The sequence below is a fragment of the Barbus barbus genome (assembly GCF_936440315.1).
Source record: "Barbus barbus genome assembly, chromosome: 7".
NCBI lineage: Eukaryota > Metazoa > Chordata > Actinopteri > Cypriniformes > Cyprinidae > Barbus > Barbus barbus.
The window spans coordinates 10,211,617-10,272,564 of record NC_136735.1 but is presented as its reverse complement, the minus strand read 5'-3'; the positions used below and the strand labels follow the sequence as shown (position 1 = coordinate 10,272,564).

General features: G+C 36.4%; 3 protein-coding genes across 7 annotated transcripts; 2 read left to right on the top strand and 1 right to left on the bottom strand.

The window, feature by feature from the left end:
• Window positions 1-220: 220 nt before the first annotated feature.
• Window positions 221-13,478, top strand: LOC306872803 (dual specificity mitogen-activated protein kinase kinase 7-like). Of its 2 annotated transcripts, XM_079421648.1 has the most exons (12): window positions 221-369; window positions 3,545-3,592; window positions 6,348-6,492; window positions 6,582-6,648; window positions 7,331-7,444; window positions 8,372-8,491; window positions 8,895-9,002; window positions 9,126-9,305; window positions 9,395-9,475; window positions 9,889-10,031; window positions 10,113-10,158; window positions 10,265-13,478. In XM_079421648.1, exons 1-12 carry the CDS (start codon window positions 246-248, stop codon window positions 10,403-10,405), a joined length of 1,317 nt encoding a protein of 438 aa, XP_079277774.1. In that variant the 5' UTR covers window positions 221-245; the 3' UTR covers window positions 10,406-13,478. The 2 variants fall into 2 exon arrangements, with proteins under 2 accessions (XP_079277774.1, XP_079277775.1); XM_079421649.1 differs by lacking the exon at window positions 3,545-3,592.
• A 3,946-nt stretch (window positions 13,479-17,424) lies between these two features.
• Window positions 17,425-57,175, bottom strand: LOC306873264 (patatin-like phospholipase domain-containing protein 6). 4 transcript variants are annotated; one of them, XM_079422417.1, is made up of 35 exons: window positions 57,093-57,175; window positions 51,953-52,035; window positions 49,595-49,651; window positions 47,028-47,115; window positions 46,314-46,488; window positions 46,094-46,234; window positions 45,803-45,962; window positions 44,697-44,777; window positions 44,301-44,429; window positions 44,124-44,204; window positions 43,885-44,014; window positions 43,704-43,778; window positions 41,206-41,324; window positions 40,836-41,003; window positions 40,585-40,662; window positions 40,265-40,470; window positions 39,968-40,099; window positions 37,035-37,158; window positions 36,756-36,945; window positions 36,453-36,602; window positions 36,312-36,375; window positions 36,052-36,220; window positions 35,067-35,249; window positions 34,861-34,979; window positions 34,188-34,344; window positions 33,958-34,074; window positions 33,685-33,754; window positions 29,317-29,433; window positions 23,121-23,237; window positions 21,007-21,155; window positions 20,687-20,839; window positions 20,395-20,511; window positions 19,972-20,056; window positions 19,645-19,790; window positions 17,425-19,556 (listed from the first exon to the last, which is right to left on the bottom strand). In XM_079422417.1, the coding sequence occupies exons 2-35, from the start codon at window positions 51,995-51,997 to the stop codon at window positions 19,476-19,478; spliced, it is 4,173 nt and encodes a 1,390-aa protein (XP_079278543.1). In that variant the 5' UTR covers window positions 51,998-52,035; window positions 57,093-57,175; the 3' UTR covers window positions 17,425-19,475. The 4 variants fall into 4 exon arrangements, with proteins under 4 accessions (XP_079278543.1, XP_079278546.1, XP_079278545.1 ...); XM_079422420.1 differs by lacking the exon at window positions 23,121-23,237; XM_079422419.1 differs by lacking the exon at window positions 29,317-29,433.
• A 490-nt stretch (window positions 57,176-57,665) lies between these two features.
• Window positions 57,666-59,319, top strand: LOC306872593 (lipoyl amidotransferase LIPT1, mitochondrial-like). The gene is made up of 3 exons (XM_079421209.1): window positions 57,666-57,705; window positions 57,947-58,008; window positions 58,083-59,319. The coding sequence occupies exon 3, from the start codon at window positions 58,177-58,179 to the stop codon at window positions 59,296-59,298; it is 1,122 nt and encodes a 373-aa protein (XP_079277335.1). The 5' UTR covers window positions 57,666-57,705; window positions 57,947-58,008; window positions 58,083-58,176; the 3' UTR covers window positions 59,299-59,319.
• The last annotated feature ends 1,629 nt before the right edge of the window (window positions 59,320-60,948 follow it).

Genomic DNA, 60,948 nt, shown 5'->3' with positions numbered 1-60,948 from the left:
GTGTTTCCCTCAGTCGCCGCTAGAGGGCAGTGAGCTGCGGCGCTGTGTTTCCCTCAGTCGCCGCTAGAGGGCAGTGAGCTGCGGCGTTGTGTTTCCCTCAGTCGCCGCTAGAGGACAGTGAGCTGCGGCGCTGTGTTTCCCTCAGTCGCCGCTAGAGGGCAGTGAGCTGCGGCGCTGTGTTTCCCTCAGTCGCCGCTAGAGGGCAGTGAGCTGCGGCGCTCGATGGTGCTGCTGAAGTTTTCAAGATGTCGTCGCTGGAGCAGAGACTCTCCCGAATCGAGGAGAAACTCAAGCAGGAAAATAAAGAAGCGCGCAAACGAATCGACCTGAACATCGACATGAGCCCGCAGCGGTCGCGTCCCAGGCCAAGTGAGTGTGTGAGAGAGTGAACGAGTGATTGAGCTCCGCGACGGAGCAATGAAACACATTCTACATGATATAAACAAACAAACCGATCAAATCCTGACACTTCACTCACACTGACTCTCGTGGTTCTTTGTTAAAGGTCTGCTTATCAGGGGTTGTACTCCTGATTGTTCACTACAGATTTGTTCTTTAAAGTAAGTAAATAAATAAATAATAAAAATGTCTGTCAGTCAGCTCACTAGCGTTAGCCTGGCGGCTAGTTAGCTGTGTTGAGCAGGCCCTGACTGTATGTGTCTGATTCTCACATATCTGTCTGTCCGTTTTTCCACGTCTGCTCTCACACAATGTCAGTGTGGAAATATTTTCATTTAGAAAGGTTGTTTAGTGTTGTAAAATCATCAGTCATGACATACTTGTATTGCTGTGAATTGCTGGTTTAGTTTTCTGTGAGACTGTCAGTAGTCTGTATTTAGAAAAAATTAATGATTTTTTTCCTTTCTCTTTTATAATTGAACCTCTTAAGCTTTTTGTCCCTAAAGAGGACTGTCTTGACATCATGGCCACATTGTAGTGACCATATGATAAAGGGATTATGTCAGGAGTGTTTTTGAACACTAAAGTTTAAGATCATTGAAAGTATTTTAACATTAATTTTCTGTACTAGATAGGGGTTGTTCCTGCATGAGTGAAGTGTAAGGTCTGTTCTCAAAGCTCCTCCACACACTGACAGTCTGTTTGAACTGATGTGCTGATGTCTCAGTGCATTATGTTCCTGGATGCTCAGTGTTCGTGTCACTTTCTGTCTTGTGGTGGCTTTTTTTTTTTTACCCTGATCAAAAACACGTCATGGTCAGATTTTTTGTGATTATATTATGCAGAAAGCATTTTGAGCATCTGGATTTTGTTACATGCTTGTGGACGGTGATAGAAGTCATGTGCAAACTGATTTCTTATCCATTATTCACATTGGACATGGTAAATGAGCAGGAATATATATAATAACATGAAACATCATTTTATTTATTTTTCATCAGTGAAAAGGGAAAGATCCGAGTGTTATTGCTGAATGTGTGAGATTGCCTTTGATTTCATTTTATTTGAGAATTAGTTTTTAAAACATTTTTCGACCCAGAATGAAAATTCTATCATAATTTTCTCGCCCTAATGTTGTTCCAAGAAAAAATGTGTTCATCTTCAGAACAAAAATTAAGATTTTTTTTAATGAAAATCTGAAAAATCTGTCACTCCATTGAAAGGCTTTTCACCCAAAACTCTGATGCTTCAAATTAGATTAGATTCAACTTTATTGTCACTGTGCAGAGTACAAGTACAGAGCCAATGAAATGCAGTTAGCATCTAACCAGAAGTGCAAATAACAAAGTATAAAAATAAATATAAAAAATGTGTATATACATTAAGTTTTATGACATATAATGCAAGTTATGAGGTGGAGGGGGAGAGACTAGCTCAGTGCAAATGACTGTACATACAACTTAGGTTGCAAGGAAGTATAAACAGAAGGTGCATTATAAGTGAGGTATGTAAGTAGCATATGCTTATATATGGCCAATGACCTTAACGGCATCCGTAGGTAGAAATGTGCAAGGGAATGTGCAAAATAAGGAAACAATAGGAACATTGTGAGTGAGGAGTGCAGACAGGTTATTGAACAGTGCAGTTTTTGTTTTTTTTCTCCATTAGGTGGTCCATCTTGGATGTAGTGTTCAGCGCCGTCAGTCAAATGTTCATAAAGGAATGAAAAAATAAATCTCAAATTGAGATTTCTCAATTGCACCGTTTAATCCAAACCTTCTGAAGAGACACAATTGTTTTATATGATAAACATATTTAATCTGTGCTTTTTTTTTCTTTAGGGTCAATGATGAATGTTTTAATTTTAGGGTGAACTAACCTCTTAAGCCTTTTTGTTGATTGTGTGAGATTGGCTTTTATTTTATTTTATCTGAGAATTTGTCTAAGCCTTATTGTTGTGTATGTGAGTTTGACACTTATTTTTTTATTATATAGTCATTTCTTTTACTAAATATTTATTTTATTTTAGTAATTTATTGTTTATTTATTTAGTTGTTTAATGATCGATTTAAAGTATAGTTCACCCAAAAATGAAAATTCTGGCATAGTTCACACACCCTCATGCCGTTCCAAAGCTATATATAGCTATAAGCTTTCTCCCGTGGAAGAAGCAAATGTCGTTATCATCAAATCCCAGAAAATACTGAGATTTTTCTCTTTTTTTTTTTTATTACAATTTTCGTTTTTGGGTGAGCTTTCCCTTTAATTAACATAGTTTCAGCTACTAAAAATTTAGTATTTTCTCATGTATAACAAATATTATTTAAATACATTAAGCTTAATTAACAGATTTTCCCCAGATTTTCCCTGTCGCGATAACCGCAATATGGCAATACTGCGCTATTGACCAGCATAACCGCAGAGGAATGCAACAACCGCGCTACTTCCGTGTTCTCTTTTGACCTAATAATAATAATCTTAAGGTTACGCCCTTCTCGTTTTACACTTCGTGCATGTGTACTGAATATTAGTAATGATAACAATGTGTACCATGCTGATTTGTACAGAGGCTCAGTAAATTTGCACTTAACAAGCCTAAACAGACAGCGAATAAGAGCGAGATCGACTGATCAGGGGGTAGAGATGGGTAGGTTTAGGGGTGGGTTTAGGGATCAGGGGGTAGGGATGGGTAGGTTTAGGCAGGTGGGAGGAGTTGGATCTGGATCCAACCACGCCCCCTGGATCTTGTAGACTGCAGCGAGATGCTTCTCCAAGTAGAACACACGTATTTTCAGTCAGATTCGAGGATCAGAACTAACTGTTATATAGGCTAACAATAGGTTTATGTTTTGTTATGTGGACCGTTATTTTGTCATTCTCTTGTTTACTTAACTTCCTGCTTCAACGCAATTTAGTTTCGGTTTCATTGGTTTCTGTATGACCTCTTTACATCATAACACATACATACAGATTATATATATATATATATAATGCGGTAATACCGCGCTATTGAGCCACTCAAAATTACCGCAAGGGAAATTCCTTCACCGCGACAGCCCTACTGAGAGTGAATCATAACGTTTGAAGAGAGGTGTGTGGGCTTTTAGTAATGAGAGTGTGTGTATTTTCTCTCCTCTGTATCTAGTCATCGTGATCCAGCTCAGTCCAGCTCCAGCCCCCTCCCAGCGCGCAGGTACCATCATCATCATCATCACTACATCAAGCTGCATCACCCTCTCTCTCTCTCTTTATCTTGCAGGTTACATGCACTACATCACCCTCTACATCTTCTCTATTTTTAAAATCCTACCACCTCATTCTTTTTCTCTCTTTTTCAAAAAGTCAACATGAAATGACATTTGTTTCCATTTTTACTTTCACAATATGGAATGAAATGGTGGTTTCAAGAGGGATTGTATCTATCAGTAATTGACTGGATGTGAAAAGCGGCCACTATATGAGGTGTTTGGATATGTCAGCTGAAAAGCAAAGTTGTTTCAGGAGCAGAGCCTAGTTGCGACACTTTGAAAAAATGACCATGATTGGTCTATAATATATTATATATATATATTAGTTAATAATAGGGTTGCAATGTGGTATTCTATCTTTTAACTGTGTTCGTAAAAAGTTTCTTATGCTCACAACAAGGCTGCATTTATTTGATCAAAAATACAGTAAAATATTTTATTACAATTTAAAAAAGGATTGTTTTCTGTAAAGGTCTGCTTTCTATTTTTACTGTATTTTAAAGTGTAATTTATTCCTGTGATTGCAAAGCTGATTTTTATTCAGTCATTACTCTGACTCTTCAGTGTCACATGGTCTTTAAGAAATTATTTTAATATGCTGATTTGCTCGAGACATTTATTATTATCAATGTTGCAAACTTGTGCTGCTTAATATTTTCATAGAAATAACATTAGAAAAATGATTTAAAAAATAACACCTTTTTATCATTACAAATGTATTTACCATCACTTTTAATCGATTGACTGCATCCGAGTATATGCATATATATGCGTGTAATGCAGTGAATAGTTAATTTCTTTCAGATAAATAGCCAAACATATGCATGTACACTCCAAAAAACTGATAAGAATTGAATGTGAAATAACTTTGAATTATTGAATCTGTTGACAGCCATATTAATCACTAAGGGCGTTATAAAGTATCAAGAAGAATGTTTGGTATTGATCTAACCTTAAATCCAAAATAAATCCCGAAAAGTGGATGAATACAGTAAATAGGGTCCATTTTTATTTCATGTTGGTTTAATTTCCTATAGCTTTCTGTCATCTCACTTACATTAACATTTTTCATAATTTCTACAAATGCATGATGTTTGTTTGGGAAACACAACCATTCTCCTACCTTCATCTTCCTTGCTCGTTCACTTTGCCTATTTTAAAATATTCCTCTTTTCATTCATTCTCTCATTCTCTTTTCCACCTCCACATGAAGAGGGAGCAGCAAGTGTGTGTGTGTGTGTGTGTGTGAGACCTGTGTGTAGGATGAAGTGTTTTGTTGGAAGATCAGACATTGTGCATGTTGTGGCTATAACTGCACGGCCCGACTGTGAGCGAACACATCCACTCAATCACAAAGCTATGGCGGCACTCAACAGGGTGTTCTGTGTTCAACTGTAACTTGGGTTTGAGCTTGTTTGGCCTCTCCTGTCTCTCAGCTCTCTGTCCGTTCTGTCCGGACGAGACTGCTTCGGCTCTGTTTTCTGCACATATGTGGATTACGGCCATGCAGGCTGTTTATGTGTTCAGCAGGTGTTTCTGCACCAAACTGCTTGACCTCACTGACTAACCCAAGCTAACCGATTCTCTCCCATGAACAGGTTTTCCTTCTGAGCAGGAGGAATAAGAAGTTCAACGGTTATCCATTTCTCCTGAAAAAGCAGTGTTGTTTCTATGCTCAAACAACATATAGAAAATCTGTAAAATGTTTAGTTTTGCACGGTTTGGTGAGGAAATGTCAAATGCCACCCTGTGGTGACTTCTGCTTGTCCCGGTGCATGCTGGGAATGCTAACACTAACTCCAATGGCTGGTTTTCACTGTTTGGCAGCCCTTGTCATTTATGTGTGTGTGTGTGTCTGATCTTGGCATGACTTTGACTTTTATTACTGTCTTTATTTGACTGATTTTCCTCAGGACTTGAAATAGTCACAAACGTCATCTAAGATGGTAAAATGGGCTCCTTTGAAACTTTGACTCAGAGTAATTAAACATTCACCGAAAATGTGCTCCACAATTCACCAATAGGATGTAGTGAATTTCACAAAAACTGTCAAGTAATGTCTAGGTTATATTTCAAAAGACTACTAGTAATAATAATAGTTATTATTATTGTAATGTAAATCTGTGTTATTATAGGAGATAATATAAATATATCACAACAACTAATAATAATAATTGTTTTCTTATTATCATAAATGATTTTATTTTTTTATAATAATGATTTTAGATAAATGTTTGATTTTGTTATTGTATGAAATAAAAGTAATAATAATTGTTTATAGAAAACAATTTTTTTATATTATTATTATTATAACAACATCAGCCATCATAATTGTTATTTTTCAATAAAGAAAACATTTATATATTAGTTTTGTATTTTTTTGTGTTTTGTATATTATCAGTAAATAAAATGAAGAAAGAGATTTAGGATAATGTTTCATTATGGCACTTTTTTTTTTAATTGCACGTTACCCACAATTCTAAGTAGTCTACTGTACTATGAGGGGAAAAATAGAGCTCATATTGAATCTGGATCAGCTGTCATGTTCTGGACCCTCACACTTGAGGATCTTAATTTAGGGTCCTTGAACATACATTAACATTTGTCCCAGTAATGAGTGTGTATTGACGGTCACTGGCTTCCTGTCTTCTATCCTTTCTCGGAGTTGACTTCTTCCAACCTTCTTGTCTTTCTCTACAGCTCTACAGTTACCATTAGCCAACGATGGAGGAAGTCGCTCGTCTTCCTCAGAAAGCTCTCCTCAACACCCCTCATACCCTAGCAGACCCCGACAAATGCTTACGCTTCCCACCCCACCCTACAACCTACAGAAGAGCCTGGAGAAGTATGTCATACTCACAGCAAAGTGTAGTTTACAGAGTTTTCATTATATAACACTCTTGGTGTGTTAATCTGTTTATTCTTTATCTTCAGTGCTGAAATTGATCAGAAGCTGCAGGAAATCATGAAACAAACAGGATATCTAAAGATTGACGGACAGGTGAGTCATCAGTCATAGGGCCAGTTTTACTAAACAGGGCAAATTAGCGTGAGAGCGCAATTCCAAAACAGTGTCGATGGGAAGGGAAATGTCTGTGGGTGATTTACTAACAATGCGCAAATTAAAGAACACAGATGCAACATCTTATTTACATAACGACCAATGCAATTTACCAAGCGCAGCGCAAATTAGCATAGTCGCAAATAAAGAAGCCATAGTACTTTAAAAAAAAAAAAAACGGAGGCCAAAAATGAAGGTTTGCTAGAAGTTTTGATAGAGCTGGTATTGTGTGACTCCTAGTTGAGGGTTCAAATTTGTCTTTTATATCCTGAAGCAAATTAAAAATAACATTGATTGGCAAAGGATATGTTCAGATAATGTGTTCTTCTGGTTTTAGTAAAACGCGTTGTGTGATCTTTTTTAATACTGTCCTCCCATAGCATTTGTGTCTGAAAGGGGAGCGCCTACAAATGCATATTCAATAAGGTCAGGCGCAAAAATAACAGTCCACACCTTTTCAGCGCTAATTCGTTACTGTGCGTCTTTAGTAAAACCTGACAGTACAAATGTAACGCCAAAAGACTGTTTGCGCTGGCACAAGCTGTTAGTAAAACTGGCCCATAGTCTTTAGGTATTGAATGTGGGAAAACAGTCTGACCTCTTGTGCGTGTATGTTCTTCAGCGTTACCCTGCAGAGGTGACGGATCTGATCAGTGAGGGGGAGATCGGCAGTGGAACCTGTGGACAGGTGTTTAAAGTTCGCTTTAAGAAGACTGGCCATGTCATCGCAGTCAAGGTCGGTTCAGCTCCTGGTTTCTCTGTTCAGTCTGTTGTCCCTGATAACAGTTCGTTTTTTTTGTTTGTTTTTTGTTTTTTGGATATTCATAAAATATTATATAATATATGGATATTAATCCATTCAGCCAATATCCGGGTCTGGCGGAAGCACTTTTAGCGTAGCTTAGCATAGATCATTGAGTCTGATTAGACCGTTAGCATCTCGCTCAAAAATGACCAAAGAGTATCGATATTTTTCCTATTTAAAACTTGACACTTCTGTAGTCACATCGTGTACTAAGACTGACTGGAAATGAAAAGTTGGAAGTTACCCCAGCTAGGTAACTTCCAACGTGAAAGGCACTAAGTTTGTGTAGCTGAATCGTCTCTCACAAATGTCTTCATGGTTGCAAGGCACACTCCCTGTGCAAGCAGGTGGTCACGTTGGTTATGTTGGCAGAAGTTGGCCTATTTTCAGGCGCTGCATAATATTGCGCCTGCTGCACCTATTTTCAAAAATAGCGGCATGTTCCTTTAAGGGTGTTGGTTACCAAACAGTTTTGTGTCCCATTTACTTTTTTGTCAATAATATACTGACATTCTTCAGATTATCTTGTTTTCTTCACAGAAGAAAGTAAGTTATAAATCCCTTCAAGATTTATACTGAGAAAAATAGTAGGTGTGATATCAAATGTTAAAATAAGTGGCATTTACATAGTCATTGTACTAAAGCCAAAAGAAATTCCAATCAATCAAATTTTTGGATGAAGGTGTTTGTGTATCCCATGTATTTGTCATCTTGAAATTACCTTGTAATTACGGAGTCATTAAAACAGTAGTTAAGGCAGCAGTAATTACTGTTTACTAATTACATCACTGCTCTTGGTTTGCGTTGTTCTAATAGTGTTTATGTGAGCGTGTTTCCTTTGTGTATTTTTCCCTGCAGCAAATGAGGAGGACGGGTAATAAAGATGAGAACAAGAGAATCCTCATGGATCTGGATGTTGTGTTGAAGAGTCACGACTGTCCGTACATCATTCAGTGCTATGGAGCAATAGTCACCAATGTGAGTAACACACATGATCTGTGCTCAGTTATTGCATACAGGGTCTGTGGCGTGTTGCTTTAATGATCGGATTTGTTTTATTTGGCATTTCAGTTTGATTTATTTGAAAAGGTTCCAAAAACTGCAAATCATCAATCCTTGACTACTTTCGATTAATTACTGTTTCAGCTACCAACCTGAAATTTTGTGGGTATTTCTGAAATCTGTATGATCTATTTCATTTTGTAGCCATATACCACATTAGTACTCCTAAAGTACTAAAATAAAAATGGACATTTTTAGGAGCTTTGCTTGCAAAGAAATGTACAGAGTGGACCACTTGAACTTGAATCGAATACCACTGCTTTATGCTGAATGTATTGAATTACCTGAATTATTCAATGGTGTCTCTCTTCTTCTGTAGACGGATGTGTTCATAGCCATGGAACTAATGGGGACGTGTGCAGAGAAGCTGAAGAAGCGGATCCAGGGGCCCATACCAGAGGCCATTCTAGGAAAGATGACCGTGGCCGTAAGACTTCCTTTAAATTCACCTGATTCAAAATAGCATCTATTATTGGTTAGATATTGGTCTGTTTCCAAATTGAACCTCTCAGATCTCTTTTCATGTTGCTCTTCTTCTTTTCGTATGTAGATTGTAAAGGCTCTGCTTTATCTAAAAGAGAAACATGGTGTCATTCACCGAGACGTAAAGCCATCTAATATCCTGTTGGATGCCAAAGGGCAGATCAAACTGTGTGATTTTGGCATTAGCGGCCGACTGGTAGATTCTAAGGCCAAGACTCGCAGCGCCGGCTGTGCTGCGTACATGGCGGTAAGCACATGTCCCAGAGTTTGAGTTTCAGAGTCATACAGTTTCAGGATTATAAATAAATCTTATGAAGTGAATTTTTTTTTTTCTAGCCTGAGAGAATAGACCCTCCAGACCCCAGTAAACCAGACTATGACATCAGAGCTGACGTCTGGAGTCTTGGCATTTCTCTGGTGAGTTCTTCCTACGTTTTGTTGTGCCAACACTTGTTTACTCGGATTACTTTGCTGACCAGCAGTTGGATTTGCGTAGGGGGTGTTATATAATTAATTATGATCACTCTTATTTAATTTTTATCAAAAGATTGGGATCACAAAAGAAATTAATACTTTTATTCAGCTAGGAATTAAAACATTCAGCTCTGTAATCAGTTATTTTAAATTGTAGAAAAATTTCACTATTTTAGTTTTTACTCTAATTTTGATTAAATAAAAGCAGCCTTGGTGAGCATATAGATTTAATTGAAAAACAAAAAAAAATCATACAGACTCCAAACTTTTGAACGGTAGTGTAAATGTAAGTAAAGAGCTGTATTTCAAAATACAATCTACATGTGCATCTGTAAGCAATTATTCCTCACCTGTAGGTGGAGCTAGCCACGGGACAGTTTCCTTACAAGAACTGCAAGACAGACTTTGAGGTCCTCACCAAAGTTCTGCAAGAGGACCCACCGGTCCTTCCTCTCAGCATGGGCTTTTCCCCTGACTTTCAGTCCTTCGTCAAAGACTGGTACACTCACATGAATTTACATAAACATGAAATTTTAGCACCAGTATCTATTGTTTACGTGTGAGTTTTCTGTTTCTACAGCCTCACAAAGGATCACAGAAAAAGGCCAAAATACCACAAGCTGCTTGTAAGTCTCAATCTCCCATGCAACTCAAGCATTTGTTGTTTAACATCAAACATCTTGTATAGCCTGTTATGATCATGTGTTCACACTAGTGCTCTTTTTCCTGTAGGAACACAGTTTTATCCGTCGTTACGAAGTGTCAGAAGTAGACGTGGCGGGCTGGTTCCAGACGGTGATGGAGCGCACAGAGTCTCCTCGCAGCAGCCAGTGTTTCAGCCATCACCAGCTCCACTCTCTCTTCAGCAGGTAGCCAGGCGGAGAACGAGAGAAACGGAGGGATGGCTGGAGAGAAAGAATGATGCGATTGTGAGAGGTTGATTTAGAGACACAGATGGACAGGCTCGAAATATAAATTATGTAGACGAGAAAGACAGATGGAGTGGAAATGGACCGTTTAAGCAATGGCTGAAACAAAAGAGAGAATGTTCATTTGGGAGTTTGACTGATCGACAGACAATCCTGGGCAGGTTTGATGTAAATCTGAAATATTTTCGTCCTTCTCATCCACCCATCGAACAGGATGGACCATTACAGGTTGCCGTCTAACACAGTCACTGTGACACACGCGCACACATGCACATTTACAGTAACGCACTGTTTCACCAAACCACGATCACTGACCGCCATATTAAGGTTAGCCACAAGAGTAAGCATACAGTCCGTTCACTTCAAAATCCAAATCCACATGTCATGAAGTCCTCCGTAGCCCCTTACTCAGGGACTGAACAGAGTAGTCGAACAACACTGTGCAATGGTGTATGTGTGTGTGTTATTCGTTTACTAGTCCTAGCTCTTCACTTTCTTGTACGGTTTAAGCCAATAGGCGAAGCTAAGCAAATAGAAATCAGCGAGATAATAGCTGTGTGTTATATCAAAAACTATGTTTTATAGAAGTGTTCTTTTGCTAGCAAGCATCAGCAGATATTTCAGTAATTGTAACGTGTACTTAAAGAGTTAGTGATTCTTAGTCGTAGAACTTCTAATCCTTGGTGTTTAGATTGTTATAACTAGTTTGGTCTGGAATTTCATGTATTGAAGTAGATATATTGGCTAAGAGAGAAGGTTGTATATTAAGATAAAACTAGTGGTTGACCGATAAGATGAAGTGTGTATTCCAATTTAATATGCAGAGACAACTACAAATGACCAGTTTTTCTTTTGAAGCCTGACTCGGCGATATTGGTTAAACCAATGGTGTCAGTTTGGGGTGGGACTGTCTACTTTGACCAATGGCAGATGGGGGAAATGTTCAGGAAAACCTGTGAAAATGTTATAATGTTTTAAATGTCATTGTTATTTGTGTAATTCCGTTACGCTAGTCATTCAGAAATTACACACTTCACTTTCGTTGACTGATGACGATATCTTGAAAGAATTCTGTTCATCGGCCAATAACGATAATCTCATGTATCGGTCTATCACTAGATAAAACACAAAAAAATTAGCCCAGAATGTGTAAAGTTGTACACAGTGCACACCTCAGGAAGACAAGTGTTAGAAATGGGTATTTTAACAAGATTTAGCTGTGCGTTTCAGTCTTAGAGTGCGAGGAAGAAACCGCAATCAAGTCACCAAAAGCATAGATGAGAGATGTTGTCATAGTCACTCAGAGTGGAGTTGAGAGACATGCGGGGGAGTTGGAGTTTGTGCAGTGAGAGCGGTTCGTTTCAAGCGGTTCCTCCACAAGAATAAAAAACGGCTCATTTTTGGAGTGGAACATTTCTGTTCTGATTCACCCGACTCATCTACCCAGACAACCGTTCATAATTTCATTCTCTTCACCGTTCTCGTTTTCCCATGAGCATTTGAGTTCTCACAAAACCAAAGCTTTAGTTTTTTTTGACACAGCACTGCTTTTTTTTTTTCTGCCAAGCTGTTGTTCTCAGAGGATTTCAGCACCTGTTCATGGGTCGTGCTGAAGATGTTCAGCGACTTTCACAACCAAAGCTGTAGAGTTTGAGATTCACAGCTTTAAAAAGCCAAATCACTGCTAGACTGAGTGAGAAAGCGTGCCAGAAGAAAGAAAATATGACTAAACGAATCAGCACAGAGAGATTTAGATGGTGATGGTACGTTGAGACAGGAAGTATGGTGTTATATAAGGGATTGAAGAAAGAGTACGTAGCAGAGGAAAATAGGAAGAAGGGATATAGAAAGTATTCAAGAAAGTCTCCAGTGAAGTCTTAGAGAAAGTATCGGCTGATTTTTAGAGGTTTGCTGAGAGATCAAGGCTGACAGGTGTTGGTTGTTTTCTAGATCGCTAGCTGGACGTTGCATAAAAGCTTTCGATCGTTTTGAACCAATGTATCAATTTTTTATTTTTAGGGGTTAATTAGTTTGTGTTGTTTTGCATCTTACTGTTTTTAATTATCCTTGAAACTTTGTTTGCTATTATTATTACTATTATTATATTTATTTATTATCTTACTTGCTGCTACTGTTTACTTTAGATGCTGCTGTCAACGATTATATTCCCCAAAGGAAAATCTTTTTCTTTTTTCTGAACCAAATGCATAAAACACTGCAATGTCTACACATTTACCAAATACGAAAATAATTACCTGTAAAATGCATGATGTGATCCTTTCAGAGGAAAAAAGAAAGTAAGGAAGTGAAGTAAATATATAGACCTATATCTATATTTATATCAAAATAGTTTTTGAAATTACGTCACTATGCCAACTCACACAAACATCGCGCTCGCTGTAGGCAACTAATAAGAATGATTTCCAGTTATTTGTACAAAATAACAGACACCAGCTGGTAATATCTATATATATTTGAGCTAGATTTCCTTCGTTGCACCATTAGCTGTGGGTCACGCGGGCAGAAATGTTTGTAATCGTCCTCCTGTGTCCGTCCTGCGGTGGATGAATTCATGAGTTTTGAATACATTCTCCTCTTTAAATATTTTACGCTAATGTGTTAAACACATTTTTAGTCGAAGAATTCTGTAGATTTTACCGCAAATTCAGCAGTTTCCAGATTTTTGAAGTCCATTAGTTTTCCATTGAATCAGATTGACAAATCAGTCAAAAGATCAAAGTGTCAAATGCTTTGTTTTTCCTAACACTATATACTATAGCAATGATCTGCAACTCTTTACCTCCCAATAGTTTCTTCACTCCTTTCAGATGCCAGATAGAATCTCTAACAGGACTCTCGCCGTCAGCTTAACACTGATTTTCCTGTTTGGCATTGATGTTCATCAGATACTGTGGTGCCTGCCTGTCTGTCTGTCCGTCATTCTCTCAGTAGACCTTATAGATACAACCACAGCATTACACACCAAAGGTGTCATCAATAAAACAAATTCAAACCAGTGGCGTTGTCGTCATTAGGATGATTATTGTTATACTAGATGATGCTGGATTGTTATTCTGAGGACCTCGGATGAGGGATATACAGCTTCATGGATGTAATTTCCTGTGAGACAGTGGCCGGTCACCCTTCACTGTTGGGGTTTTATTTTGGTGACACACACACACGTTTGTTTTTGTGAAAAGTGGGGACATCCCATAGGCGTAATGGTTTTTATACTGTACAAACTGTATGTGCTATTGCCCTACACCTAAACGTAGCCCTCACAGGAGACTGTGCATTTCAACTTGCCCCAAAAAACCTCACTCTGTATGATTTATAAGCGTTTTGAAAAGTGGGGACATGGGTCAATGTCCTGAAAAGTCACATTCACCTTGTAATACCTGTGTCATTATACAAATTTATGTCCTCATTTGTCACAAAAACGCGCACACGCCTCTATGGAAATATGATCTGAGATGCTAATCTATATGGTTTATGCTTGGTTTAAAGTGTACTTCCATTCACTGTTTTCTGGCACTATTTTCTTTTGTAATTATTATTTTTTTTATTTGCTTTCTGAAATCAAAGCATCAGTTCTTTATATGTGTGTTTTGATTATCTGAAATAATTTCTGTGAATAGGACAGAGATATTGAACCCATGTCTGCCGACGGTAATCGTACACGTCCCGAACACCAAATGTTGTTAACTAAACCAGCGCGTGCTGCTGTTTCATCAGTTATTGTTTCTCTGTGTATGACTGTGTGTGTGTGTGTGTGTGTGTGTGTGTGTGTTGCAGCATCGCTGTTATTTTTGGAGTGTGCTCAGGCGTGTACTTTGCCGTCATGATGTTTGAGTCTTTATTACTATTTAGAATTGTTGTTATTGTTATTATTTTGTTAAATTATCATGATGCCCCATCTGTAATTAAACCAAATACTCACTATGCAGTCACTCAAATCAAGTCCGTTTGCATTTTTCCCCGAAACTTCCTGTATGTGTGTGTGTGTGTGTATATATATATACATATATATACATACACACACACACACACACACACACACACACATAACTACTGGAGTCTCCATGACGAGTGAGTGAATATCACAACCTCAGCTAGAGCGGAGAGAGAATTTACGATCAATAGAGAGAGTGTTTTATTTTGTTTTTCTTCAATGAGCTGACATATTTAAGGATTGTACTGGGATGGGGTGGGCAGGATGTGTTTGGGGTCAGAATCGGGGGATGGTAGTTTGGAGAAATAGTTTGTTCAGTGCTGTTAGTATATCAATTGCATGTTATGATCTCTGAAATAACTGCCATTGATTTTACATTTTGTTTTTGGTTGGAAGGGGGAGGGGATACATAAATATTTTATCTTTATTTATGACATATATAACTGTACTTTTTTCCAAAACGTTGTGTTTTTAGAAAAAGAGACACTTTTGCCTTTTTATGTCTGACTTTCTGATCTTAATATGCATTATAGAATTTTTACTTTTCATTGTTGGCTGATTTCAAGCTGTTAATGACGTGTCGTTTGTATTGATTCTTGACCTTTTGTTTGTTTTTCTTCTATGTTGTAATTGTGTTCCATTGATCTATGAATGAGTGCTGAAAGAGGTTTTAGCAAGACATCGTGTCTTCAGCTGTTAGAAAACCAAAAGTCTGTTATTTTGTATGCATTTTGGTCCTTTGTAACCATTTATTTTCAACTTTGAATACAATTACCATTTAGTTTGCTCTATTATCTTCAGGGTTAAGATCACACCAAATTGAGAGAAAAGTGGGATTGCGAGTTGTTTCAAAATGTTTCTGGGGAATAGTGTGTCTTTTTCTGTTGAAGCTAAGCAATCATTTATTGTTCTTTTTATTTTTTTATTGTTGTTATTATTTTTATTTTTTTGGAGGCACATTATTTTTTCCCCGAGAGCTGTTATTAGAGCTCTGATTTGCTGGATGGTTACAATGGATTTTTAATGTGGAAATCTTACAAATTTTAGCTGCTGTTGCACTGGAGGTTTTTGTTTTAATTATTATTATTATTAATTGGCATGATGGAGTTTAGAACCATGTAGGTCACCAAATTCTATTTGACTGATAGATAGAGTTTAGAAATGTTTAAACCTGCTAATTCTGTTTGATGCGGCCATTGACATGCTGTTCAAGTCAAAAAGAACCATTTGTTGGCATATTTCAACAGCTTGAAAAATATATTGCAAAATTTAGACCTTATATGTTCTCTGGTATATGGATGTATGAAACTTATAGAATATAGATATGATGCAACATTTTTGCTAACGTTTTGGGATTAGTTTGATTTAATCTAAGATTTGATGTGGTATGTTAAAAACGAAACTCAACTACATCAGTCAAGCATGAATAATGTAGCTTGTCTTATGTGATTTTTTTTTACTTTTATTTATTTAGCTTTTTTTGGGGGGTACCATATTAATATTATATATGGAGGAGAAGTATCCCAACCTGTTGTATTGTATTGAGAGACAGCCATTACAGTTTTGTCATCGTTTTGATGCCCCCTTCCCCAATTTTTTGTTGTTTCCTCATTTCAAATGAAAGAAATGCCATTATATTGTGAATACCTCAGGATTTTTTTTTTCTTTTGGGAAAAATTTAAAACTTTCAAAAACCTAAAACAAATAAAATACAAAAAAAGTGTTTGTGTGGTTTATTTTTATGTACTAAAATCAGCACCTAGTGCGTTTTCTTGCAACTTGCAAGTGATTAAAATTTTTCCAAACATTTTGTTAAAATAGGCAAGTTTTCTTTTTGCTATACAGCATGAGAAATGCTTGCTGGTTTAGTACAGATGTAGGCCTATTTCAGTCAATGTTAATATATAAACATTGATATAAAACACTATGATATTCCTCTGAGGTCCCGGCAATGTCAGAATGGAATAATTAGGAAATTTAGTTTAGTATTAATATAACGACTATGTTAAACGTGCAACGAAATATTTCACAATTTCAATACAGGCCTACTTACTCATTGTTCGAGTTAACTTACCATGTCCTGATGTTCTCTGATGCTTCACTTAAAAACAACCCGTATTTCTGCACATCTATGATAAACCGGTCCTACTTTAGGACTTGTATCATTCCGCGTGAGCTCTTCATTCAAACACGTTCAAAAAAGGCAGTTGGCGCCAAAATTTCCAACGGTTACTGTCTGGGTTAAAACGGCCTCGAGGGACTTCTGTATTTTAATGGTGAACATTTGATGCGTAAATACATGCAATCTTCAGTTAAAAAGCAAGAAAGCAAAAGAACAAGGTAAGAGACAAAGAGACGGATGACCCAGATAACTAAGTTAAGGTGGGATGCAGACTAATAATAAAAATATATAAATGTAAACAAATTAAAATTGTTGTGGAGTTTGACTACATTGTTTACTATTTTTCTGAAGCTAAACGAATGAATATTTAATGTCCATTTTCAAAGTGTGACTGGCTCACTGTACATTATACCACAAATACTATTTTAATTTATTAAACATGACGGTCGTACATAATACTTTTAAAAGAAAAATTTAAGTTTTTAAAAGATCATCAACATAGATACAAAAAGTAGATTTATAAAATACTTTTAACTAGCGACTACTAAGCTAACTAGGTTCAACAGGTTAGCGAGGATTATTTTATTACTATATTAGTGAGGACATTTAGCGCTCACAAGTATATTTAAACTTGCACAAACACACAAACCTTTAATATCAATGTGTGATGGAAGCAGAAAAGATGGCGACAAAGGTGCATCCAAATGATGACCCGGAGAGTTTTCATTCCCTCATTTCAGTTTTAAATCTGCAATTTTCTGTATATTGACAAAGAATGTAGTAGAATAGGATTTATTTAGATCTTTCCCATGGATAAAGTTGCTTTACGTTTCATAAAGTCATAAATAATCACTTGGGAACATATTTCAAAAAGCGGTTTAGTCAGCATGGCATTAAATAGGTTTTTATTATTCAGCATTTATTTCTGAGGCTTCAAATGGTGACCCGTCTGTACCTCAGCCACCTTTTATATTAGACAGTAAAGACAACATCAACATTATTTTATCTTCATTATCATCAGTGCAAAAATGCTAATCAAGCAAATAAAGAAAACGCTTACTGTTATTCTCTATAATCTCTAAAGTGTTTTAAAAAGCTATTAAAAAAGCCAGTGGTAAAACAAATAAATTAAATAGTAGTTGGCAATCCTTTCAGTTCTCATAAACGTATAAAACAAACCGTCTCAGCATAAAAGACTGAAACAAAGCAAAAGCATCAATGGTTGAGGAATTTGTACATCTCAGTGAGGTTTCAGAGATAATATACATTGATTATGGATAGGTTTTAGGATGGTGAATATGGGAAGGATGACATTTGGCTTTGGAGTGCAAGGAAGATCTGCTCCAGTACTGGACATTTCATACCTGGCACTCGTTCAGCAATATAACCATTTAAACTCCCACATCTACATGGGATTATATTACAGGTGTTTTTGTTCATCTCTGTTTTTTTTTTTTTTTTTTTTTGCTTTTGAATGTGCAATAACAAAATAAGGCATCCACCTCGTCTACCTGAAACAAGTAGTTCTGCATTTCTAAAAGGCTGAAAACACAAACACACACACACACACACTCACTCACTCACTCACTCACTCACTCACTCAGACACACACACAAACACACACACAGGCACATCCAATATTAACAATACTCCTCATGAAAGCCTTTGGCATTCCCTTTCTTCATTCACTCTGTCACTCATTTTTAACTCTCTGCCGATCTCACTTCCTCACTCGCTACCATTTCCATAATCACTACCGCTCTTCACTTCCTTGCAATATTTACCGCTCTCGATCTCTACTATATCCACTTCCTTACTCTTTATCACACTCATTTCCTCACTCTCTACAGCAATCGTTTTTCTCACTCACTACCTCACTCTACTGCTTTCACTTCCTTGTTCTCTACCGCTTTTCACTTCCTCACACTCTTTATCGTTCTCACTCTCTAACATATCTACTTCCTTTCATTCCCCTCTAATGTATCCATCTGATTTTCAACCAACAGTTGGGTTAAATGTTTAACCCAACCTTCTGGGCAGTAACCTAACCGCTAGGTCTAAACTACCCAATTGCTGGGTTCGTCCATATTTTACCCAGCGCTTGGTTTGTTTAAAATAATATTAGATATCAGAAACAGTGTTACTAAAAATCTGCAGTGATTTTTCCTAATACGTTGCAAGCATTGCAACCTTACATCAAATAGCATCAAATCACAATCTTAACCATTGTAATGGAAATAATAGGTCTCTATTAAGCAGCATCACTTCCTCTTGATGTCTTTCTAAACCTATACAGTCTTTTCTCAGTTTTAGACCTACAACAATGCATCTTGGGAAGCCATTTTCAGTCTAGAAGGCATCTTATGAGGAGTTACAAATGCCTGTTTAGGTTGTGGCCATACACATACACACACACACACACACACACACACACACATACACACAAACAAACACAAAATAATTAAATTAAATTAAATTAAAATCACAAACCACACACTATCTCTAATGAACTGGTATCATCTGGAAACAGATGGGAAAACCAGAACTTAAGGATAGAGGTATACTGGCCGCTATAGACATCTTTTCCCATGAAACTCCCAAAACATCTCAAAAGATGTAGAGTCCCTAATTTCAGTGGCAAAGTATCTCAAGTACTGGTTCCTCTGTCTTGGTGGGCCCCCACAGTCTTTGGACCCGGTTGTTGTAGAGTCTTGAGCCAAAAAAAATAATAATTCCAAAGGCATAACAGAGTCACAGTTTTGGTGACAAGTTGTGGGTAATGTAGTGTTAAAAGGGTCTAAATCACAGTATCTTTGGTGACTTTCCAACAATCTTGTTAATTCAGAAGTCTTTTCTTCTGTATTTGTCTTTACACTCTTCAGTCCCTGGTGGGACTCTGCTTCTCTTTCCAGTGCCCTTTGACCCTGCATTACTCCCTTTTCAGCAATCTGATACTCCAGAGAAGTCCAAGTTGGGGTCCCTAGTGATATTCTTCCTCTGACGGACGGTCTTCTCTTCATCCTACAAAAATTTAGTTTTTAATGTCACCTGACTTTAATTTCACTTAACTTCTAGGGCCTCAAATAAAAGGTTGCGTGTGTACACTTACTGATTGGAAGATCCCATTTGGTCCCCATTCTCCAGGAGACTGGTCCTCTGGGTCGTCAGCCTCCTCCTCTTCCTCTTCCTCACCCTCCTCCTCTCTCACGGTGTCCATCCCGTCCTCCTCATACTCCGTCGCATAGTCAGACTCCTCTGCTAGGCACAAAAACATCAGTTAAGCACAAGTACATGATATAATAACAACTCTGCTGGCCAATGTTGTAAATTTAAATACATTGTCAATTTTGTCATAAATTTCAGAAGCTAAATATTCAAATAAATGTAATGGTGTAAATTAGTAAAGAAGTATTTTTTTTTCTTTTGAGTAACTGACCATCAGCTAAGTAGCTCTGCACCGGCTCAATTCTGGACACAATTTCAGCTAGATCAGTGAAGTCTGCACTAGGACACGTACACGACTGAAACAAATAGCAACAAAACACAATCACTACAGAATGAAATTAATAGACAAATTACAATTTAATACGCAGTTTAATAAAATAAGAAAAAAAGACTCAAAATTAATTAATCTATAAAGATTGGGGTAAAATTTTGTTATGAAAGAAAGAATAATGCTTTCATTCAGCAAGGATGCATTAAATTGATCAAAAGTGACAGGAAAGACATTTACATTGTTACAAAAAAAAAAATCTATTTCAAATAATTACTGTTCTTTGTGAAGTTTTTATTTATCAAAGGATTCTCATATTCATTGTAAAAAGGGTGATAGAATAGTGGCTTGTTTCACATCACTCACATCAGTCTTCTTGCTGTCATTGTAGTCCGCCGAGCGATGGTCTTTCAGCAAATTTTCAATAATGTCCCCACGAGCCCACTCAGTAAACACTAGTTTACCATATTGATAACCCACATCCTTAGAGAAAACAGAAAACCTTTAAATATACTAGTTTTGAGAGGTCATTTACCATCTGGACGAATTGCTTTATGTACACTATAATAAATACTATAATGCTTTTCATTTTACAGTATCAAGACTACATAGATTAATTGTCGCCCTGTGTTTACTGCAGATGTGAGCTTGTTCTCACATAGATTTCATCAAATTTCCCAAAGTCCATGGTCTTGAAGCGGTCGATGGGTGGCCGAATGTACTCGCAGTATGCGCTCTTCTTGACAAGTTCCAGCTGCCGTACACAAGATACATAGGCCAAACGGGACTGAATTTCAGCCATGTCAGGCACCTGAGAAATACAGGACGTTTTTAAAACATTTACGCAGAGCTAGCACAATCAATTTCATAGACTGTACAATATTTTCTTAAGATTTTAATTCCATTAGAGGATCTCAAATTGAAACGGCTGCATTGGCTCCACAAGAAGTGTTATAATATCCCACAAAATTGACTCACCTTCACTTTCTCCGCCCACGGGTTGATTCGTTTCCATAGCAGCCACCAGCCAGAAAGACTGTCACCGTAGTTACAAAGATCAGTCTCATCCTGGCTGCCCACATCGATGGCGATGACTGTTTTTGTGCCCATATTACGAGCTATGTCCGCTGCAGGGCGTTAAGAGTGCCAGTTGAATGCAAGCAAATGCACACGTACACAAAGACAGACATCCACAAGGTAGCAGGAAGAATCAAAGTACCGTTAATATTTCAGACAATATTCTTCAATTAATAACTGATCATCAATCAACGCTGTTTAACCAAACCCCTCACTGGAAAGCTGCCATTTCCATCAGTAATAAAATCGATTAAACATCAATGTTTAAGTAAGAATAAAAATTGTAGAATTAAGTAGATTCTTAAAACATTTGCTGAGAAATGTGGTAAAACAGCCTTGCAGGTGATCAGTAATAACAAAGGATGGAAAAAGACAATTATATTCAATGATGACAAGACAAGATGCAATTAAAACCTAACAATGTAGGCTTAAAATTGATGCATTACCAAAAAAAAAAAAAAAAGGGAGTTAAGAACTATTCCCTGGAATTTTAACATCCAATTTGCTTCATAGGCAATAACCAGAGCCGGGTAGTAACTAATTACATTTAACCTGGATTACATAATCAGATTCTAAAACTTAACAACTACTAACTATTAAGCAGCAAATTAGTTTATTGAGGCAAAATTTGTAGTTAATGGTATGTTAATAGAGAGAATTGTTCCTTAAAATGAAGTGTTTACTTGAAGTACCCCTGAGATTTTAAAATAAATATTTTAATAATTAACGATCACATTTGAATGTTCACTTGGTCACATGACATGCAGGTACAAAATATTTCATTTTTTAGTAAATGTTTTATTTTGATTGTTATTTTAAAATTATTTTAATTTTATATGTTTACAATTTAATTAATTATTAGCTTTTCATTAAACTTTCAAACACCCTGCAGTTCTTTTACGAACCCCAGTTTGGCAAACCTTGACATAATATAAAGCACTTCATGTTGTTAATTATAACAAATAGAATATATTTTCTTACTCATGTTTTTTGTTTTTTTATATCAATATGGTACAAGATTATCCTATTTAAATAGATGTGATGAACAAGTCAAAAGTCATCTAAAAGTAATCAGAAAGTCTTGATCATATTATCTAAAATGTGTAATGTAATGTATTACGTTACTAACTACACTTTTTGTCATGTAATTTGACATCAGTAACGGACTACAGTTTGTAAGTAATCTACCCAGCTCTGGCAATAACACAGATGATTTTAATGCAAGAAATAATTGTCTTTAGCAGTGCAAACTGCTTGATTAACTAATGAATTAAATTATAATAAAACTAATTATAACATGCAATGTGAACTTCAAAATCTTGTCTTTTCCCCCTGAATTAAGATGTTCCCAGTTGAAATGCAACATCTGAACCAATGTTGCACTGCAAACTGAGGGACATTATGCCATTGCTGTCTGGTGATATGTTTTTTGGTTGATTTTCTTTTTATATTTTGGAAACTAGTCCATTTAAAATTTGACTACATTAAATCACACTTTCCTATATTGTAAAGAAGACATACAACATATTTATAATCACAATTGAAGACCAATCATACACCAGACAACAACAGCAGCTTGCAATGATTGATATTTACAATCTGATTAAATTTCCTGTTTTTAATAGACTGGTGAGGACAAGAGGTCAAACAACTGAGCATCTTTGTCCACACCACCCAATCCCTGCAGAACTTTATCCATTTGTCTCTGTACAAATCATAAACTGATCTAATAGTCACCAGAAATGAGAGAACATTTTAAATGAATTTAAAATAAGCTGGAAATCTCCAAGATGCCAAATTTACTAACTAACACATTAAAATAGACACACATTCTGAGTTCAAATGGATAAAGCAAAACCACTCATTCTACCCTCAAAATTATGAAGAAAATCACAGTATACTTACTCAGAGCCATGTAGCTCTTTAAAACCAAAAATTAAGTGATTGACCAAACCAGATTGTGTTTCTGGCCCCAGCGGCCCTCTCTCTGAGTTGTTGCTCTGGGCCGTACTTGCCTGGCAGGTTGTCGATGTATCCTCCATCCATGAGCAGGTTTCCATCTTTAGGGTCGCAGAGGGGTGGCAGGTACCCGGAAAGGGTCATGCTCGCCCTGACATAGCGCCACAGGGAGCCTACCACACCAGGAGGGGACAATAACCTCTTAATAACCTCTAAAGTATGTCAACGTAACGCCTCAGCAGAGTTTGGAGGTGACCCTGAAGTCACAGTTTTGGTTAGTAGCACACAGACCAGCAGGGAGATACAGTGACTGTCACCCCAAGGACGGTGTGCGGTGGTTTAGTTTGGCCTACCTCATTCAGTGAACCCGACCTTGACAGAGGTTGAGTAAACACACATGAGGTAAAGCTGACTTATCTTCCAACCCTGTCTCGCGGGCTTTTTTCAATCAAAAAAGTTCAAATGATCATGGATCCTTTTTCTGTTATGCAAAAGATACAAATTGTGCCAATATTCTTACAGTTCACCTAAATACATCATTATTAATCAGTAATGATGTATTTTTTCAGGCAGAGAGGAGACAGAGTTGAAAAACATTCAGTGAACATACAGTATACTGGGCACTGCCAGCCTGTCCTGGCCTGCAGTACTACACTCGACCATCAGGTATCAGGAGAGGCGTGACAGTGGCATGGGTTGGAAGGAGAGAGAAAACTCCAGAGAGGCAGGTGCATTCAGCATGTGACACAAATGAACATTCTGTCATTATAGAGTGCTGCAAGCATGGTGCATTACTGTCGGCTGAAACCCCAAAATGAAATAGCATTTTAACCCTTTCAGTTCCATCGTCCTTTAGTCAGAGGGGTTTTATATCTAAGTTTTTGGTTAAATGCCTGCAATAAGGACCATAGTTAACACAAGCTCAAGATATTTTGTGTTTTATTCTACAACAAAGTACATTAGTAATACCATCTTCTCTGTTGGGGAAAGTTACTGTTAAAAGTAATGCATTTCAATTTTGCAACTAATTACGTTACTTAGTTACTTTTTTATGTAAAGTTATGCATTACGTTACTTTTGAATTACTTTTTGTCTCCTGAGCTGGGCAAAAGGTGTATTTTCAGCAACTGTAAAGGATCTTTCACACCAAAAGTGAAATGAATAAGCCTCAGGCTGAAGGAAACACCTCTGCACTGATTTCTCTGAACATGGGGACAGAAGAGCTGTCATTGAATAAATTGGAAAACAAAGTAACTGGGGTAACTTATTTGGAAAATTAACTCAGATATTTTCTTGTAAATTTCAAAGTAATGCATTACTTTACTAGTTACTTCATAGAAGTAATTACGTAACACACTACTAATGCACTACCCCCAAAACCAACCATCTTGTGGTTTTTAAAAAGCTTTTACTTGTCTTAAAAGATTGCTAAGGTGTGGCTAAATGGGACTATTAAAGTTATCTGGGACATTAAAGGGGTCATATGATGCAATTTCTTGTTTTCCTTTTCATTAGTGTGTTATGTAGCTGTTTGTGCATGTATACGATCTACAGAGTTACAAAACTCAAAGTCTCCCACAAAAGGATTTATTCTATCTATAAGAGAAGGCTGATCCAGACGGGCTAAAACGGCTCATTCAAACATGCCCCCACATGTCTACATCACCATGTGGAAATATTTGCCCAAATGTTCACGCAAAGAAAGAAGGGTTGGTTCAGTAACCACAGTTAGTGTTGATGCAGCCGTGTGAAGGAGACGCTGTGTGTTTCTGTGCGAAAGCAAAAGCACTTTATTTGGCCTTCTGAAAGTAGATGCAATTAGGAATCATTGTTAAGATTTGTTTACAACACAATAGCACAACCCAAATGTTCAAATTTGTGCAACGTATTTTATGGACAACAGTTTTGTAAACCTAATATAGTACAAGGCTGGCTATGCACGAAGGCTATTTCTAAAAAAAAGGGGGTAAATTCCGACTTTGCTATGACAATCTGGCGCTTCTGAATCAGAGACTGTAAGTATGTTTTGTTATTACGTACTGACCCCAATATAAGACGATGTTTTTTTCTTGGAAATACATCTGAAAAAATGTGGTTGTCTTATATTCAGGGTCTAGACATTGACATGTCAATAATACACCCACAAAAATAGGTGGCACCAAAAACCCATAAAACAAGTGTGCCATGAAATATGTAATGTGTTTTGTAAAGATCACGGGTGCAAACAAAAGAAAAAGAAAAAGAAAAGCTTACAGTGGCATGAGTCCTGACTGTCATGTTAGCCTGATGGGAACTAACTTCCTCTGTAAGTGATTTTAAAATGTAAGACAGTTCCCAGATTTGAAGTCTACAATAAGATTTCACTTCTACTGTTCATAAAATTTTGGTAGGCTACTATGAGATGGATAGCCTAAATGTTATTCAGATGGGCTACCTGTTATTTTTATGGTATATCAAAAAGTGTATATTTTAAATGTGATTGTTGGTACATATTATATGCAATATGAAAATATTATGCAATGTAAAATATGCTATATGAAAATATTATATTATACAGATCTATAATAATTAAAAAGTTATACAGAGAGAAAAAAAACAACAACAACAAGATTTGGTTTTCAAAAAGCCTTTTTCCAAAAGGTGCATCTGGAAAAAGGGGGGTCGTCTACTCGTCTTATAATCAGGGTTGTCTTATATTCGGGTCAATACAGTAGTTCAAGTATTTGCTATTGACTGTTCAAATTCGAGTTTTGCGCGTAACACGTTGTTTGTGTGTGTGTGTGTGTGTGTGTGTGTGAAAGAGGGGAACAGGGTCACATCACAGCCCGTCAGAAATAGTCTTAACCGCGGCTTGTGTACTGCAAATACATACGAGCATCATCACTGTGTCTGTTACGCAACTCTGTTCCCCTTTCGCGCTTGATGGTAAAACTAACAAAGCTGAAGCTCGCGATTATGGTAAGGGACGTTACATTTCCGATGCGTGCTTGTGTCAGCTGGCCAATCAGAGCAGACTGCGCTTGTTGGAAGGAGGGACTTTGTAGAAAATTAAGCATAGAGGAACTACAATAATGTACAGTATTTGAAAAATAATGTTTTTTGAACATTAAAGCATGTCAACATATTCTGTTACACCAAATAATGATCTTTAAAATACCACCATATGACCCCTTTAAACATCATCACACCAAACAGGAAAACGTATCTATTCTAGTGCTGTCAAGCGATTAATCGCGATTAATAGCATCCAAAATAAAAGTTTTTTTTACATACTATATGTATGTGTACTGTGTTTATTTATTATGTTTACATAAATACGCACACATACAGTATATATTTTGAAAATATTTACACATTTATATATTATATTTTATATAAATATATTTAATATATAAACATAACATATTTTTCTTAAATATATAAATGCCTGTTTGTATTTATATATACATAATAAATAAACAGTACACATACATATCCAAAATAAAAGTTTCTGTTTACATAATATGTGATTAATCGTTTGACAGCACTAATCTATTCACTAGTTCACTTTCACAGTTTATAATCATGGTCTTGAAAAATATCCTAAATCAAATTTCCAGGGATTTTTTTTTTATTAGGAAGCTTAATGATGGTAACTTTTAAGTTATGTGACTGTGGTGTAGTTCATTTACACTTCTGGCGATGGTATTTAGGCTTCAAAAATTATACACGGTGTTCATTTTCGATGATTATTGTGATGAATAAAATGTATGAATAATAAAACCCTGTTTTTTTGTTGTTGTTGTTGACTGATCCAGGGGCAATACTTGTGGGTTGGCCTACAAAAATGCAATCCCTGCAGCACTCTGTTTACTTACTCTCATGTTTAATAAAGTGGATAATAACAGATTTGTAATTTTGGGGTGAGCTACTGATTTAAAGCAAAAATGGTTCCCACTTATACATAAAAAGATCTGTCTATGAGCCTGTTTAAAAATGTGTGACACTCTTAATGAGTGGCTGACCGTGCTGTAGGATCCAGAACAACACCTCCCAGTGACTCTTATCCTTATAAATATAGCATAAATGTAGAATAATGGCCTACAATAGATAAACATGCAACAGCATGCACACAGAGTGTATGGGGTGCTTGTGACAGCCACATTCAAGGTAGATGGGAAGAGTGCATGTGATGTGAACAGAGCATGGAGAAAATACATCAGCTTGAACAGCAAAACAAAAATGCAAATATAGAGGAGCATCAGCAGCCATAATTTACTATAGATATCGAAAGTCACATCACAGCATCAGTGTTGGTTGTAGCTTCGTGCAAATCAACATACACTATATTGCCAAAAGTATTGGGTCACCCCCTTCTAATGAACATGTTTGACTACTTTAGTAATTTCTATGAGTACAAATCTTAATGTTAAAGCATATAATGATATTCTAGGGAATTGTGTGCTTCTAATTTTATAGCAACAGTTTGGACAGGACCCTTTTCTATTCTAACATGACAGTGCCTCTGTGTATAAGGAACGATTCAAAAAGACACGATTGATTCAGTCAGTTTGGAAGAACTTGACTGGTCTGCAGAAAGCCAAGTCCTGATCCCAGCTGAACACCTCTGGTGTGACTTTATATGCAGACCTTGAGCCAAAAACTCATCACCAAACACCAATGACTTGTATAGACACTATAAGGACAAAAGTGTTGGGACACCCCCTTCTTTAGAACAGAAAAAGGCACTAACAAAACTGTGGCAACAAAGATGGAAACGTAATTAATGTATTTAAAAATTATATTTCCATCTCTCTTGCAATAGTTTTGGATGCGCCTAAAATGACAGGACCCTTATGTACAAGTCATTGGTGTTTGGTGACGAGTTTTTGGCTCAAGGTCTGCATACAAAGTCACACCAGAGGTGTTCAGCTGAGATCAGGACTTGGCTTTCTGCAGACCAGTCAAGTTCTTCCACACTGACTGAATCAATCATGTCTTTTTGAATCGTTCCTTATACACAGAGGCACTGTCATGTTAGACTAGAAAAGGCTCCTGTCCAAACTGTTGCTATAAAATTAGAAGCACACAATTCCGTAGAATATCAGTATATGCTTAAACATTAAGATTTGTACTCATAGAAATTACTAAAGTAGTCAAACATGTTCATTAGAAGGGGGTGACCCAATACTTTTGGCAATATAGTGTATGTGGTTTAGCTAGAGCAACTGACACTAGACTGCTAAACAATATTCACCAACTATACACAGAGGCCTTATTAAAATACACCTCAGTAAATGACAACAACAGCAAAAATCATTCTAAACATATCAATGCCTTATTTTCAGAAAGCCTACTGTTGATTAATCAAATTTAAAATGCTAAATGAAACATCATATTACAAAGTTAAAAGTAACTGCCATAACTATTACATGTACTGCCGTTGTAATAATGCACATAATGTAATGTATATGCACATATTTGTAACCATACAACGGCTAAATTCTATACTAATGCACAAGGAAAGGGAATCTGAGCATCAGGTGATTTGAAATCAATAACTGGACTCTATGTGTGCAAAAGAGCCAAACAGGGAAGAATGGGTGTGATTAGAAAAACTGAATGTAAATTGTGCACCTAGTGAATCTTACAAAACTGATAAAGACCATGACTAAGTCACATTTCACCCTAAAAATAAATTATGTTTTGCTAAAAGAAAATGCAATAAGAAAATGAAGCCTATTCTACTTCCATTAAGCCTTTCATGGCACCACTCATGGCAATTAAGCATTAAAAAAACCAATTATATGCATAAAAACCAATATATACATCCAGACACATTACGGTAATGAGAATATGGGGAATAATTGTGCTTAATTGGCATAAAAAATAACCACACTATGAAAAAAAACCCATCTAGGCTTTTATTTTATTCATGCAAAATCAAATTTCTTTTCTTTTTTAAATTTGGGATGAAATGAAACATGGACATGTTTTTTATCAGATTCAGCTGAATGTAATGTTTATGTTGGTTATGAAAGCACAGTCTCTCTCCTCTATTCTTTCTCTCATTGAATACTATCCTGGGTTCCTTCCAAGCCATGGGTTCCCAATATAAGCAGGGAGTTAATTCGTTTTAAACAGGAAAAGAGATAATAAAAAGCAAAGGGTAACTGAGTGGTTGCTTGTCGCAGGGATACTGGTGTAGCAAGTTTTTATAAACCTCCTTTAGGCTTCTAGAAGGCTTTGGTGAAAAGGGGGCAGAATCCTGACCTGGGACATTGTTAACATAGCAACCATCCACGAGGAGATGGCCGTCCTTGGGGTCGCAGAGAGGAGGCAGATAATGGGTATAGGAGGCACTGGCTCTAACATAGCGCCAAACACAGCCTGGCAAAATGAAGATGGAGAGTAAATCAAAACTGGACAAGACGTGGAGAAAGACAGAGGAGGGAAGGACAGTAAACAACAGGAAACAGATGAGTGAGAATGAGAGGGGGACCCAAAATTCTCTGACTGTACTTCTCCGCAGTTTCATGGACATCATGCTGAGATCTGGCTATGTCAATCAGACCACATTATTCAATTCAATATAAACAAGAAAAAAAAAACTTGATAGTAGTTTCTCTCATTTCTAAATGTCAAATACCATCAACACTTCTAAAAGCGTGTTTACCTAGCCAAAGAGGGAATGAATGCTGAATATAGGAATCTAAACTGCATTTATTAGAGATGACAGTCTATGCCATGCCAAAATGAACAAATAAACAGATTAGGAAAGGAGGCAGGAGAGCTGGAAGGGCCAAAGAGGGTGAGATTGAGAGACCTGCAGGCTGTTAAGTGTTATAGCACACAATAATGACAAGAGCATGTTGACCACAGCATCTTCTCTAACAAACTAAAACAGTGTGATTTGTGCTTCTTGTGGGAAAGAAATATGTATTTTACTATGAAATTTCAATAAGTTTTAAGATTTGAAAATCACAGATTTAAAATAAAATAATCGGATTTAAATATATTTACTTCCAACATGGTCAGATGACGGTAAAGACATTTATAATGCCACAAAAAATAAAAAACACTTTCAAACTTTATTCATAGAATTGTAACTAATAAAAAAAGAAGAAATGTTTCTTAAGTACCAAATCGGCATATAATTTCTAAAAAATATTTGACAATGTAGACTTCTGGTGTTACAAAAAAAAATTCAGTTTTTGCTATTACAGAAAAAAATTATTAAAATAGATGTATGTATAATAAAATAGGTATATTATTAAATTGTAATATTATTTTATAATACTACTGTTTTTGACAAATGAATGCTGCCTGGTGAACAAAAAAACTAAACAGAATATGTGCACTATCCATTGACAAAGCAATAGATCTTGTAGCTCACAAACTTCTCTTATTCATTAATGAGAATTCAGCCTGCTAATAATCTCAATATGGCAACATACTGGCCACACTGCCCTATGCACATTTAACTACTATTGAATAAAAATCAGTGAAATGACTTTAGAAGGAGACATTATAGCATATTAAGGCTGGGCGATATGTCAAAAATATCTTATCGATAATCGCCTTAAAAAATATAAGCCCCACCTCCACCAGGCCCCGCCCCCGCTAAGAAAACATTGCCGACGTGCACCATAAACACACCATATTCAGTTTGGTCTTAATTATTGCCACGTTAAAATTTGGTATTACTTTTCTTAGTTTGTGCTTAAACTAACAGAAAACATTAGCTTTGCTGTTATGTTGGTGTTGCTAATAATTTCCACTTTATTCTTATCAAATTTGTGTTTGAAATTAATTTCGTTTTGTGAGAAGAACTGTTGAGGAAAAATAATAGAACCCAATTTTAAGTTCATCATGGTGAAGCTGGACATTCTGGCGGTGATTGTAAGAATGATAAATGCATGTTGATGTCATATAGTAATGTCTTGAATAAATATGCCTGTTTTCCGATGTTTCTCTTTCGTTTTGGCATTAGACAAATTTCATGATGGTAAGTTTAATTTCCTTGATTATAATAATTGTAGCGCTGTTTTTAAACTTGTAGTCAAGCTATAAGTTATTTGATATTTAGCATGTATGACTAAAGTCATGCAGAGATTAAAAAGAATTCTGAGCAAAAACATTTTTTAGTTTTTTTCTGGTAGCCTTGTTCGGAGGTCTCTTTTGGCCTGTTTTTAACTAAATAAAAATAACTGATTTATTTAGAACAAGGGGTCATTTTAAATTTTAGTTTTGTATTTTAGTTTTTATCATTTTTATTGTATTCATCAAAATACAACGCCCAAAATATAATATTCAGTGTTGGGCTGCCGAATCTTCGAACGCGTGCATGTTGAGGGGCGAGCTGAGTAGCCTATAATGTCTTCATCTGTTTGCAACAACATTTTATAGTTTTGTTGCAAATGAATTAAGATTTTATAGTGCTATATCTCAGCTTAATTAAACATAATTATACTGTATACACTGTTTAAAAAAATCTGTTAAAATATGGCACTGTGTGTCCTGTATGAATAGGCTGTGAAGGAATTTGCGTATTTTAATTATAACTGTCGTGTGTAGTTTTTTATCATTATACAGTCTGTTAAAATAAATATTCAGAAACGCATGCAGTGCTACTGTTTGTCTTTTTTTCTGTTTAACTTTGATTAAACTGGAGATCAAAATAGAATAGGTCTAAACCCTAAATAAGGATAAATTATACTGGAACGCATCTCCAAAATAATCGCATACACAGATGCACATTGCCATTACAGTAGTCAGCGCCAAACAACAGGCAAATAAAATATAAACTGAGGTTACAAAAGTGATTCAGTCAAGATCAGTGAGGGATTTTCTTTTCTTTTGTTCTTTGATTAAGATTAATGATTTATGATCAATGCACGGATCCAATACACCCTCTTTACGTTCACTTAAGACACAACCGACTATATTTATGGGATATTTGGATATAATTCTGTGTGTATTTGTCCATTCGAATGTGTAAGAATGCGAGAAAGAGAGCTCAGTCCAGTGTTTGCGTACATAAGAGGTGGCTTTCGTGTGAGCTTTGTGTGTGTGTGTGCAGAAGTGAGTTCAATTTCGTCTTCTTGCAGCTGAATCTTTTGAAATCACTAAAAATGCGCATACAGGAATTGAGAAGCAGAATCGAAATTTAATTTTATAACAAGTAATTTGATTCCTGACTTTACGCATCTGATCTTATTTCCAAAATTGGAATAGCTTTTCGATTCCCAACCCTCCTATTAAATTAGTTCATTCTTGCATGCAAAAAGACCTGTATGGTGACTATGGGGCTGTGTAATATATTTTTTGCGACTTACTAGGTTTATCATTTGTGTTTTTTCCCCCGATAATGCCGATAATCGTCTGTTACCTGTCTGTTGACATCGACATCGTGATACTTACAAGATATCGTCGAAATACGATTATATCGTCATATCGCCCAGCCCTATAGCATATTAGCACAACCTGACCAACATCCACAGCTGAGTGAAGGCATACTGTGAGTTGCAGTAAAGTCTTTGGACCTGTTATGTCTTATTTGTGCAGTCAGTGTGAGAATAAGCAATGCTGCAACAGCAGAATGAAGAGGAAACAGCGTTTAGAGGGCAGGGGGAAGCAAATGGAGGATGCATTCTGGATCCTACAGACAGCACTAAGAGGGGTTTTACCTTCTACCAAAACTAATAGTGTATACTTGACATGATGGGCATTTAGAATATAATAGAAAGAAAATGTGAGAAAAAGATGTGTGAAAAGGACGACACAATGAGAGCTTAGCCTTTTCTATGACACAAAAGCTGGTAAGGACAGAGGATAGGACAGAAGGAAGACAGAAACTTTGACAAAAAGGGAAGAGAAACAGTGGGAAAGAAAACAGAGACAAGCTTTGTCCTTGCAGTTAGTGAGACATGCAAATTCAATTCCATAATCCATCTGGGTAAACACAGGTGAACACATGACCATTACAAGTGACCAAATCCAGCATTTTTCAGCATTAAACTGTAGTTGGTGTTTTTAACATGATCATTAATTGATTTAGCCAGTGTGAATGAACTTATTTTAATCAGGAAACAGATATACGTTCAACTGAATTTGGGGACCAAACCCAGAATTCAGAGATGCATGATATGCCACTGGTCAATCCCAAAGTGTATTCATGCATTTGACAAACAGAGTTAAGGAAATTAATCACTTCAGTAACATCTCGATTTCATGCGAGTTAACAGGCATTAATGAAATGGGCATTTTCTAGATCTCTCTCAGAAGCCATCCGTTATTTCAGACTTTTCAGCAAATTGCACAACCCACATGCAACATTAGCTTCTCTTTCTCAATCACTACAAATTGAGAATGTATATAATAACCAAACACCAAACAACTTGAACATCCCAAATATCTATCATTTCAGAACCAAGGTTCATTTTTAAAAGCATTCAAACGATCACTGCTGTAAACATTTTTTTGTTTGTTATTTTTATATCAGTCATTGACAATGACATTTACCAAAATTATTAAATTATTAATAATTCCTAAAATATGCATATTCCAGAAGTCAAATGCCCCTAACATGGAACCTTGAGGAACCCCACATTAAGAGGACAAAGTTCAATCATCACTTACCATCTTTATGAACACGCATAGCAGAAGCTGTGATGTCTGTGGTCACGTTAAAGTAAGGCAGCCACAAGTCCTATAAATACAAGCAAGAAAAACATATGTTGTCATACATATGATAATTACCCTTCCTAATTACATTAGCTATTATGAAGATTAAAACAGTTAAATAAAGTAGTAATATATATCAATTAAAACGGACAAAATGCATGTTTTAGGAGCACTAGGTTAGATTTCTGAAATAAGTGCACCTTCAAAAGAGCTTTGAAGACTTCTTACCTCGATTTGTTTGTCCTCAAAGACATTGGAGATGCTGGTGTTGAAGGCAGAGCCAGAAAACATGGATGTGATTGGATAAGTAAGATCCAGTACCGTTTTGAATACCGAGTTCATTGCCTGAAGGCAAAAGAGATACGAAATGAAATTTCATTGATTAATAACTAAACATCTTCTATCTGATTGCTCAAAGCAAGGTAAAGGGTGTCATTTAACGGATAGAGTCACATTACCTTGGACCACTCTCTCGCCCTCTGCTTGACCCTAACAGCACTTCTCTCCTCTGCATACAGGGCACCAATGAATGAGCCAATGGAAGTCCCTCCCACTATGTCGATGGGAATTCCTGCTTCCTCCATGGCTTTGATTACTCCAACATGAGAGCAGCCCCTACAAGATTGAACATCAAGTTGACCATTTACAAAGACCAGGGATATTATTTTTAACTAGAACTTTTAAAAACAAAAATTTAATTAAATTAAATAAAACATAAATATTGATAAAACTCCAACTACACAAAAATTTGGAATGTTGCCATAGCAACTTACTGAAGTATAAATTACATTTCGTACATTACACTAAAATTACTAACTGGATAAATAAAAACTAAATCTGAACTCAAACTAAAATTAATAAAAATACCTGTACTTTAAATCTAAAGAGCAATATTAAAAACAAACAGTAGTAATGTATAATGTGCACTAAAACATTTTTTTTTTTTAAATGTGTGATTTTAAACTATAGTTTAACAAAAGCCACTTTAAGGCAAGCCTCCCAGGTTAGCAACAAAAAAAACAAAAAAAAAAACATTAAATTTGTTATGCGCAATCCTGCAGGGAAGGAGACAATGGTAGAGCTGCTGATCATATTATCTCCCAATAATGACAACTGCTTGAAGTCACTCACCTGGCTCCGCCTCCACCCAGCACAAGGGCTATGCTGTTTCCTGTGAGCACTCTGGCCAGCCGTGAGAAATCACTGTGTCTGTCTGCAGTCTTCTCGAAAACCTTTTCATATACCTCTCGCTGTTTAAGGCAACAACAACATCCTTATCAAGCACAAGGGTTACTAACAATCATTGTTCTTTGAATCAAAAGAAAGCTACATGTTACCAGTTTGGAGGGGCTTCTTCGTGAGAAAACTCTACGAGGGCACTTTAGGTGAAGGTGTCCAGAGCACCAGCTTCGCATGTTCAGCCATTCAACGGTTCTCGACGGACCCGGCCCATCCTCACGATGCAGCAGAATTAACTGCTTCAGGGCCCGTACCGCTGTGTTCTCCAGCATCTGCTCCAACTGAGAAGGTAAGAACATGGGAGAATCAAAACAGAACTCTTTACTATTAGGTTTGAATCAGAATTCTGACTGGATCAGCTCCATCTGAAGTTATTCGAACTGCTAGGGGTGTGAATCTTTGGATAGACAGTTAATTGAGAAGTTCTTAATTTCAGGAATGATTTTTGCAAATTCAGAACAATTTGATTCGATCTGATTCACAGTGAGATTCATTTTAACTCCATTCAATTTAATGATTTTATTCTGTATTTTTTAAGTACATTTACAGGATTACATAACTACTTCTAATGCGTCTTATGTACAAAAATACAAACTACTTAAGATGCTTATTGCACCAAGCAACTTGAAATTAAACACTTTAAATTAGGGTGATCATGCGGGCCATTTTTACATATAAATGGCACATATGGCCACCCTACTTTAAATACATGTGCATACAGGCAACTTGGAATATAACAAAGTGTACAATGTGCAGAAAAGAACTTATGTTTAAAAGATTTTATTCAGTTCCATGAGTTTTTCTGAGTCATTCAGTTTTCAGCATTTTAAATCAATTCTTTAAAGTGATTCACTATACAAAAATCCACATTTTACAATCAATTCATATGCATTGACATGCTCTGTAATAGTTAACCTAAAGTTGTGCCTTGCTTAAGGTGAAAAGTAAATTTTTCTGAATCTTTCCGTGTGGGGTTTCAGCTTTCAACATTTTGGATACCAGCTCTGATCTTCAATCACTTCAATCCACCTCACACATTTCACATGAGTGTGGACAGAAACAATGCTAGACTGAAACAAATACCTCTCCAAGTGCAGGTTCCTGGTCTCCAAGCCCCACAATGAGGATACAGTCAGCTTGTCGGATACAGCGTTGAGTCCATGGGGTCATACCGCTGTCCGTCTGATACAGCACTATACGATTGATGTCCTCCTGCTGAGCCAACCAACCTGATAACCTGTACTCATGAATACTAGTCAAAAAAAACAAGCGTTGCAGATTGCAGTTTTAAAAATTAGTGCGATAACTATGTATTGTTGTTCTGATCTCATATATAGGCCTACCTGTCCAAAGCAGAAGCTCCAAGTCTCTCTCTGATAATTTCACTGGTTAGCAGCAGGGTTGGTCCTGATAGAAGAATGAAAGTGTGTTAGATTATGGGTCTAGATCATGGGCTTTAACTGTCAATCACTGGTTAAGTGTACCTATGGCGCTGAGGGCATGGCTGAGCTCCAAATTGAAGGCATTGATTGACACCTCATCACAAACAGGAAGCACGGCCACAGTGGAGAGATTACTAGCTGGGTTAGTGACGTCCGGACTCGACGCCACGCTTGGCAGACCCAGAGCGGAGCCTAGAGAAAGGATTCATTGCTTTACTCTTTCTTTGTTTAAACACATAGAAAAGGCTCAGCTTACTATTCTTTTTTCCTAAGATGATGTTTCTTCTCAAGATGGACTTTACTGAAGCATTGAGTGCGATGTGAATGATTAATGTTTAGACGTACTTGAGAAAGGTCCACGGGGCTGTTGGAGGTTCCCCAGAATCTTCTGCCCCAGCAGATGGATCAAGCGTGTCACCACCTGCGGGTATCTTCTCTTAATGTTGTTGAGCGTTCCTTCTGGAAGCTTCACCAGCTCAGTGTCTCTGACTGCATGGACTGTGGTGGCACGAGGCTGCCGAGTCAAAGCCTCCACCTGAGAGAAAAAGAGACAGTTCAGAGATCCTAAAAAAAGTTTAGATTAGTTTAGACCCTTTGGCCTTCATTCCAGAGCTTTAGACTCACAACTCCTATGAGGTCTCCTCTGCCGTACTCTCCAACCAGCTCCTTCTTCCCATTCGCTTTTCGGATGACAGAACGTAGTCGTCCATTCAGCACAATATAGGTACAGTCGGACTGATCATCTTGCCTGTGAACCACAACAAATTTTATGATATTAATTACTTGCGTATTGACTGAACACGTACACTACTGTTTGGTGTCACAATATGTTTTTGAAAGAAGTTAATACATTTATTCAAAAGGGACGCATTTAACTGATGACGGTAAAGATTTTTACATTGTTACAAAAAGATATAGATTTCAAATAATCGTTGTTCTATTCATCAAAGAATCCCAAATTCAGCTTTGTAATAAGGAATACATTACGTTTTAATATATTTCAATAGAAAACAGTTATTTTACATTTTTTAATTATAATAATTAGAGATGCAACGATACTGAATTTCTCTGCCGATACCGATAGCCGATTATTCAGAATGATATCGGCCGATGCCGATATCGATATCGATAGTTATGTACGAGTTAAAAATTTGACGTGGTCACATTTGCGCCAGTGCATGGTCTGTGCTGCTCCAAAACGTCTGCTCTACTTCATGCATAAAGCTAGCGCAGCAGAGCTGCCGCACAGTGCAGCAGGAGTAAGATTTATGATCATGTGAAGAGAGTGAGAGAGGCGCTTTCTCTTTGGGAGCAGAGCCTGGTTTATACTCGCCACGTCAGCACCAGCGGCAAAAATGACGCAAATACTGAGGAAAGGATGGCGGAAGTGATGGAAGATTTGGTTTGCAAGTGAAAGTAAAATAAAAGCTTCTTAAACCAGAGAAGGTGAACATGTTGGTTTTGTTCTTGCTGTTTTTCTCACGTTACGATATGGAGGCTTTCTTTAAATGTTCTTTATTTATTTGATTCCTCTGTGTTTGCTAAACGTTTTGGTGTAGCCTATGCCATGCCTCGTCTTATTCGTTTATGTTAATTACATTATATAAGTTAGTTTGTAGCGTACTGTTTTATTATTGTTGTACATTTTAGGCTTGCTGTGATAGACTGTGTTGGCGGTGTTAAGCCGCAACACCGATTACATCACTTGCCCACCGCGGCACTGTCCCTCACCGTTTTATAGTAATAAAATTAATTTAGTCCAGTTAGAGGACACTACAATTAAAACTGAACGTGGCTGCTCAATCGAACGACAGTCACACATCACAGATTAGATTTAATTTACCACATGAGGAGAGTGAGTCGAGCTGACTGACAAGAAGAGTGAGTTGAGACAGACAAGACGATGGAAGAAGAGTTTCAAAACGAAAATGTAAAAGCACCTGTTTTAAAAATATTCTGGATTTTGAAAAGCCTGTTGACCTGCCATCAGTGTTGTTTTTGGTGGCCTGTTTTAATTTTAGTTTTAGTCTAGTCTTTGTGTGAAGCTGTCATTTTAGTTTTTATTAGTTTTAGTCAAGTTCATACTCTTTTTAGTCTAGTCAAGTTTCAGTCAACTAAAAGTCTGAGCATTTTAGTCTTATTTTAGTCAGAATTAACCATGACTATTTTCGTCTAGTTTTAGTCAACGAAAACTGATGACATTTAGTCTAGTTTTAGTCAATGAAAATTGTATTTTAGTCTCTTTTTAGTAATGCAATTCTATTTAACCCAGTCAATATCGTATAAGTACCTAGTACAGACGGAACCAAAGTTTTCTTTTAGCCAAACCCATTTCCAACAAGGTTATCTCTAATAATAATTTTACTATTTTACTGTATTTTTTTATATTAATGCAGCCTTGGTGAGCATAAGAGACTTCTTTTAGAAAATATTTTAGATTTTTTTTACTGCAAAACCAAACATTTGAAATATAAAATATACTTAAAGTATATATACACAGTACGGCTGTCAACGTTAACGCATGCGATTAATCTAAAAATGTTAACGTGTTAATATTTTTTTAACGCAAATTAATCATTTGATAAGGTTTGACCCCAACTTCTTGCCGTCATCGTAGTGCAGAAGGTAATCATTGCCTGTGTCTCAATGTGCACACTCTCCATCCTAAATTCTATGTGATATTAGGAATTTTCAATACTATTTAGGGCAGATAGGGTGGATAGTATGCACATTGGGACGCAGGGATTGTGTGATTATGAGGCGCCAGGCTCGACGAAAGTGAAGCTAATGTGGAGAGAGAGAGAGAGAGAGAGAGAGAGTCGCCCAAAGTGTATATATACACACATGTGATCGCAAAAGGAAGTTATAACAAACACTCGATAGTGGTTTAAAGTGAGTTTTGAGTAAAAGTGTACTATTAATCCCATAAACTGTTTTATGTAGCATGATGCTAATGTTAGCTCTAATGCACCTGCAGAACAGGTCGAATTCTTCTTCATAATGCATTTGGTCATAATACTTCACATAAGGTTGCAAGAAAATGTTTTGTATTTATTTAGAAATACTTTTGATAATAGTTGGGTAAATGTGTACTGGGATTGAAGCGATGTGGCTTGGTATGTGTTTTATTGCCAGTATAAAGGCTGATAATGGCTGAATTAAAACAAAAGAATAATAAGGATTATGTCTCATATCTGGCAGAGATGTGAAAGGTTCTGTTTCCTTAAACTAGTTTGTCATGCATTTCTTTATTTCAGCACATTTACAGGTAAAACCTAGTATTTTAAATTTGCAATCAAACGTGATTAATCACAGTCCAGGACTGTGATTAACGCGATTCAATTTTTTAATCGATTGACAGCACTAATATACAGTATATACAATAATATTAAGATATATTATCATCTAAATTAATTATCCAAGCAACATTTCTCATTTATTCAAAGTTATATTTTAACTATAACCTGTGAATGCTTTCAGCTAAAGAAAATGTTACAATGAATTGAATAATAAAATAAAAAAAATAAAAAACATTTTATGTGAGAGAGTTATGGTACCTGTACAGGGCCCGTCCGGCTTCAACAGCCATCCAGTCAATGGCAAAATCCATCTGCCGTACAAACGGGGACATGCGGATAGCCACGGTGTGAGCTGCACTGAGAACTACACTTGGCTGCTCACGCATGATCCTACAGGGGGCAGCACAATCACAGACAATATGACTCTGCTATCTACTGATGTAGATTTGTTCTTTGTTTTTCTGTGAGATTTGTAATAGGTAGTGTGCCATGTAAAACACTGAAAGTTTGAGAGTCTGTGTGAAATCAACTGTAGGACTGTATGGAAATACTCACTCATAGAAGTCAGATTTGGATATTTTGAGGTAGGTACAATCACGCTCAGCTTTAATGGTGAAGATGAGCGGCTCTCCTGTGAGTACAGCCAGCTGTCCAACCATCTCACCCGGCTGGGTCACAAACAAACACACTGCTTCCTGCTTGTCAATCATCTTCTGATAGACATGAAGACAACCAGACAGGACAAAATGCAGACTCACATCCTATAGAAAAGAAGAGGAAGAAACCGTATTACAAAGATTATTTGTGTCTTCAATATAAGAGATCTAAAGTTTGCCAAATAAATTGGGCAGAAGAAAAGAGATGAGAATGAGCACCTGGTCTCCCTGTCTGGCTAACACAGATCCAGCTTTAGCATGATGAAATGTCACCCTCCCATTCAGCAGTGCAGGGTCCTGATGATGAAAGTGTGCATATGAGGAAAGGGCATCAACCCAGTCCAGCAAGAGAGAGACAGGTTTGACCGTCAGAAATCAGAGGAAAGCTAAAGTGCATGTGAAACTGCTTCATTTTACTGGACTATGAACTTTAACTTGATTAACTGTAGCACATAAATACAGAAAGATACCTCAATCTTCATGAGTTTGAGAATCTCTTTCTGGGCCTCCTCGAACAGTGTAGCATTAGGTCGTCCTTGAAACGGACTAAAAATGTTCTCCATTCCTGACTCCTCCTCAGGATACAAATACACACTTGAAGGAACCTCATCCACCGTCACCTTCCTCTCCCGCTGCTCCTGTGTCACAGAAAACAAGCATGACGTCTTTAGACTTAAAGGCTGAGTGATTCAGTACTTTTTGTGTGGGTCATATTTCAGTGTAAAACCAAAAGGTCTATTTTTATTCTTATTCTTAATGATTGTTCTCGTTAGACTCTAATTACTGTAATAAAAAATATGTTAGTATGTGAAACGTGTTAAAATGAGTGTAAAAACTCACTCGCGTGAAAGCAGGTGGAGCTTTCCTCAGCAGATTTTCCTCTCCATCCTCAGCAGATACAGAGATACGGCCTCTCTCATAAGCCATGTCGAAATCTGAACGCAGACTCTTCTGAATTCCTGTACAACATGCATAAGTTCAGCAATAACGTCACAGCATGACACCAACATAAGCATGATACATCATACATTTCTATACTGTATAAATTATGTTTTATATATACACATTGTATAAATTGTATAACATTATGTATATTATATTGTATAGGATATCACAGACCGAATCAGACAAAGTTAAGATTCGAGCAGAACATCGAAACATGAGAAGCTGAGATTCCACAGAGAGGCCCCAAGAAAACAGGACAATGTCGTAAATCAGATTCCTAGCTCCAACTAGTCTGAAGCAAGCAAACTAACCAGCAAGCCTCTTTCATAAAACAGCTTACAACCTTGAGACAAAAAAACACTTATTGATAATTCCAATTCAGGAAGGAGACCGTCAAATTTGGGGCAAGTAATCAAGACTGATGGTCAAAGAGATTGCGGTCACATGTAAACCTGTAATAGAAAATCACAAGCTACAGACTCTCTTGGGGGGGTCTTCCCCCATACAAGACAAAGACTGTATGCTTCCATACGCACCTAAAATCATCTTAAATACTTTCATTTTAAATTTTTAATGAAACTAATCATTTCTATGCATAACTGCATATTATGTATGCAACCCACACATTTGACTATCCTTGTTTTAATCACTCATTGTGTATGTCTTGCTTTTAATAAGTATTGAATAGCTTAAGCCTTAAAGGGTAATATTCATGTTTGGTATGTATGAGTTTGAAAAGTCATGCTTTAATGTTTCTTCCAATTAATTCTTTGTAAAATGCATCATATTCTAGTTATAGAAATCACATTCAAAAGTATGCTTTGCAAGAGCTTGTAAAGTTCGGACATGTGACTGACCATTTAACATGTTGATTTATTGATGGGGTGGAGAAACAAAGCAATACCCCGAGCAAGGACAGTATCTAATTGGTCAAGACGTCCAGACGGGACGGTCTGAAAGCCGAGTTTAAAAACTCAGGACACCATCAAATGCTCTCTTAGTCACCCTTCTCCTCTTCTGCTCTTTTTTGCCACCGCGTTTTGAGGCTGCTTTTTGAGCGTGCTCTGGCCCACGTGCCAGCTGCTACCACAATGAGAAGAAAACCACCTAGTCTTGTTATATCCTTTTATTCTTATTCTTTTACTTTAGTTTCTTTTCTTTCCGTGGAGTTTCGTGTTCTAATGTAAGTTTGCTGCAAAGTCCAGCTCCGACTGCACTCGCTTCAAACTTCAACCAGACCAACTCCGCATCCTCAGCCAACGCCCAAGACATCACTTCAAAGACTACTGAACTCTCAACCAATCAGACACTTCGGGGACCCCCGTCGTCTGCAACGACGAGACACAAAGGAAACCCCTTAACACAGGCAAAGCAAGCAAGTAACACCTCCAGGTTCTAACTGAATCGGTGCATTTAATATAAATTTTAGCCTCATTGTGAAACTCAAAGCGAGGGTTAAATAAGTGATTGATGGTTGTTCAGGTCTATGCAATTGAACATATTGCTGTAAACTTCGGATTTCACATTTCCATTCTCTTAAACTCATCCTTTCCTTATTTTCTCTCTTTCTGCAGCGTGTGAATGTGTGAATGCTTGTGTTCATGTGTTAGGTTTATATAAATAAAATCTTATTTATATTGAAAAGAGAAGTATCTTGTGTTTTGTGCTCACAAGTTAATGTCTTAATCTGCCGATCTTGTTACTGTGCTATTAAATAGTGTTTTCACTATATTTTGGATTTTAATATCTAGTACAGAGTTTGTTATACGGCTCGTTCAGTGATCAGCTGTAAAACAGTGATTCTGTCAAATTCCCTATAAAATCATAAATGACTCCCTTTGAGCTAAATTAAACTATTTGCTTTAACTTACATATTAATATTACGTTTTTTTTATTACGTTACAAATGTACACATTCTAATAATATTATAATGTACACTACTGTTCTAAACTTTAGGTTCTGTTTGCTTTCTGTAGGTTTTTACAAGGTCTCTTATGCTCACCAAGGCTGCATTTATTTGATTAAAAAACAGTAACAACAGTAATACTGTGAGGTATTATTACAATTTAAAATAACGGGTTTCTATTCTAATATATTAGTTTTTCTTGTGATCTCAAAGCTGAATGATCCTTCTGAAATCATTCTAATATGCTGATTGGCTGCTTAATAAACATTTTTAATTATCATCAATGTTGAAAACTGTTATGCAGCTTTTTGTGAAAATTTCTATTTTTTTCAGGATTCTTTGATGAATAAATAGTAAAAAAGAATGGCATTTATTTGACACTTTTGATAAATTTAATGCATCCTTGCTGAATAAATGTATTAATTTCTTCAAAAAATAAAAAAATCGTACTGACCCCAAACATTTGAATGGTAGTGTATGCACCTACCTGCGATGTCTACAGGCATGGATATGGTCCTACTGAGGGTCGGTGATGTGCCACCATCCTTCCAATGATCTCCACCTGCAGACACTCACTGTTAAACTAAACTCTAAAGGCCTAACATCTCTCAACATAAACAACTTGAGGCGTATAGTAAAAAAACAGATATAATGATATTATGCCTCACCAGAAGCACTTTGAACAGCGGCCTCACGATGTTTATCAGGAATGGTGAGACTGCAAAAGCGTTTGCTGTGTCGTACAGGACTGGAGCGTGTTGGATGAGGAGAGGCAGGAGAGGGACGAGCCTGCATTTCCTAAGAGAAGATTGAGAGAAAGGAAATAGTAAATATTTTGGATAGTATAAAATATCAAATAAAAAAAAGAAAGCGAGTGTGAATTGAGTGTAGATGTGCGTTCACTCACATGGCTGAAGAGCTCGTTTGTGAGCCCCAGGTAGTTGTGCAGGGCCAGAACAGTCACTCTCTGAAGACGGACCATGATGATCTGCAGAGAGGGCACAACAGGAAATATATTCTCAATTATGTGCAGTGTCCTTACTGACAACAACGGAAACTTCTGAGCAATTTTAAAATTCCAGACCTGAACCACCCGCACAAGGCTCTCTGGGTATTTCTCAAAGATGGACAGGAAGGCATCGACAGGCAGTCTGAGGACAGTGGACACTTCTGCCGCTCTCGCTGAGACAGTTTTATAAGGTCTCTGGTGACCCTGAAATACACAAATGTTGCAAAAAAAAAAATGCAACTTGAACTTCATATGGGCCAATTTCTAAGGAAAGGGAAGAAAAAGTGGAAGAAACTGGAACAGGAAAGAGAACAAAATACAGGAACAAGTACAGCATAATGAATGGGAACAGGGAAAAGGAAAAGATAATGAGGCAAACAATGGTTATATAACATTTTCTAAAGTAATTAGGTTTCCTGTGCTGTTAAACAGCAGGAGCACACAGAGAATGGAATTGTGGGTGTGACTCACTGTGATGACATCAAGGATGCTAAGTAGACTGTGAACACTGTCTCCTGGGTAAACCTCTTTGACCACTCCATCCTTTCCATCCTTATGAGAGAGAGAGGCGAGTCCAGGGTTATTATCGTTAAATAAAACTAAAACTGATGTTGATTCAAATAAAATAAATAGAACAAAATTGGCGGTTGCAAAGGAACCACTTCTCATTTTCGTTTATTACTAAAACTTTAACAAATTAAAGGGATAGTTTACCCAAAAATGAAAATTCTGTCATTAATTACTCACCCTCATGTCGTTCCAAACCCGTAAGACACACAAATTAAGATATTTTTGATGAAATCTGAGAGCTCTCTGACTCTGCATAGACAGCAAGGATCCATACACGATCAAGGCACAGAAACGTAGCAAGGAGATCGGTAAAATAATCCATGTGACATCAGGGGTTCAACCGTAATTTTGCGAAGCTACGAGAATACTTTTTGTGCGCAAAGAAAACAAAAATAACAACTTTATTCGACAATTCGTCTCCTCTGTGTCATCCCATAGCGCCATTTTGGAGAGTATCACATACGTAAACAACATATGCTGTTGTATGTCAGCAGCACCGTACACGAATACGCTGTTTTTATGTTGTTTACGCTTTGATCTGAACTTATGTGATACTCTCATGATACTAAATGGCACTATAGGGTGACGCGGAGGAAACTAATTGTTGAATAAAGTCGTTATTTTTGTTTTCTTTGCGCACAAAAAGTATTCTCGTAGCTTCGTAAAATTACTGTTGAACCCCTGATATCACATGGAATATTTTAACGATCTCCTTGTTACGTTTCTGAGCCTTGAACGTGTAAGGATCGTTGCTGTCTATGGAGGGTCTGAGAGCTCTCGGAATGCATCAGAAATATCTTAATTTGTGATCCGAAGATGAACGAAGGCCTTACAGGTTTGGAACGACATGAGGGTAAGCAATTAATGACAGAATTTTCGTTTTTGGGTGAACTATCCCATTAAAATATAAATGTCTATAGAAAATATCAAAACTAATTCAAAATATTAACAAAATCTATAATAGCACCTCAATGATACTAAAATAATATTGGATGAGTAGTTCACACCTGTCCAGTAAGACACAACTCCAGCTTGCCATCCTGTACCACATATATGCTGCTATCAGGCTGACCGGGTCTAAAGACATATTCGCCCTGCTGGAACTGCAGAAACACCATGTGCTTACACAGCTCCAGAAACAACGGCTTCTCGAAGTGACCCAACACACTGCAGGAGACACGGCAGACCAAAAACATACATTATATATCATATTTTACATTCCATAAAGCATGGGAGTGGTTAAGGTCACTTTAATTTCACTCTTGATGTGAATTAATTCAGAAACAATGGGAGCTTACCGCACGTTCTTGAGCATGTAGAGCACCTCAGATGGCAGGTGAGAATTGGCCACGTCAAACTCAGTGAGATCTGCCTCCAGCACTGACGGAGGAGGCTCCTTCATCTGCAGAGTGGGCATTTCCTTCTTAAAACGCAGGATCCTGAGAACAGACATGCTGTTACACTTGATCATCTGAGCCAATGAATACGCATACGAATAATGGCATTACAGAAACGTACTTTTTGGCAATGTTCAGCATCTTCTGTTTCTTTTTGAGGCGGGGCCTGGAGGAAGAAGTGGAGCCCACTAACGAAGAGGTGGACTGAGACACCTTCCTCATAATCTTCCTCCCATAAAACAAAACTTTGTCTCTTTTACGAAAACGATACTTTGGGGCTTCCTGAGCCTCAAGCTCTGAGACAAAAAAAACAAGCAAATATTATTAAGAGATAAATACATAATTTTTGATGGAGTTTGGGGACCTTTCAAATTGTTTTTAAAATGTGGTGGAAATGTGTTGATAGAAGATTAAACAAAAAGAGGTGATATTGTATATTAATGTAAAATACTGAGAAGCTTTTTTTATTTTATTTTTATTTCATGTGTGTGTTTTCTCTGTTACATGGAATATATATGTACATGTGTATCGTTAAAATGCAATAATGAATAAAAAAGTATAATATATATATATATATATATACACACACACAATTTTTTTAAATTAATTTTTATATATATAAATGAATTTATGCAAGTTTTATGAAGGTAAATTTAAGAAAATTCAAAGAATAAATTAAAGGGAACACAATACGTCTATATGTTCTCTAAATGTCTATGGAATATTATCAGCACTTTATTATCATAAATTTAGGTTACTTGATCATTTCACAAAGCAAAAAAAAAATAGTAATATAAGAAACATTCATTTGACAAAGGAGTTTTTGAGAACTAACTGCGGAGCTGCATCCTGCGCAGGACAAAAAATATGAGGACAGCAATGAGGACGATGGCGACTCCAGCGCCAATTATAATTCCCACCACCTGAAACAGAAACAAGACAGTGAGAAATCAGGAAAAGGTTTGTATCCGTTTGTTTCAGTGTGAGATACATGTATCATAAAACCAAGGTTTGTCAACAATCGGAACAAATTTGAATTTTAATTAATGGCAGCGTTTATTTAAAATGTTGTAAAATGCTTATTTAAGACTGTCAAAAGTGACATTAAGGACATTTAATATTTTATATTTCATCTATTTTAAATAAATACTGTTCTTTTGAACTTTTTCAAAGAATCCTGAAAAATTGTATCACAGTTTCCACAAAAATATAAAGCAGCACAACTGTTTTCAACTTTGATAATATGAAATCTCTTGATCAACATATCAGAATGATTTCTGAAGGATCATGTGACACTGAAGACTGGAGTAATGATACTGAAAATTCAGCTTTGCGTCACAGGTATAAATTACATTTAACAAAACACTAAAATAGAAAACAGTTATTTTAAATTTTAGTAATATTTTTTCTAGTGCTGTCAAACAATTAATCACATCCAAAATAAAAGTTTTTGTTTACATAATATGTGTGTGTGTAGTGTGTATATTTATTTTGTATATATAAATACAGACACATGCATGTATATATTTAAGAAAAATATGTTACGTTTATATATTAAATATATTTATACAGGTACATCTAAAAAAAATTAGAATATCATGAAAAAGGTCAATATGTTTTGTCACTCATTTCAGAAAGTGAAACCCATAATTATATAGATTCATTATACATAGAGTGAAATATTTCAAGCTTTTATTTCTTGAAATTTTTATGATTATGGCTTACAGATAAAGAAAACCAAAAATTTAGTGTCTCAGAAAATTAGAATATTACATAAGATCAATAAAAAAAGGATATTTTAAACAGAAATGTCAGGCTTCTGAAAAGTATGTTAATTTCTATGCACTCAATACTTGGTTGGGCCTCCTTTTGCATGAATTACTGCATCAATGCGGCGTGGCATGGAGGCAATCAGCCTGTGGCATTGCTCAGGTGTAATGGAAGCCCAGGTTGCTTTGATAGCGGCCTTCAGGTCATCTGCATTGCTGGGTCTGGTGTCTCTCATCTTCCTCTTGACAATACCCCATAGATTCTCTAAGGGGTTCAGGTCAGGCGAGTTTGCTGGCCAATCAAGCACAGTAACACCATGGTCATTGAACCAGCTTTTGGTACCTTTGGCAGTGTGGGCAGGCGCCAAGTCCTGCTGGAAAATGAAATCAGCATCTCCATAAAGCTTGTCAGCAGAAGGAAGCATGAAGTGCTCTAAAATTTCCTGGTAGTTGACTGCGGACTTCAGAAAACACAGTGGACCAACACCAGCAGATGATATGGCAGCCCAAATCATCACTGCCTGTGGAAACTTCACACTGGACTTCAAGCAACATGGATTCTGTGCCTCTCCACTCTTCCTCCAGACTCTGGGACCTTGATTTCCAAATGAAATGCAAAATTTACTTTCATCTGAAAAGAGGACTTTGGACCACTGAGCAACAGTCCAGTTCTTTTTCTCCTTAGCCCAGGTAAGATGCTTCTGACGTTGTTTCTGGTTCAGAAGTGGCTTGGTAGCCCTTTTCCTGAAGATGTCTGAGCGTGGTGACTCTTGATGCACTGACTCCAGCTTCAGTCCACTCCTTGTGAAGCTCTCACAAGTGTTTGAATCAGCTTTGCTTGACAGTATTCTGAAGCTTACAGTCATCCCTGTTGCTTGTGCACCTTTTCCTACCCAAATTCTTCCTTCCAGTCAACTTTGCATTTAATATGCTTTGATACAGCACTCTGTAAACAGCCACACCTTTCAGTAATGACCCTCTGTGACTTACGCTCTTTGTGGAGGGTGTCAATGATTGTCTTCTGGATCATTGCCAAGTCAGCAGTGTTCCCCATTATTGTGGTTTCAAAGAACAAGAGATACCCAGAAGTTATACTGTAGTGATGGTCATTAATTGAAACTCAAATGTAAATATTCTAATATTTTGAGATACTGGATTTTTGACTTTCATGAGCTGTAAGCTCTAATCATCAAAATTAAAACAAAAAAAAACTTTTGAAATGTTTTACTTTACATGTAATGAATCTAAAATATATGAACTTTTTCACGATATTCTAATTTTTTGAGCTGTACCTGTATATGATATAATTTATATGAATCGAAATATATACACGTGAATACAAGTAAATATTTTCAAAATATATGCTGTATGTGTGTGTCTTTATATATACATAATCAATATACACAGTACACATATATTATGTAAACAAAATCTTTATTTTGGATGCGATTAATTGCAATTAATCGCGATTAATCGTTTGATAGCACTAATTTTTTCACAATATTGTTGTATACAGATGTCTAAATGTGACATGCCAGTATTTATTTGTAATTCAGAATTAAAAATGAAACATTTGCACAATTCTGCAAAGGCTATGATTCAGTGTAACAGTGTTAAATGAGAGTTTACTGACCATGCTGGTCTGCAGCTGATCCTCCACTAAACTCTTGATGTTTCCAAATCTGTCCAGCTACAAAACACACAGGATGTTAATATAGCCAGCTTTGATATGAGAACACAACACTGGGGTTAAAAATGAGAACATGAGGAAAAAAAGACTATAGATCTGGCACAGGAACTACGAGATAATGATAAAGTGAAGGACAGGAAGAGAAATATGCGAAAGATAAATGCATTTGTTACTGGAGCACAACCATTTTATTCGGTCCCATAATTATGTAAACCTTTCCTCTCTCCATTGTGCCTTCAGTCCTTCAAGAATTCCCACTCTGTCACTCTCCTACTCACTCATTCCTTCCTTCTCTCTTTCTCAGCTCATTTATTTTTTTCAATAAAGCATTGTTAATAAGGCCTCTAGTGATTCTAAAATGAATAGCAGAACTGTTTCTATAGTAGCTTAGTGTGCTAAATGGAGACTCAGTTATAAATGAAATAATAATGGATCTTACACATGATAAATGCACTGTAAAAATAATTTTCTTAAGAAGTTTGTCTTGTTTTCCTGTAAAAAAATATCTAGGTTTGGAACAACTAGAGGGTGAGTAAATGATGACAGAATTTTTTTTTTCTTGAGTGAACTATCCCATCTGGACTTCTTTGTAAAGCATTTTTTAACTTAATTTATGATATATTCTCTGATCTTAATATCTTACACAGCTGTGCTACTCCAGTCAATTTTCTTGTTAAAGGGTGTTAAGACTTATTTCAGAACAAGACAAAAATACACAGCACAATTTTTTTCTAAAAGCATTTTTGTCCTGTTTTTAGTAAAATATCTCAACATCTTTAAAACAAGACACATTTACTTGAGAAAAAATGACATAAGATACAATAAAAGTCTTGTTTAACTCACTTAATTTTGAGACTTAATACCTTAAATAATTTTGCTTCTCAGGTAAACCTTGATTTAAGAATGTTTAGTTATTTTTAACTATAAATAATTATAAATACCACTGAGCAGTACATGTTTTTTGCAGTAATGATTAAGATGTTTCTTTTATTTTTGATTTATTAAATTTTATTTTTTTGGAATGATGGAATTTTACTTCAGAATGAGCTTTATTCGCCAAGCATGCATTGTATGCATTGAGTGCAACATATTTGAAAATGAAGAAGTACTTGAAAACAGAAGTGGTGGTATATCTTCATTGTCTCTGGTGGAAACCACATAACCGTGTAGATGTTAACACATCCTCTGACTTTATCACGACATCATTTTAATGAATTCAGAGTGTATTTAGATTAGAATCTCTCTCAAATGTCACTTACATTTGTATTACAGGAGTATCTGCCCATAGTCTTAAAGGTGCACTACATATTTGGGTTTTCAGAGATAAAGTAGTGTGATCTCAGACACCCGCCATATGTGGATATACATTATTTGAATCATATTTTCCAAAAATTACTGTTAATTTCATGAACTTTTATCTAAACATTTTAGTGCACTTTTATCAAAGCTGTTTATGGACTGAAAAATGCATGGACAGTCCAACATTCAGATGTGTCGTAAGCAAATACGCCCTTGCGATTTGTAATCTTTGGACCGAGACATGAATTTGTGCAGTTCTGCATGAATACCCCAAGGCATCTAGTTGCATCTTCTAACTAAACTCTCACTTCTGCTCTGTTCAGCATTACAAATCACACCAACAAACCTTTCTAAACAAGTCACGTGATCAGATTAGCTGCAGACAATCTGCCCAGCTACAAAACACAGCTGTCAATGGCCTACACAAAGAAGATTTGTAAGAGAAGGAAAGAAGGTGGTAAAACAAAAGTGAACAGCAGCGGATATTGACGAATGAACAGATTGGAGAACGCAGGGGCGGGGTTTCTGGAGCAAAGTAAATGAGGTGCAAGGTGCATGATGGGAAAGCAGTGCAGCTGCTTATCTGTGTGAGTGAATAATGAGATTCAGCAAAGAGTCTTAGTTAAAACTTAAGGGATTTTCCCACTATACTTCTCTATGGGTTACTGTCTTTTTCAACACAGGACTGAGAAACATTTTAGAGTTGTACACAACCTTTCATAAATGCCTCAATAAATATTCAGGCACTTATTAGACAATAGAACGGATTTACAGCAGACGTTTCCACAGGTCGACAAACTGTTATCAAAACAGGCAGCTCGCTTGTTGTGTACTGTACTACTAACCGTGCGAATATGTAAATGATAACATTAACCAAGGGTTTACAAACGTAAATTGGGCCACAGTGTAATTTGGAGTCAAAATTGCACTCACATTGAAACATGTGAACGCTCAATCTGAGAGCGTTCAGGTTTGTGCATGTGTGTGTGAGGTAAAGCTCACCTGTGGAGGTTCTGCGGACTCTGGGCCCGATGTGCTCTGTCCCATTCTACCTCAACACACAGCTGGGCCATCAACGACAGGCGCTGCAACACATGGCAAGACAACAGGCTTCAAGCAACATGCACAGATCAGCATATCACACACATTCAATAAGAATCCTTGCAGGCTACAAAAAAAGCTCAGTTTAAGTCCATGCACATTACAGGAATCAGCTGGATACATTGTATTATAAAATAAAATGGTATAGATTATTAAACAGATAGGACTCTATGATTTACGTGATGTGGAAAACGCAGATGGAATCTAGTCATAAAAATTGAATTTATTGTATAACATGGAATGTCACCGAATGTGCCAAATTTTGGATAGATTAATCAAAAATAGTAGGTCATTACACTTCAATCAAAATGCAATATAGACTAGTGTCTGTGAATGTTAAGCTGCAAAAATACTATTTAGATATGAATCCTGCATGTTCTGTGTGTCTCTGTGTGAATGAATGGCATAGACGTGCAGTTTCGTTTACTGCACACATACTGAAGCGTGCGTGACGCCTCAGTATAAGAACATGATCTCTAGAACTGCTCTGAGAGACGCTTCATGAGCATTTGTCCATTTATTTTGAGAAAAACCATCATCATATCATATACAAACATAACTTAATGGTCTTCACAGCAACCAGTCAAAATAAAAGTTTGGTTTAACTTGAAGAAACTGTGACAGAAATACATTACTTAATGTAATGATAGTATTACTATTGCTAATAAAGTTCATATTAACACTAGGGAGCTCTGAAAAAACGAATATTCGAATATTCGTTTATTTAAATGAGGCTTAATGAGAAAGTTTTTGTCACGATTTCTGAACAAGCTTATGATCAGCCGGTACTCAACAATGTTCTACAACAACGTTACGTTATATCGCAAGGCTTTATTTTAGTGTTAACAACAACAAGAAATACATAAAAAAAGCATTCAAGATCAAGCAGAGCAAACGGAAAAATCAAGCAGACTGTTCCAATTACAGTACAGAATGTAGGCTACATATACTCAAGTCAGCCTATATTTATTGCGTTTAAATTGTTTCACGTATTAATTCTGAGAGAAAAAATAATATCCACATGCTAGGTTGAATGTTTTTCCAAACTTCGTGAGGCAGATGACGTGTGATTACATACTATCAGTTTAGGATTGATCATGGATTCCCTGCATTTACGACAAGCAAATTAACACACAGTAAAATTGGAAGTGTTTTTATTGTTCGAATAATAATTACGGACCGAATATTCAAAAGTTTGACTATTCGTGCACACCCCTAATTAACACATTATTTTTAAAGGAATAGTTACCAGAAAAATTATTTACCAGAATAAATTCTGTAAATACACAAGACAGCATTTCTGAAATAATAATAAATTATTTTGTATAAAAACAATTTGAGTTGATTAAAATTAAATGAAACTATCAAAATGGAACTCTGAAAATGAATAGAAACAGAATGTGGTAAAAAATCAAACTGAATTAGATAAAAAAAAAATAAAACACTTTTCACTGGGCCTTACAAATGTAATTTTTGTTAAACTTTTAATAGATTGCTGTTAAATACGTTTCATGATTTCAATTAATTAGACATGCTTTTGATTAATAAAATTTAATTTAACCATTAAAACAGTCCAGTCTAGAAAAATTAAAGTGGAAAAAACGGAATCCAGAAAAATTCAAATGGAATTTGGGAAAAAATAAAACAGATTTATAGGGCCCTAACCAGATCAAAGATGATGATTGAACAGTACAGCTTTTCAGCCATGCTAAAATACACAATGTAGTAATAATAACTACAGTATACCATGTAATTTGCTTATAAAACTAAAATTACTCAAATTAAAACAATCAAAAGCACATTTATTAAATAGCTGAACACAGTTTAACACAGTTACTAAAACTTACACTGAAATTAAAATGAAAACTAAAAATATACAAATAAAAGCTATAAATACTATAAAATAACACTGCCAGAAATGTTGCTTTGGTAACTAAACTGAAATAGAAATAAGTTGAAGTACTAAAATTACTAAAAATAATTAAAGCTAAATAGAAATATATATTTTAAAAAAAGAAAAAAGAAATTACTCAAATTTAAACTGAAAAAATAAACATGAAAAGCTATAAAAGTTCTGTAAATGATACTAAAATAACACCTATATTTTATAATATCTTATCCTACATAAAAGCAGGCTATTTAAAAATATCATTATAACATTCAGTACCTTAATGTGTACCACAAACACACACAAACAAGTTCAGTCGGTACTGAAAAAAACGTTTGCTGCCACAAATGATTCACTGCATTTGGCAGCAAACAGAAAATATGTAAACATTGTTTTCATATTAGTAATGTTAATGTAAACAGTGCTCATGAACAGGTCAGTCAAACATCACAATCAGCAGAGACATCTATCCAATCACAAGCCCTCCCCGAACTGATGTCATCATCCCTGACAGACACTCAATAAAACACACACATGGCTGTACAGTGTGAGTGATTTGTATACTGATAACTTCATTGTTCCTTTCACATCCAGGGTTGCACGAGCAGACTGCATGTACACTGAACCACACACATGCTGATTTTGCTGACCTCCGCAGCAAACAACACATGCCTTCACGTTCAGCACACACATAAACACAACCTCCAACAAAAACACGATCACCTCCCATCTACATCTAAAAAACTGAGCCTATCTAAAGCCATTCACAGATGACATCACAGTGTCCAGAGGCCAACAACTGAAATCATTGGGAGTGGAGAGAGAGGATTAGATTACTGAGATGATCACAGATTCATCCACATCTGATTCGGAGTGTGTATAAAATGCTCTGGTAATGGCTGGAGTTGTAAGCCAACTATGTTTATACAGATGAAAGAGATGTAGTGAGTGATTGTATCACATTCAGATTGATTACTGGCACAGATAGCATTGAAAAACTCTGGCATTCAATAACACGCTACAGAATAACAAGAGAGGGAATGGAAACTACAGGGCAATAATGACAGGGGGAAGAGAAAGAAAAGCTGAAACACCAGTATTAGTTGCTCACTAATGGGCAACTTCTAATAGCCATTGTACTCGGTTAACAATGCTCTTACTATGCACCCTTAAGCATGAGAGAAGAAGAAAAGACGGCCACATACACACTTACAGACACAGTTTTGTTTAAAAGCCCCCAACTGACAAATACAACACTTGACGTTTCAATAAGAACCGTCCAAGCTGCAACGCTGAGACCGTCATGATATTAGACATGTTCAGTGGTCAAGAAGTGTGACTGACAGATTAAACACCTTCATTTCACATTCTATAAATACAGATTTTGCTGTGCGAGATAGACGACTCATGCATAAACTCAAGCATGAACAACTGCTTCTACTTACAAAATAGTTCCTGAAACTCTTTAAAATGTTAACTTTTTTCTTTTTTTTTTCAATAAATAGTCAGTCATTAAAGGGATAGTCCACCCAAAAATGAAAATTCCATCATCATGTATTCACCCAGAAGTTGTTCCAAACTTACATGCGTTTCTTTCTTCTGCTGAACACAATGAAGATATTTTGAAGAATGTTGGTAACCAAAAGTTTCTGATCCCATTGACTTCTATTGTATTTTTTTCCATTCGCAGTGGGGGCCGACAAATGTTTGGTTACCCACATTCTTTACAATATCTTCTTTTATGTTCAGCAGAAGAAAGAAGAAGGAGTAGAAGTAATGATGACAGAATTTTCATTTTTGGATAAGGCGAACTATCCCTTTAATCTTGAAAGATTTTGGTAACCTAAAAATTCAGCATCCTAAAATGTTCAGCCTAAACAGTGAGAGAAAAAAAATTATTTTCCAGTTTCAGCCAAAACCACTGATTGAATGAATGAATTCAAAAAAATGAATGCTACTCTGATAGAGTGTTTTGACTGTGTCAGAGTATATTTTTGTCTACACAAGGTGTATAAGCTACAACAGGTAGCCTAAGCATATCAGCAGTGTACACACTTCACCATGACCACAAATAATGTCAGAGTAGAGATATGCAAAATCTGTTCTGCTGTACGTGACACCCTGAACAGCATAAGAGTTCAGTCACCAAATTACCCACATTTTGGTTTTTCAACTAAAAAAAAAAATTTCATTTTGAATTTGGTTTCTCTGTAAAACAATACAATACGGTGCATCACTCATTTTTATAAGCTCAAATTTGGAAAATGGCTAAATATAGTTTTTAACAGTATTTTTTAAACATAAACAAATAATAATAATTTTGAATGATACACCAAATTTCATGATATACACAATATTTCAAATAAATAAATGATACAGCAAAAATTTAAGCGGGACTCAAATTAGATTAGTAATTAATTAAACATCAGTTCAGCCTATTATGGCAAAATTGTGACAATTTTGTATGATTTTAATTAACAGATACAGTCAAGAAGGTCAAGCTCTCTAAGGTGGGATGAACACAAACCACCATTTTAACATTGGTGTCTTTAAAACTAGCTAGTTTTCATGCTACATTAATTTTATAAATACTTTAACTTTTCTGATAGTAAACGAACAGCTAATGGAAGTAGCACATCAGTAATGGGACCCTAAATTGTATCCTATTCATTAAAAAGTACTCGCTTGTCCAGCATACAGATCTTTCTGCTCAAAGACAATCGCATGCTGCTAGAGCATAATATACCTGAGAAGCCAGGATCCACGACACATAATTTACGCTGATCAGCATGTGATCTGAAACACCTCCTCGGTTGATGGAATAATGAATGAAACAGCATCACATGGACGTGTCTCATCAGCTGATAGTGGGTTCAAACACGTCAGCTAACAAGCCCTCGATGACAGCTAAAGCAATGAGCATCTATACGCTGATCACAGATGTGTGTGTTATTGAAAATGACTCAGCCGCGAGGTCTTGATGTTTTCTGACCGCAGTCAGTGCTGTAAAGTTATCCGGTGATGCTGCGCGGTGACCTCGGCGGATCAACACAGCGCACCATCTGCGACCTCCACTGGGAAACTAACACTGCATATACACTCTTCTCTCACATAATCCGTCAATTGTGCATGATGTCTGGTTTATAATCATACCTGAAGGCGACGGTCCGTGCTGATCTGTCAAACCACCGTCAAATAGGAAACATCCGTTCAGAGCTAGTCTGCGTGCGTACTGTGCGTAGACTCCGCCCAGTCAGTGCAACAACCAATCAGGCACGACAACCCGACCAATCAGCATCCAGAAAAATGACTTTCACTGATTCCCTCCTCCATTGTTATTTACCGAACGTTCTTGGGTTTTACTGATTTAAATTCATAACATACTTGATTTAGTCTTTGCAGAAACGATGTGTATGAGGCTGTTTTACAAACCACACCAGTAAGAGCAGTTTGTTTCAAGGAAAATACAGTTCTCTGAATAAGTCAGATATTCATTTAAGAAGACACGGAGAGTTAACTGATCAAAATGAACATCGTTTATCAAAATGCTTTCATGCTGATTGAATTTAGTAATTTTCTAATCTCATTCTGAATATTAATCATTCACTGCTTGCAGAGAATGATCTCGTAGTGATCAGATTATATTACAGTCGTCACACTATATTATGCATAAGGACTTATCTAGTACCACCTAGTGGTGATCTTTAAATATACTATAATAAATATAATATAAAAAAGACTGCTAACAGTGAGACGGACACCAAATGTGAGCAGAGCACAGTTTGTTTGTTTTTTTAAGCATTTGAGGGTTATTTTGTGATTCTAAACGTCAAAGTATTATGATATTATTAAGTAAATTTAAAAAAGTATTATGTAATATAATTTAAATGTGATAGGGATAACATTTAAAGGAGACCTCCGAACAAGTCTATGCTCCGAACACAGTAGAAACCGCATTTCACTCATTCTTCGTTTGTTTGTTTTGTTGTTGTTTGTTTGTTTTTTAGGTAGAGTGACTTTGGCCAACATGTTTGAACAGCACTTTGAAAAACGAAGATCAAACGCCTGCGTAAGGAACATGTATTTTTAATACATCTTAACATCGCATGTATTTAATATTCGACTCAATTTTGCTTCGTGCAGGACTTTTATTATGCTTTGACCGGAAACGGGATCTTGTCGACCCGGTTGTCAAAGTTAATGGTCGGCTGCTGCAGGCGTGGGAAAAACAGTGCAGATGATGATTTTGAGACTATTAAACAGGGCATGCGTCCTCTCTGAGTCAGTTCGCCTCAAAAGCACTTTGTCAACCTTCTTCGATGAGATGGGAAAAGCTGGTATCATCCTAAAATCTGCTTCAACTGGTATATTTGAGAACCTGGCTTTAGAAGACTGGATTCATGATCACGTCGATCTGCAAAACAGAAGCATGCTGTTATTATGGAGAAATGCACCCGTGGTTGTCATAGGCAGGCATCAAAACCCCTGGCAGGAGTGTAACCTGCCCTTGATGAGACGCTTGGGAATCCCGCTAGCGAGGCGTCGCAGTGGAGGTGGGACGGTTTTCCATGATTTTGGAAACATCAACATGACCTTCTTCACCTCCAAGAAGAAATACGACCGTCACAGAAACCTCAAAGTCGTTACAAGTGCATTAAAAGCACTGAGACCCGATCTAGATGTCGCAGCGACAGACAGATTTGATATTTTGTTAAATGGCCATTACAAAATATCAGGCACTGCTGCGAAATTAGGCAGAACCTCTGCTTATCATCACTGTACATTATTGTGTTCTGTTGACCGTTCAATATTGTCCTCAGTCCTGAAGAGTAACACTTCTGAAGTTATCAAAAGCAATGCTACCCGAAGCGTTCCTTCCCCTGTCAAGAACCTTTTGGATGTGGATCCCACTCTTGACTCTAACACTATCATGGATGCTATTGCTTCCCAGTACAATAATGAATTTGGCTTTGACGGCCCATTCGTCACAGTGGACCCCACTCATGAAGCTCTCATGCCTGGCATTCATAAGATGGCACAGGATCTGCAGACGTGGGAGTGGGTTTATGGCAGAACTCCAAAATTCAGTGTTTGCACTTCTTTAGTGGTGGATGATGTGACTATTAAGCTTGATATGGACATCAAAAATGGTGCTGTAGAACAATGTGCTGTGGAAATCCCGGAAGACTGGCTTCCTTCAGAGATGGTGAATGAGTTTACATCAGCTCTGAATGGCAGCAAATACTGTCCGAATGAAACCGCAGTGCTGGTGGCGGCGCTCATGAGAACCCTTTCAATGACTGCGGATGTTGCTGAGAAGATTCATAGACTGTGTGCTGGTGTGGTTTCAGTGATGTGAATAAAGATGAAGTCAGAAATGAACATTGTGTGATACTCAAAATCTTTTAAGAGGTTTCCCGCACAGTCACACTTCACGGAGATTTGATATGAAAAACTCAAAGCTGAAACTGTGATGAAACTGTTGAAATACTTTAAATTTCGAGCATTGGGCAGACATTACTGTAGACATAATTCTCATATAATTCATTGAAACAATATGCTTGCAAATATTAATAGAGCAATAATATATGAATAAAGATTATATTCATGATAAATTATATTAAGATATTTTGTATTTTCATATAATTATTCATATCCCTCAAAATTGATATCTAGCTATTTAGATTGAATATGAGACCCCTGTATATTTGTAGCAATAGCCAACAATACATTGTAATCAAACTTATCGATTTTTCTTTTATGCCAGAAATCATTAGGATATTAAGTAAAGATCATGTTCCATGAAGATACTTTGTAAATTTCCTACTGTAAATATATCAAAACTTAATTTTTGATTAGTAATATGCATTGCTAAGAACTTCATTTGGACAACTTTAAAGGTGATTTTCTCAACATTTTATTGTTATATCTCAGCCCAAATATTGTCCTATCCTAACAAACCATACATCAATGCAAAGCTTCAGCTTTCAGGAAATGTATAAATCTAAATTTCGAAAATTTTACCCTTATGACTGGTTTTGTGGTCCAGGGTCACATATGTAAATTATCTATACATGTATGTGTGTACAAAATTATTTAAAATGTATATATTTTTTTAAATCAAAGAACAATAACATACAACGTTATCAAGAAACAAAATAAAAAGAAAAAAGATAGAAAGACAAATTATAAACTAAATATTGTAAAATTCACAAACTTTCAAAGTTCTTGCAGCTTTCTTATTCACAGAGTCTCTGATACTGTCAATATAAATACATATTTCAGTCAACAAAATCATAAAATTGGGTTTTTTATTGGTAAATTTACACTTATGAATGTGAAATTTGGTCAACAGAATAAGTAAATTAATTAAGTAAAAGTACTGTTCCTCTTGGTCAGGATAGTCAGTAAAGCCAAAAAGTATATTATTTTCCCATAAGAGTGAAGAAGGTTTAAACACTGAATATTTTCACTAATAAACTTTTGGACCTTACACTATAGTGTAACTGAGTACAGTGCCAAAATAAGTGTTTCCTCATATTCATTACAAAAAGTACAATTTACATGTATTCCTTTTTTAAATTTTTGTAAGTAATGATTTGCTGGACTAAATCTGTGAATGAGCTTATAAGAAACTTATTTCTAAGATGATATTTCTGTGGTAGGCTAACAACCACACTTTTCTCCAGCAAATCAATTTTCCATTCAATAAGGAGACCCAGTGAGACGAAATATAAGGTACAGTAACAATTTATCTTTGGAAAAGAGTACGAATAGCTCTATTATTACTCTTGGGGTATGATGAAAAATACATTTTTACCAACATAAGATTTAGTAACATCAAAAGGCACTGAACCGGGAGAATGGTCTTTATCAATACCTATAAACATCATTTGTGAAAATTATTTTAAATATGAATTATGTGGTTTTTAGCTGGTGCCATGCGCAGCGCTCTTGTCTTGTCAAGTTTCACTCAAACATCCCGAAATGGCATCCAAACTGCATCTTT

Excerpts from the sequence above, each read along its gene's own strand:
- LOC306872803 (XM_079421648.1), top strand. The coding sequence starts at position 246 with ATGTCGTCGCTGGAGCAGAGACTCTCCCGAATCGAGGAGAAACTCAAG. Across the intron at positions 7,445-8,371 it reads GCCATGTCATCGCAGTCAAG|CAAATGAGGAGGACGGGTAA; the intron begins GTCGGTTCAGCT and ends TTTTCCCTGCAG. Across the intron at positions 9,476-9,888 it reads GGAGTCTTGGCATTTCTCTG|GTGGAGCTAGCCACGGGACA; the intron begins GTGAGTTCTTCC and ends CCTCACCTGTAG.
- LOC306872593 (XM_079421209.1), top strand. The coding sequence starts at position 58,177 with ATGATGATTTTGAGACTATTAAACAGGGCATGCGTCCTCTCTGAGTCA.
- LOC306873264 (XM_079422417.1), bottom strand. The coding sequence starts at position 51,997 with ATGGGACAGAGCACATCGGGCCCAGAGTCCGCAGAACCTCCACAG. Across the intron at positions 40,471-40,584 it reads TAGCCAGACAGGGAGACCAG|GATGTGAGTCTGCATTTTGT; the intron begins GTGCTCATTCTC and ends TCTTTTCTATAG. Across the intron at positions 19,557-19,644 it reads CAAATGGGATCTTCCAATCA|GATGAAGAGAAGACCGTCCG; the intron begins GTAAGTGTACAC and ends AAATTTTTGTAG.